The 72,089-nt window shown below is 46.2% G+C and overlaps 1 protein-coding gene across 2 annotated transcripts; it reads right to left on the minus strand.

Moving 5' to 3' along the window:
* Positions 1 to 24,033: 24,033 nt before the first annotated feature.
* Positions 24,034 to 53,762, minus strand: LOC121570492 (chondrolectin-like). Of its 2 annotated transcripts, none has more exons than XM_041881953.2 (8): positions 53,277 to 53,762; positions 33,601 to 33,776; positions 31,212 to 31,411; positions 30,942 to 31,099; positions 30,697 to 30,747; positions 30,418 to 30,507; positions 29,054 to 29,150; positions 24,034 to 24,346 (listed from the first exon to the last, which is right to left on the minus strand). In XM_041881953.2, the coding sequence occupies exons 1-8, from the start codon at positions 53,374 to 53,376 to the stop codon at positions 24,265 to 24,267; spliced, it is 954 nt and encodes a 317-aa protein (XP_041737887.1). In that variant the 5' UTR covers positions 53,377 to 53,762; the 3' UTR covers positions 24,034 to 24,264. The 2 variants fall into 2 exon arrangements, with proteins under 2 accessions (XP_041737887.1, XP_041737886.1); XM_041881952.2 differs by having other exon boundaries at positions 30,918 to 31,099.
* Positions 53,763 to 72,089: the final 18,327 nt, after the last annotated feature.

Genomic DNA, 72,089 nt, shown 5'->3' on the forward strand with positions numbered 1-72,089 from the left:
TATTAGTGTAGTTGTGTAGTTGTGTAGTCGTGTAGTTGTGTAGTTGTGTATTTGTGTATTTGTGTATTTGTGTATTTGTGTATTTGTGTAGTTGTGTAGTTGTGTAGTTGTGTAGTTGTGTAGTTGTGTGCGTATGTGTGCTGACAGACACTCAAATTCACAGTAATAATGGTAATATCCTCCTCCTCAGAAGAAGAACAAACACCATTGTAAATACAACCCATATTTATGTTTATTTATTTTCCCATTTGTACTTTAACTATTTGCACATTGTTACAACATTGTATATATACATAATATGACATTTGAAATGTCTTTATTCTTTTGAAACTTCTGAGTGTAATGTTTACTGTTAATATTTAATGTTTATTTCACTTTTGTTTACTATCTACTTCACTTGCTTTGGCAATGTTAACATACGTTTCCCATGCCAATAAAAGCCCTTAAATTGAAATTGAATTGAGAGAGAGAGAGAGAGAGAGAGAGAGAAGGAGAGAGAGAGAGAGAGAGAGAGAGAGAGAGAGATAGAGAGAGAGAGAGAGAGAGAGAGAGAGAGAGAGAGAGAGAGAGAGAGAGAGAGAGAGAGAAGGAGAGAGACAGAGAGAGAGAGAGAGAGAGAGAGAGAGAGAGAGAGAGAGAGAGAGAGAGACAGAGAGAGAGAGAGAGAGAGAGAGAGAGAGAGAGAGAGAGAGAGAGAGAGGGAGAGGGAGACTAAGTTGCCTTACAGTAGCTTTAATCTCATTTATATCAATTCCCTCAGGGATGCCCTGACTGCAAAAACGTTTAGCTAACCTAATTACTTTAGGAACGCATTTCCTTGCACGGTGACTAGTCTATTTCAGAGGGAAATAAAATATAATTAAAATATAGTTCCTAATCTATCCTAACCCGGTTAGATATCCTAGCCTCAGTTGCTCATACACCTCCAGCTACCCTGGGGCTCCTGGTTGTGTGGAGGCGGGAGAGGCTAGGGGTCAGAGCACGTTATCATCTCCCGAGTGGTGCAGTGGTCTAAGGCACTGCATCGCAGTGCTAGCTGTGCCACTAGAGATCCTGGTTCGAATCCAGGCTCTGTCATAGCCGGCCGTGACCGGGAGACCAATGGGGTGGCGCGCAATTGGCCCAGCGTCGTCCAGGGTAGGGGAGGGAATGGCCGGCAGGGATGTAGCTCAGTTGATAAAGCATGGCGTTTGTAACGCCAGGGTTGTGGGTTTGATTCCCACAGGGGGTAATAAAAATAATGTATGCATTAACTGTAAGTCGCTCTGGATAAGAGCGTCTGCTAAATGACTAAACATGTTATCTGACACAGGGAGGACTCAACGTAAACAGGAAAGTCCAGCACGTGCCCAGCCCTGTCCCGCCCGCTCCCTCAGCACGGGATGACCTTGGATGGACATTTCTACATGCTTTGTTTGGTTTATTTTGGCAATGTCACCAAGTATCCTACACCTACAAAATATCCATGTAGGTGTACCTGAGCTTTCACAAAGACATCATCATAGACAAACACAGACCCTGGAGGTAGAGAGATGCCATGGAATGTTGGGCAGCATTCTTAACTGAATGAATTTCACAATTCCCAAGTGATTCCATGGAGGGGCAGGGAGGGTGGGATTCCATGGAGGGGCAGGGAGGGTGGGATTCCATGGAGGGGCAGGGAGGGTGGGATTCCATGGAGGGGCAGGGAGGGTGGGCACTACACTCTGGAGCTGTTTTGACAGGGATTCCGCTTGGAATCAGAAGCCCTTGTAAAGTTTATACAGACAAGTATAGAGATAAGTTTATACAGACAAATATACAGTTAAGTTTATACAGACAAGTATACAGTTAAGTTTATACAGACAAGTATACAGATAAGTTTATACAGACAAGTATACAGATAAGTTTATACAGACAAGTATACAGATAAGTGTATATCGACAAGTATACAGATAAGTTTATACAGACAAGTATACAGATAAGTTTATACAGACAAGTATACAGATACATTGATACAGACAAGTATACAGATAAGTGTATATAGACAAGTATACATATACGTTTATACAGACAAGTATACAGATAAGTTTATACAGACAAGTATACAGATACGTTTATACAGACAAGTATACAGATACGTTTATACAGACAAGTATACAGATACGTTTATACAGACAAGTATACAGATACATTGATACAGACAAGTATACAGATACGTTTATACAGACAAGTATACAGATAAGTTTATACAGACAAGTATACAGATAAGTTTATACAGACAAGTATACAGATAAGTTTATACAGACAAGTATACAGATACGTTTATACAGACAAGTATACAGATACATTGATACAGACAAGTATACAGATACGTTTATACAGACAAGTATACAGATAAGTGTATATAGACAAGTATACAGATACGTTTATACAGACAAGTATACAGATAAGTTTATACAGACAAGTATACAGATAAGTTTATACAGACAAGTATACAGATACGTTTATACAGACAAGTATACAGATACGTTTATACAGACAAGTATACAGATACATTGATACAGACAAGTATACAGATAAGTGTATATAGACAAGTATACAGATACGTTTATACAGACAAGTATACAGATAAGTTTATACAGACAAGTATACAGATAAGTTTATACAGACAAGTATACAGATGGAAGATTTATACAGACAAGTATACAGATACGTTTATACAGACAAGTATACAGATACATTGATACAGACAAGTATACAGATACATTGATACAGACAAGTATACAGATACGTTTATACAGACAAGTATACAGATAAGTTTATACAGACAAGTATACAGATAAGTTTATACAGACAAGTATACATATAAGTTTATACAGACAAGTATACAGATACGTTTATACAGACAAGTATACAGATACATTGATACAGACAAGTATACAGATACGTTTATACAGACAAGTATACAGATAAGTGTATATAGACAAGTATACAGATACGTTTATACAGACAAGTATACAGATAAGTTTATACAGACAAGTATACAGATAAGTTTATACAGACAAGTATACAGATAAGTTTATACAGACAAGTATACAGATACGTTTATACAGACAAGTATACAGATACGTTTATACAGACAAGTATACAGATACGTTGATACAGACAAGTATACAGATAAGTGTATATAGACAAGTATACAGATACGTTTATACAGACAAGTATACAGATAAGTTTATACAGACAAGTATACAGATAAGTTTATACAGACAAGTATTATGATACGTTTATACAGACAAGTATACAGATACGTTTATACAGACAAGTATACAGATACGTTTATACAGACAAGTATACAGATACATTGATACAGACAAGTATACAGATACGTTTATACAGACAAGTATACAGATAAGTTTATACAGACAAGTATACAGATAAGTTTATACAGACAAGTATACAGATAAGTGTATATAGACAAGTATACAGATAAGTTTATACAGACAAGTATACAGATAAGTTTATACAGACAAGTATACAGATACATTGATACAGACAAGTATACAGATAAGTGTATATAGACAAGTATACATATACGTTTATACAGACAAGTATACAGATACGTTTATACAGACAAGTATAAAAGATAAGTTTATACAGACAAGTATACAGATACGTTTATACAGACAAGTATACAGATACGTTTATACAGACAAGTATACAGATACGTTTATACAGACAAGTATACAGATACATTGATACAGACAAGTATACAGATACGTTTATACAGACAAGTATACAGATACGTTTATACAGACAAGTATACAGATACGTTTATACAGACAAGTATACAGATACATTGATACAGACAAGTATACAGACACGTTTATACAGACAAGTATACAGATACGTTTATACAGACAAGTATACAGATAAGTGTATATAGACAAGTATACAGATACGTTTATACAGACAAGTATACAGATAAGTTTATACAGACAAGTATACAGATAAGTTTATACAGACAAGTATACAGATACGTTTATACAGACAAGTATACAGATACGTTTATACAGACAAGTATACAGATACATTGATACAGACAAGTATACAGATAGTGTATATAGACAAGTATACAGATACGTTTATACAGACAAGTATACAGATAAGTTTATACAGACAAGTATACAGATAAGTTTATACAGACAAGTATACAGATACGTTTATACAGACAAGTATACAGATACGTTTATACAGACAAGTATACAGATATGTTTATACAGACAAGTATACAGATACATTGATACAGACAAGTATACAGATACGTTTATACAGACAAGTATACAGATAAGTTTATACAGACAAGTATACAGATAAGTTTATACAGACAAGTATACAGATAAGTGTATATCGACAAGTATACAGATAAGTTTATACAGACAAGTATACAGATAAGTTTATACAGACAAGTATACAGATACGTTTATACAGACAAGTATACAGATAAGTGTATATAGACAAGTATACAGATACGTTTATACAGACAAGTATACAGATACGTTTATACAGACAAGTATAAAAGATAAGTTTATACAGACAAGTATACAGATACGTTTATACAGACAAGTATACAGATACGTTTATACAGACAAGTATACAGATACGTTTATACAGACAAGTATACAGATACATTGATACAGACAAGTATACAGATACGTTTATACAGACAAGTATACAGATAAGTTTATACAGACAAGTATACAGATAAGTTTATACAGACAAGTATACAGATAAGTTTATACAGACAAGTATACAGATACGTTTATACAGACAAGTATACAGATACATTGATACAGACAAGTATACAGATACGTTTATACAGACAAGTATACAGATACGTTCATACAGACAAGTATACAGATAAGTGTATATAGACAAGTATACAGATACGTTTATACAGACAAGTATACAGATAAGTTTATACAGACAAGTATACAGATAAGTTTATACAGACAAGTATACAGATACGTTTATACAGACAAGTATACAGATACGTTTATACAGACAAGTATACAGATACATTGATACAGACAAGTATACAGATAAGTGTATATAGACAAGTATACAGATACGTTTATACAGACAAGTATACAGATAAGTTTATACAGACAAGTATACAGATAAGTTTATACAGACAAGTATACAGATACGTTTATACAGACAAGTATACAGATACGTTTATACAGACAAGTATACAGATACATTGATACAGACAAGTATACAGATAAGTTTATACAGACAAGTATACAGATACGTTTATACAGACAAGTATACAGATACGTTTATACAGACAAGTATACAGATACGTTTATACAGATACGTTTATTCAGACAAGTATACAGATAAGTTTATACTCGTTGTTTTGGTTAGGAAACACATTTAGGCTGGAGATTGTTGAGTGAAGTCTGGCACAAACTCTCAGTCAAAGGCAAGGCCAGTGAGAGAGACCATGGAGCTCTTCATAGAAGTTGCCCTTAGGCACAGATCTAGGATCAGCTTCTCATCTCCTAAATCCAACATTTAGCCAATAGGGGGAAACTGTAAAACTGATCGTAAATTAGTTTCTGGGGCAACTGCATTCTGCTTCAGAGAGTTAGAGTGACTACAGTCCAGGGTTGTTTAGGCAGGTTCTGGGTGGTTTGGTGGTTCCATGCTGCATTTAACCAGTTTCATCTCTCAATCTCTCCCTCGCTCCATTATCGCTCTTGCTCTCTCCATTTAGCTCTCTCCATCTTCCCCAGCTGTACATTTACATTTACAATTAAGTCATTTAGCAGACGCTCTTATCCAGAGCGACTTACAAATTGGTGCATTCAACTGTACAGACAGCTCCCCCGACACACCATATCTCCTGAAACATCTCCACACTTTTTATAATTTTATAGAACTCAATTTCCACCCTAAAGCGCGCAGAGACGGTCCCATTAAATAATAGTAAAAGGTCTGTTATCCTCCTACCTTTGTTAGCCAAATAGCCAACTTTGCCTGAGCAAACAGAAAATTCAACAACACACATTTGGCCTTTTCGTTATTTGAATACCTGTACCCCATTATAAACATCCCGACAGTAAACTCCACCCCCAACCTCTCACACAGACATTCCAGCAGAGACATTAATGGCATTAACCTGCCCGAGGATATCGTGTCTGATCGAGGTCCCCAGTTCACCTCCAGAGTCTGGAGGGCGTTCATGGAGCGCTTGGGGGTCTCGGTGAGCCTTACCTCGGGGTACCACCCAGAGAGCAATGGGCAGGTAGAAAGAGTGAACCAGGATATGGGTAGGTTTCTGAGATCTTATTGCCAGGGCCGGCCGGAGGAGTGGGCGAGGTATATCCCCTGGGCAGAGATGGCACAGAACTCTCTCCGCCACTCCTCCACCAACCTAACCCCTTTCCAATGTGTGTTAGGGTATCAGCCGGTTCTGGCACCTTGGCATCAGAGCCAGATCGAGGCTCCTGCGGTGGATGAGTGGGTGCGGCGCTCGGAAGAGACGTGGAACGCTGCACACGTCCATCTGCAGCGGGCCATCCGTCGACAAAAGGCGAGCGCCGATCTCCACCGCAGTGAGGGTCCGGTGTACGCACCTGGAGATCGAGTCTGGCTCTCGACTCGAAACCTGCCCCTCCGCCTGCCCTGCCGGAAGCTGGGTCGGCGGTTTGTGGGGTATTTAAAGTCCTGAGGAGATTGAACGAGGTGTGTTACAGGTTACAACTGCCTATTGATTATCACATTAACCCCTCGTTCCATGTGTCTCTTCTCAGGCCGGTGGTAGCTGGTCCACTCCAGGACTGTGAGATAAGAGAGACTCCTCCGCCCCCATTGGACATCGAGGGGGCTCCGGCGTACACAGTTCGGTCAATCTTGGATTCGAGACGCCGGATGGGGGGTCTCCAATATCTAGTGGAGTGGGAAGGGTACGGCCCGGAGGAACGGTGCTGGGTGCCGAGGAGGGACATCTTAGACCCATCTCTCCTGACTGAGTTCCACCGTGGTTATCCCACGTGCCCTGCTCCGCGTCCTCCTGGTCGTCCCCGAGGCCGGGGTCGGCGCACGGCTGGAGCCGCGCGTCAAGGGGGGGGTACTGTCACGGTTTCGGCCGAGGCTGCTCCTCCTCCTTGCTCGGGCAGGCTTCGGCGTTCGTTGTCCCCGGAGTACTAGCTGCCACCGTTGAATGTTATCGATGTTTGTTTGGTTTTGTCTTCCTTGTACACCTGTTTCCTTTTTGTGTTAATTATGTTCCCTATAAGTGTCTCGTTTTGTTTGTAGTGAGTTGTGTGTAATTGTTCCGCCTGTCCGTAGGTGCTGGTATTTTGCTCTATAGTGTTTAGAGTACTGACGCACTTTTGCGTATTTTGTGCATTTGGAGTATTTTGCGCACTGTTGCGTAATCGCTCGCCTCCTTGTTTTGTTGAGGCCCTTTTCTTTGTATTGTCGTGTCTTCCAGTAAAGTCTGTTGGAAGTAGCTTCTGTGTCCTGTGCCTGACTCCTACACCACATCCACATCAGCCACTGACACAGATAGAGGAAGACGGTTTGAGAAGGACAGTACAGAAGTGGTCTGATGACGCAGATGCTAAGGTACAGGACTGTTTTGCTAGCACAGACTGAAATATGTTCTGGGACTCATCCGATGGCATTGAGGAGTATACCATATCAGTCACCGGCTTCATCAATAAGTGCATCGATGATGTCATCCCCTCAGTGACCATACGTACATACCCCAACCAGAAGCCATGGATTACAGGCAACATCCACACTGAGCTAAAGGGTAGAGCTGCCACTTTCAAGGGGCGGGACACTAATCTGGAAGCTTATAAGAAATCCTGCTATGCCATCCGACGAACCATCAAACAGGCAAAGCATCAATACAGGACTAAGATTAAATCCTTCTACCCCGGCTCTGACGCTCGTCGGATGTGGCAGGGCTTGCAAACTATTACGGACTACAAAGGGAAAACCAGCCGCGAGCTGCCCAGTGACGCAAGCCTACCAGACGAGCTAAATGCCTTCTATGCTCGCTTCGAGGCAGGCAACACTAAACCATGCATGAGAGCACCAGCTGATCCGGATGACTGTGTGATCACGCTCTCCGTAGCCGATGTGAGTAAGACCTATAAACAGGTCAACATTCACAAGGCTGCAGGGCCAGACATATTACCAGGATGCGTACTCAGAGCATGTGCTGACCACCTGGCAAGTGTGTTCACTGACATTTCCAACCTCTCCCTAACCAAGTCTGTAATAGCTACATGTTTCAAGCAGACCACCATAGTCCCTGTGCCCAAGAACGGCAAATTAACCTGCCTAAGTGATTACCGCCTAGTAGCACTCATGTCTGTAGCCATGAAGTGCATTGAAAGGCTGGTCATGGCTCACATCAACACCATCATCCCAGAAACCCTAGACCCACTACAATTTGCAAACCGCCCCAACAGATCCACAGAGGACGCAATCTTCATTGCACTCCACACTGCCCTTTCCCACCTGGACAAAAGGAACACCTACGTCAGAATGCTGTTCGTTGAATACAGCTCAGCGTTCAACACCATAGTGCCCTCAAAGCTCATCACTAAGCTCAGGACCCTGGGACTAAACACCTCCCTCTGCAACTGGATCCTGGACTTCCTGACGGGCCGCCCACAGGTGGTAAGGGTAGACAACAACACATCTGCCACGCTGATCCTCAACACGGGGGCCCCTCAAGGGTGCGTGTTTAGTCCCCTTCATGTACTCCCTGTTCACCCACAACTGCGTGGCCACGCACGACTCCAACACCATCATTAAGTTTGTCGACGACGCAACAGTAGTAGGCCTGATCAACAACAACGATGAGACAGCCTATAGGGAGGAGGTCAGAGACCTGGCAGTGTGGTGGCAGGACAACAACCTATGTTTGCATCACCGCTTGGTATGGCAACTGCTCGGCATCCGATACAGAGGGTAGTGCCTACGGCCCAGTACATCACTGGGGCCAAGCTTCCTGCCATCCAGGACCTCTATACCAGGCGGTGTCAGAGGAAGGCCCTAAAAATTGACATAGACTCCAGCCGCCCTAGTCATAGACTGTTCTCTCTGCTACCGCACGGCAAGCGGTACCGGAGTGCCAAGTCTAGGTCCAAAAGGCTCCTTAACAGCTTCTCCCCGCAAGCCATAAGACTGCTAAACAGTTAATCAAATGGCTATCTAGACTATATGCATTGACCCCCTTTTTTACACTGCTGCTACTCTCTGTTTATTACCTCTGCATAGTCACTTTACCCCTACCTACATGTACATATTACCTCAATTACCTGGACTAACCTGTACCCTGCACATTGACATGGTACCGGTACCCCTGTATATATATATTGTGACGTCACGAGAGGCTACACAGCTTTCAGCGGGATTGCTCAAGTAGTGCAAGGAGACAAGGTTCAAACAACACAAGGATTTTATTATAGGTCTTGGGAAGTTAACGAAAATATAACAAAATTCTGTTCTCTTGTGGCTTTTTAAGGGTTAACAGTTCAGGGATGTCTCTTCCACATCCAAAATCATAATTCTCACTTGCTCAGATAACTTTTCCACAGCCTTACTGTAGTCCACGTTGCAGCTAGTGGCCAACCCAGCAAAAAGTCCTTCCAAATGTCTCTCCCGTATTTCCACAGGTGCATATATCCAAAGGTGAGCATTTCCCAAAGGTAAGTATCTCCAAATCCTTATATTCCTCATGGAAGTGGACGTGCAGCACTCTTGTCCTCCAGAGAGCCCCGGTTGGAGACTGTGTCTCTTCCCTTCCCCAACCTTCAGCTCATCAGCTCCTGATTTGTTTCAGCTGCGTGGGAAGATTGGCCATAGAGGGGTGGAGTTCCCGACCATACCAGCAGATGGAGCCATAGCTGTCTGGGTTTGCAGCCACCTCAGGGGGATGTAACGTCCCTCCAGGACACAGCCTCTCGTGACATCACACATCCCCTCCTCGGGACCGACGTCCTCGTCGGGTAAAGGCAGCGAAGAAGGCATCACGCCGGGAGAGGGCGTCCGCATTGCCGTGGTGCTTGCCAGCCCTGTGGACAACAGAAAAGTTAAACGGTTGCAAGCTCAAAAACCATCTGGTTACTCTACTGTTTGATTCCTTGTTCTTGGCCATCCACTGCAGAGGGCGTGATCAGATACCACCATGAAACGTCGGCCCAGGAGATAGAACCGAAGGGACTCCAGGGCCCAGACTACAGCCAGACATTCTTTCTCCACCGTTGAATAGTTCTTCTCTCTTGGAAGTAACTTTCTGCTTAGGGTAGAGAATGGGATGTTCTTCACCGTCATGTGCCTGGGTGAGGACAGCACCCAGACCCACCTCCGAAGCATCCGCTTGGACAATGAATTCCTTCTTGAAGTCTGGTGCCACCAGGATTGGACTGGAGCAGAGTGCTCGCTTCAGGTTGAGGAGAAGCCGCCTCCACCGCGAGGGTTCCACTTCACCATTCGTGAGTGGCGTTGGTCGTCAGCTCCGTCAACGGTGCAGCTATGGTAGCAAAATCTGCAATAAAGCGTCTATAGTAGCCAGCGAGGCCCAAAAATGACCTTACTTGCTTCTTGGTGATGGGCTGCGGCCAGTCCTGTATGGCCCGCAGTTTGGCTTCCTGTGGTTTGACCAACCCCGCCCAATGGTGTACCCCAGGTAGTTTGTCTCACTGAAGGCCAGCTTGCACTTCTTCGGGTTTGCCGTGAGCCCTGCTTCCCTGAGCGAATCCAGCACCGCTTGTACCCGGGGTAGGTGGCTGGCCCAATCCGGACTTTGTATAACAACATCATCCAAATAAGCCGCTGCGTGCCTCTTGTGGGGCGCAAGGACTCGATCCATCAGACGTTGGAACGTGGCAGGTGCCCCGTGGAGACCAAACGGAAGTCGGGTATACTGGTAGAGCCCCTCCGGGGTGGCAAAGGCTGTCTTCTCCTTAGACGCCGGGGTCAGGGGCACCTGCCAGTAGCCTTTGTGAGATCAAGAGTGGTTAGGAAACGAGCATGCCCCAAGGAGTCTATTAAATCATCGACACGAGGCATTGGGTATGCATCAAATTCAGACACTTCATTCAACTTTCGATAGTCATTACAAAATCGTACTGAACCGTCTGGCTTGGGAACTAGTACGGTGGGACTTGCCCAGGCACTGTGGGACTCTTCGATTACTCCCAACTCCCGCATCTTCCTTACCTCCTTCTGTATAACCACTTTACTGAGCCTCAGCACGCGGTGCACGGCGCTGGTTTACCGTTCGGCCAGGCATGGTGCGGATCTCATGTTGGACCACCTCTGTGTGACCGGGAAGGGAGGAGAAGACATCCTGGTTCTGCTCCACGAGTTCCAGGGCCATCTGTCGTTGATGTGGGGACAGATTTGGACCCAGCTGAACCTCTCTCGCGCCGGTTCCTTGGTCTCTGTGGGGGTAGACAGCTGAACAGCGCCTCTCTGGCGTGCCACTTCTTTAAAAGGTTAACATGATAAATCTGCTCAGTTTTTCTTTTATCTGGTTGCCTCACCTTGTAGTTTACTTCTCCCATGCGTTCAATGACCTCATATGGTCCTTGCCAGGTTGCCAGGAATTTACACTCCACGGTTGGCACCAGGACCAGCACTCTGTCGCCCGGCTTAAACTCCTGGGTTGAGCAGATCTGTTGTAGGAGGCTTGCTGTTGCCGCTGACTGGCCTCCAGGTGTTCCCGCATCATGGGATAGATGGCCTTCATTCTCTCCCTCATAGCCCCGACATGGTCGATCAGTGTCCGCTGTTGGCATGGCTGCTCCTCCCAGGCCTCCTTGGCGATGTCGAGCAGTCCTCTGGGTCTGTAGGAAAGCAAGAGCTCAAAGGGTGAAAACCCAGTAGAAGACTGAGGTACCTCTCTCACCGCAAATAATATGTATGGTAACAGCTGATCCCAGTTGCGCCCATCTTCCCCTACCGCTTTCCGCAGCATGGATTTTAGTGTTTTGTTAAAACGTTCGACTAGGCCATCTGTCTGGGGGTGGTAGACCGAGGTTCTCAGCTGTTTGATTTTCAGTAAAGCACAGAGTTCTTTCATCACCCTGGACATGAATGGAGTCCCTTGGTCCGTCAATATCTCTTTTGGGATTCCCAGACTAGTTGAGAGACGGAACAGCTCCTTGGCGATTTGTCTGGATGTAGCCTTCCTCAGCGGAATGGCCTCCGGGTACCGGATGCATAGTCCAGAATGACCAGAATGTATTGATGTCCCCTGGAACTTTTCGGTAAGGGCCCGACTATGTCTAATCCAATCCTCTCAAAAGGAGTTTCGATAATGGGCAAGGGAATGAGCGGGTTTCTATATGTGGGCTTTGGCGCAACCTGCTGACACTCAGGGCAACTACGGCAGTAGTTCTCTATCTCTTTGTGTACTCCTGGCCAAAAGAAACGTTGCATGATTCTTTCCTTAGTCTTCTCTACCCCCAAGTGGGCCCCTAGCGGGTGTGTGTGTGCTAGGTTGAGTACTGTGGCCCGATAGGGCTGTGGCACGAGGAGCTGTTCATGCACTTCATCATTTTTCTTGACTATCTGATATACTAACCCCCGGTTTACTGCGAAATGGGGGTAAGTAGGGTTTGTCTTATCACCTAACACTACCCCTTCTAATACCTGCACATTTCTTAAGGCATTTGCAAGAGTAGGATCTTGTAATTGAGCCGTACCATACTGGCCTGTGAGAGGGGGAAGCTCTTGGGTGCCTGGGACGTCTTCTTCACTGGAGAACGGAGCACTTTCCTGGGCTGCGTTCTCTTCTCCCGTATCCGGACCAGTCTCGGTGTCGGTCTGGACACCTGCCATCCCTATCAGAGCCCGGGCGGGAGTGAGTAACTCGGCGGATTGCACCGGAGCCTTCCCAGGATGAGTCTTGCCTCTCCGTTTCGGGTACTCGGGTTATCCTCTCTGAGACTCTCCAGAGTGGGTAAAGGCTGGGCAGTCTCGTCCAATTAGGACAGGGACGGGGAGGGAATCAACCACCCCGCCGTCGTGTGTATGGTTCCCCGTGTGCTGGTCATTGCAAGTTCAGTAATGGGGTATTCTCTGGTGTCCCCATGGACACAGGAAACTGGGAGGACTTTCCCGGGGTCAGACACGTTGGGCCCACCAAATCCTTACGCACCAGGGTGGCCCGGCTACCAGAATCCAGTAAGGCCTCCACATCATGGTGATTCACAGTTACCGGGCAGGTGGGGGGTCGATCTGGGCCGCCATCTACGACTCCCAAGAGCGAGGCAAAGCGGTGTGTGGGTGCTGAGCTGGAGGACTCCGCAGTGGGCATAGGTTCATCGGCTGGTTTCCCACACTGCCAGGAGATATGTCCCATCTCCCCACACCGGTAACACTGTCGAGTTTCCCCCTCCTGGTGTACTCTTCTTGGACCCGCCTGGTTTCTGGCTCCCCCTGGAGCCGGGATAAGTCCTGACGTGGCTGGGTTCGAGACCTTGGGAGTCCTTTGGACGGGTTCTTCCCATTTGTGGTGGGGCCGCACTCCTGGGGTCTTTTCGGGAAGCATTCAGCATCTCCGCTGTGGCCTGGTACTTTTCCACAGCTTCCACGGTCAGATCAGCCGTGGTCAAGGCCTGTTGACTGATGACCCGTTTTGCCTCATAAGGCAGGGGCGCGTGAGGTAACGATCCACCACAACGGCCTCCACCACCGCCGCTGCTGTATTCCTCTGCGGATCCAGCCATTTCCTTGCGATCGGACAAGTTCATGCATCTGCGCCGAGGAGGTTGGTCTGGTTGGAAGGTCCAGCTGTGAAAGCGCTGGGCCATACCAAACTTTGTGAGTCCATATCTGCTGAGGATCTCAGACTTCAGGGCATCATAGTCAGTAACCTGGTCAGGGCCCAGGTCCCGGACAGCATTCAGCGATTCCCCGGTTAGAAAGGGGGCTAACAGACCAACCCACTGTTGCTTGGGCCAGGCTTCCCTAGTGGCCGTGGCCTCAAATGCATGCAGGTATGCCTCAATGTCATCGGTAGCTCCCATCTTAGATATAAAGTCACTTGCCTTTATTGGGCGGGTATTTTGGACAACCCTCTGTCTCTGCAACTGCAATTCCTCTGCCTTCAGAAGGTTGGCTTTCTTTTGCTCCTCCAAGAGAGCCACGTTTGCTTGCATCTGGGCGTGCTGGCCAGCAACCAGGGCTTTCAATATGTCCTCCATTTCAGTCGGCGGGGAGCCTACGGCCAACTTGGAAAACTGGGTGATCAAACCTTCGGTATCCTCCTCTGACATGCACTATTAACGCTAGGCGTGCCCGTGTTCTCCACCATCTGTGACGTCACGAGAGGCTACACAGCTTTCAGCGGGATTGCTCAAGTAGTGCAAGGAGACAAGGTTCAAACAACACAAGGATTTTATTATAGGTCTTGGGAAGTTAACGAAAATATAACAAAATTCTGTTCTCTTGTGGCTTTTTAAGGGTTAACAGTTCAGGGATGTCTCTTCCACATCCAAAATCATAATTCTCACTCGCTCAGATAACTTTTCCACAGCCTTACTGTAGTCCACGTTGCAGCTAGTGGCCAACCCAGCAAAAAGTCCTTCCAAATGTCTCTCCCGTATTTCCACAGGTGCATATATCCAAAGGTGAGCATTTCCCAAAGGTAAGTATCTCCAAATCCTTATATTCCTCATGGAAGTGGACGTGCAGCACTCTTGTCCTCCAGAGAGCCCCGGTTGGAGACTGTGTCTCTTCCCTTCCCCAACCTTCAGCTCATCAGCTCCTGATTTGTTTCAGCTGCGTGGGAAGATTGGCCATAGAGGGGTGGAGTTCCCGACCATACCAGCAGATGGAGCCATAGCTGTCTGGGTTTGCAGCCACCTCAGGGGGATGTAACGTCCCTCCAGGACACAGCCTCTCGTGACATCACAATATATATACACAGTTGAAATCGGAAGTTTACATACACCTTAGCCAAATACATTTCAACTCAGTTTTTCACAATTCCTGACATTTAATCCTAGTAAAAATTCCCTGTTTTAGGTCAGTTAGGATCACCACTTTATTTTAAGAATGTGAAATGTCAGAATAATAGCAGAGAGAATGATTTCTTTCAGCTTTTATTTCTTTAATCACATTCCCAGTGGGTCAGAAGTTTACATACACTCAATTAGTATTTGGTAGCATTGCCTTTAAATTGTTTAACTTGGGCCAAACATTTCGGGTAGCCTTCCACAAGCTTCCCACAATAAATTGGGTGAATTTTGTCCCATTCCTCCTGACAGAGCTGGTGTAACTGAGTCAGGTTTGTAGGCCTCCTTGCTCGCACACACTTTTTCAGTTCTGCCCACAAATATTCTATAGGATTGAGGTCAGGGCTTTGTGATGGCCACTCCAATACCTTGACTTTGTTGTCCTTAAGCCATTTTGCCACAACTTTGGAAGTATGCTTGGGGTCATTGTCCATTTGGAAGGCCTATTTGCGACCAAGCTTTAACTTCCTGACTGATGTCTTGAGATGTTGCTTCAATATATCCACATAATATTCCTTCCACATGATGCCATCTATTTTGTGAAGTGCACCAGTCCCTCCTGAAGCAAAGCACCCCCACAGCATGATGCTGCCACCTCTGTGCTTCACGGTTGGGATGGTGTTCTTTGGCTTGCAAGCCACCCCCTTTTTCCTCCAAACATAACGATGGTAATTATGGCCAAACAGTTATATTTATGTTTCATCAGACTTGTGGAGGTCTACAATTTTTTTTCTGAGGTCTTGGCTGATTTCTTTTGATTTTCCCATGATGTCAAGCAAAGAGGCACTTAGTTTGAAGGTAGTCCTTGAAATACATCCACAGGTACACCTCCAATTGACTCAAATGATGGCAATTAGCCTATCAGAAGCTTCTAAAGCCATGACATCATTTTCTGGAATTTTCCAAGCTGTTTAAAGGCACAGTCAACTTAGTGACCCACTGGAATTGTGATACAGTGAATTATAAGTGAAATAATCTGTCTGTAAACAATTGTTGGAAAAATTACTTGTGTCATGCACAAAGTAGATGTCCTAACCGACTTGCCAAAAGTATAGTCTGTTAACAAGAAATTTGTGGAGTGGTTGAAAAACGAGTTTTAATGACTCCAAACTAAGTGTATGTAAACATCCGACTTCAACTCTATATGTATATAGAGCTCCTGGAGCGTTTATGAGAATTCTACAAAATACGCTTTGCTTTCACAAGAACTGAAAACAACCGTTTCAGAATGCGATTTGCGAGATGCACAAGCTAGCTAATGCCGCGTCACAATACCTGGTACTCTGGTCCAGGATCTTGGACCCACTACTCACACAGGTCCAGGATTCGTTTCTGCGAGGGTTCGTTTGTGTTTCACACATGCAGATCAGGGTACTAAAAGCTCCAGGATCCGGATCATACAGGGATATGAGAAGCGCCCTTAGTGACTCTACAAGGTGTCAAAAGCGTTCCACAGGGATGCTGGCCGATGGTGTTCTTAATGTTTTGTATACTCAGTGTACACTGGAGTTGCTTATTAAGATGACATTGAATGTTCCTGAGTGGCCTAGTTACAGTTTTGACTTAAATTGACTTAAAAATCTATGGCAAGACTTGAAAATGGCTGTCAAGCAATGATCAACAACCAACTTGACAGAGCTGGAAGAATTTTAAAAAGGCGTGCAACATTTCTAGAAACTTACCCAAAGGTAATTCTAATATGTATTGCCTCAGGGGTGTGAGATATTTCTGTGTGTGTGTGTGTGTGTGTGTGTGTGTGTGTGTGTGTGTGTGTCAGGCCGGCCTGTTAGCTGTGTGGACCAGAGAAGCTAAGGAATCATAGGGTCTGGAGGACTGGAGAGAACTATGAGACTCAAGACTCTCAGTCTCTCGGTGTGTGTGTGTGTGTGTGTGTGTGTGTGTGTGTTGAAGCTCTATCCATGTGCTGTATAGCATTAGCAGTAACTCGTGGTTCTCTGAAGACCCGTCTGCCAGCCTCCACTCTGAACTGCTCTCCACTCGGCTCCTCCTTCCTCTCAGATTCTTCCAGACCACGCCCACTTCTCAGGACTCTACCTAACTGTCCCTCAGCCAAACAGGTTCTGTTGTAATTTATAATCCCTAGAAAGCTATGTTGTGTTATAGGTTTATCTATAAGAAATGACATTATGGCCCATTTTTTTAATAAAATGCATCGAAAATAGGTTAAAATCTCTCTCTCTCTCTCTCTCTCTCTCTCTCTCTCTCTCTCTCTCTCTCTCTCTCTCTCTCTCTCTCTCTCTCTCTCTCTCTCTCTCTCTCTCTCTCTCTCTCTCTCTCTCTCTCTCTCTCTCTCTCTCTCTCTCTCTCTCTGTAGGAGATGTACATGATTGACGAGCTAGTCCCCTGTCCACCTGCTCTCCTGGCTCTTCTGTTGGCTGTAAGTGTTCGTGACAGTGCTGCTGATTGGCGACATCTCCCCACTCTTCATCCTGATAGTTCCGGTCCTGTCTTACTTCTTCCTCTTCCTCATGCAGATGTGGTATAACATGTAATGGTATGGTATAACACATGTAATGGTATGGTATAACACATGTAATGGTATGGTATAACACATGTAATGGTATGGTATAACATATAATGTGTATTCAGTCTCTGTGTCTAAATGCTGTAGGTGCATTCCTCTCCACTAGATGGAGTAATAACGTCACTGACTTGCTTTAGCTTCTATAAGAAACACATGGAAACAGAGTTCTACTACTAGTTATACTACTAGTTATACTACTAGTTCTACTACTAGTTCTACTACTAGTTCTACTATTAGTTCTACTCCTAGTTCTATTACTGGTTATACTCCTGGTTATACTACTGGTTATACTCCTGGTTATACTCCTGGTTATACTACTAGTTATAATATTAGTTATACTACTAGTTATACTACTGGTTATACTACTGGTTATACTACTAGTTATAATATTAGTTATACTACTAGTTATACTACTGGTTATACTCCTGGTTATACTACTGGTTATACTACTAGTTATAATATTAGTTATACTACTAGTTATACTATTAGTTATACTACTAGGTATACTACTAGTTATACTCCTGGTTATACTACTGGTTATACTACAAGTTATACTATTAGTTATACTACTAGTTATACTACTAATTATACTCTTGGTTATACTACTGGTTATACTAGTAGTTATACTTCTAGTTATACTACTAGTTATGCTATTAGTTATACTACTAGTTAAACTACTAGTTATACTATCAGTTATACTATTAGTTATACTACTAGCTATACTACTAGTTCTACTCATAGTTATACTCCTGGTTATACTCCTGGTTATACTCCTGGTTATACTCCTGGTTATACTACTAGTTATACTATTAGTTATACTATTAGTTATACTACTAGGTATACTACTAGTTATACTCCTGGTTATACTACTGGTTATACTACTAGTTATACTACTAGTTATACTAGTATTTATACTACTAGTTATACTCCTGGTTATACTACTGGTTATACTAGTAGTTATAGTTCTAGTTATACTACTAGTTATGCTATTAGTTATACTACTAGTTAAACTACTAGTTATACTACTAGTTATACTATTAGTTATACTACTAGCTATACTACTAGTTATACTACTAGCTATACTACTAGTTATACTACTAGTTACACTGCCAATCAGCTGTGATGGAAACAGGACGTTTCGGTATCAATTTGTTCGTTCGACATGGTGGGATCTTTTTGTGTCGATAAAATGTATTATGGAAGAAATGTCAGTGGAAACGTCTTTATGTGCAAATATTGATATAATAACCATCATATCAACGTGAACTTGGAGTCACTCGATGACAATGTGTGTGTTTCTCCCACTACGACTCAGAAAACCATGCAGTTTATTAGGCTACAGATGAAATAAGTTATGATGAACTTCACAGGGTGGTGAAAGTGCACAGTTATGAGTTTGATGCTCCTTTCCAATAAATGTGGAGGATCATATTCTGGGGACATGATGATTGATGCTTGACTGCTGTTTGACAAATATAAATATTATCCATAATAATCTCATCATTTAGACATTTAGACTAACCTACCCACAGAGACTTCCCGCACTGTATCTGCAAGTTGTTGGCAAGAGCGCATGTGCCAGAACCAGACAAGGCACATTTGCTATTTAACGCAACAGTTTTTGTGACAAAACTATCTGTAGAGTTGAAAATACGATGGAAACACGTTGAACATTAGATATTTATTCAGTACATGAAAACTTCTGCGAAAAAGTACATTTTGTGTGCATTACGTCATCATGCAGTGATTCAGTTTGGTGGAAACACCAGTGGTGGGAAAATGCACATATTTTCTTTATGCAGATTTTAGAATATTTGCATGAAAATCTGTGACCTGGACTACAGACTCTCTCTCTCTCTCTCTCTCTCTCTCTCTCTCTCTCTCTCTCTCTCTCTCTCTCTCTCTCTCTCTCTCTCTCTCTCTCTCTCTCTCTCTCTCTCTCTCTCTCTCTCTCTCTTTCTCTCTCTCTCTCTCAATTCAATTCAATTTCAAATTAAGGGCTTTATTGGCATGGGAAACGTGTGTTAACATTGCCAAAGCAAGTGAAGTAGATAGTAAACAAAAGTGAAATCAACAATAAATATTAACAGTAAACATTACACTCAGACGTTTCAAAAGAATAAAGACATTTCAAATGTCATATTATGTATATATACAGTGTTGTAACAATGTGCAAATAGTTAAAGTACAAATGGGAAAATAAATAAATATAAATATGGGTTGTATTTACAATGGTGTTTGTTCTTCACTGGTTGCCCTTTTCTTGTGGCAACAGGTCACAAATCTTGCAGCTGTGATGGCACACTGTGGTTTTTCACCAAGTAGATAAGGGAGTTGATCAAAATTGGGTTTGTTTTCGAATTCTCTCTCTCTCTCTCTCTCTCTCTCTCTCTCTCTCTCTCTCTCTCTCTCTCTCTCTCTCTCTCTCTCTCTCTCTCTCTCTCTCTGTCTGTCTCTTTCTCTCTCTCTCTCTCAATTCAATTCAATTTCAAATTAAGGGCTTTATTGGCATGGGAAACGTGTGTTAACATTGCCAAAGCAAGTGAAGTAGATAGTAAACAAAAGTGAAATCAACAATAAATATTAACAGTAAACATTACACTCAGACGTTTCAAAAGAATAAAGACATTTCAAATGTCATATTATGTATATATACAGTGTTGTAACAATGTGCAAATAGTTAAAGTACAAATGGGAAAATAAATAAACATAAATATGGGTTGTATTTACAATGGTGTTTGTTCTTCACTGGTTGCCCTTTTCTTGTGGCAACAGGTCACAAATCTTGCAGCTGTGATGGCACACTGTGGTTTTTCACCAAGTAGATAAGGGAGTTTGTTTTCGAATTCTTTGTGGATCGCTGTAATCTGAGGGAAATATGTGTCTCTAATATGGTCATACATCTCTTTCTCTGCTCTCTCTCTCTCTCTCTCTCTCTCTCTCTCTCTCTCTCTCTCTCTCTCTCTCTCTCTCTCTCTCTCTCTCTCTCTCTCTCTCTCTCTCTCTCTCTCTCTCTCTCTCTCTCTCTCTCTCTCTCTCTCTCTCTCTCTCTCTCTCTCTCTTTATCTCTATCTCTATCTCTATCTCTTTCTCTGCTCTCTCTCTCTCTCTCTCTCTCGCTCTCTCTCTCGCTCTCTTTCTCTCTCTCTCTTTCTCTCTCTCTCTCTCTCTCTCTCTCTCTCTCTCTCTCTCTCTCTCTCCCTCTCTCTATCTCTCTCTCTGCTCTCTCTCTCTCTCTCTCTCTCTCTCTCTCTCTCTCTCTCTCTCTCTCTCTCTTTATCTCTCTCTATCTCTTTCTCTGCTCTCTCTCTCTCTCTCTCTCTCTCTCCCTCTCTCTTTATCTCTTTCTCTTCCCTCTCTCTCTCTCCCTCTCTCTTTCTCTTCCCCCCCTCTCTCTCTCTCTCTCTCTCTCTCTCTCTCTCTCTCTCTCTCTCTCTCGGTTAGGCATAATGTGTTCTGAATGAAGAGGTATTTTATTGACCCTGATTCTCCATCCAGCCCTGTTTGTGTTACTGCTAGTGTTAGAGTTACAATCAGGCTTGTTAGTAATGTTTATACTATTTATACAAAGTGTGTGTGTTTCTAAAGAGCCTCAAATGTGTTGAGGTTGTATTTCCTTAATACTACCCTGTGTTTCGAAATGCAGTGATTACTCTAATCTATTTATAATTACCACAACCTCCAAGTTTCTGTGTGCTCTTGTTAAAGCGGAGGACTGATTTGTTTAATTGGCTGGCTAATCACTTTACCGAAGAACTACAGACTAGGGGTTACCCACACACTCTTCTGTGTGTGTGTGTGTGTGTGTGTGTGTGTGTCATGTCTCCGAATTGCAAATTCACAATTAAACACAGACGTCACTGAATCACATAAAGCCCTTTATTGAATTCTCTCTTCACAAAACAAGGAATGGGTGAAAAAAGATTTCTTTAAGTTTCTGCATGGCTCTTTATAAACTCATCTGTTTTCATCTCTGGCTGTGGCTGTGGGAACACATGCTAGCTGGACAGTGACTGTATCACAACACTGGGTACAAAACACACCACTTCTTTACATCCCATTCACACACAGGCTCCAGTACGTAGCATACCATTACCAGAACCTAGTCTCATATATATATATATATATATATACTGCAGAACTTTGTGTTTCTAAAATCTCCAGACCCTCGTGTACAACACTCTCCATCCAATACACACTGAAATATACACAATTCCCTTAGTCCACCCTCTTTCAATGGTTGAGCGTGCTACACGTGTGTTTACCATTAAAGGATAACACGAGTAGTACGCTCATGTATGCCATCATATAAAAACAATAACATAGGACATGTTTGAGGATACAGTAAGATACGTGGCATGTTTCAATGTTAGCCAGGTTGATCATCTCATTCACATTAGGCAATGCTTACACAGAATATAAACATAACATTGTAGACCACGTGACATGCACAAAACTGCACATATAGTAGTATGTAGCGTGATATATATATTGGAGAAATATTGACTGTGTCATCCATGAGATAATCACTGGCATCATGCTTTGAATTTGATTCGGAAAAGCCCCTTTTGTAGTGTTCACTGGCGTTGGTCCGCATCTTGGAAGCAACCTCTCCAAGCAGACTGATTGATCCCGCCTGGGACATAACTCCCTAGTGGGGGAACAGTTAGCTGACTGATTGATCCTGCCTGGAACATAACTCCCTAGTGGGGGAACAGTTAGCTGACTGATTGATCCTGCCTGGAACATAACTCCCTAGTGGGGGAACAGTTAGCTGACTGATTGATCCTGCCTGGGACATAACTCCCTAGTGGAGGAACAGTTAGCTGACTGATTGATCCTGCCTGGAACATAACTCCCTAGTGGGGGAACAGTTAGCTGTCTGATTGATCCTGCCTGGGACATCTTCTGATCACCCTCTCCCTCCTCTCTCCCTCCTCTCATCACCCTCTCCCTCCTATCTCCTTCCTCTCTCCTCCCTCTCCCCTTCCTCTCTCCTCCCTCTCTCCCTCCTCTCTCCCTCCTCTCTCCTTCCTCCCCCCTCCTCTCTCCCTCCTCTCTCCCTCCTCTCCCTCCTCTCTCCCTACTCTCTCATCACCCTCTCCCTCCTCTCTCCCTCCTCTCTTCCCCCTCTCTTTCCCCTCCCTGTGTGGGACTAGTGCTGCTGTTCAGGAGTAAATCTGTGTGATGTGTTAAGTGGTTCTGACCCTATTCCTGGTCACAGGGGATGGTTAAATTCCTTGTTTAATCAGGGTCCCCCCTCGCACCACCCTTAATTACTGATACTTAATTACTTTATTGTGTTTGGGACCAATTAGTGTAACACACGCAATTAGTGTACACACACAGTAGCACGCTCACACACACACACACACACACACACACATTCACACATCGGTAACATAGCGAAAACTCTCTGGCAACAGCAGCAGGGGGAAAAGGCACCACTGTAGGTTTGCCTTGATATCAGAGAGGTACAGGACTGCCAAATTATCCATTACGTAGTTTCATTTTGTTTGCTATTTTGTTTGCTATAACACATTAACAGGAGGACAGGAGAGGGGGGAGAGGGGAGGGAGGGAGGGAGGAGTGGAGAGGAGGAGGAGAGGGAGAGGAGGAGAGGAGAGGAGGATGGGGAGGAGGGTGAGATGAGGAGGGTGGAGAGGTGGAGAGGAGGATGGGGAGGAGAGGTGGAGAGGAGGAGGGGGAGGAGAGGTGGAGAGGAGGAGAGGACAGGGGGTTTGGAGAGGAGAGGGAGGAGGGTGGAGAGGAGGATGGGGGAGGAGAGGTGGAGAGGAGGAGAGGGGAGGAGAGGTGGAGAGGAGAGGGGAGGAGAGGTGGAGAGGAGGAGAGGACAGGGGTTTGGAGAGGAGAGGGGAGGAGGGGTGGAGAGGAGGATGGGGAGGAGAGGTGGAGAGGAGGATGGGGAGGAGGGTGGAGAGGAGGACAGGACAGGGGTTTGGAGAGGAGAGGGGAGGAGGGGTGGAGAGGAGGATGGGGAGGAGAGGTGGAGAGGAGGAGAGGGGAGAGAGGTGGAGAGGAGGAGAGGGGAGGAGAGGTGGAGAGGAGGAGAGGGGAGGAGAGGTGGAGAGGAGGACAGGACAGGGGGTTTGGAGAGGAGAGGAGGGGTGGAGAGGAGGAGAGGGAGGAGAGGTGGAGAGGAGGACAGGACAGGGGTTTGGAGGAGGAGGGGAGGAGGGGTGGAGAGGAGGATGGGGAGGAGAGGTGGAGAGGAGGAGGGGAGGAGGGGTAGAGTGGTGGATGGGGAGGAGAGGGGAGGAGGAGAGGGGAGGAGAGGTGAGGAGAGGGGAGGGAGGAGAGGGAGGAGGGTGGAGAGGAGGAGACAGGTGGAGAGGAGGGGAGGAGAGGTGGAGAGGAGAGAGAGGAGAGGTGGAGAGGAGGATGGGGAGGAGAAGTGGAGAGGAGGAGAGGGGAGGAGAGGTGGATAGGAGAGGGGAGGAAGGGTAGAGTGGTGGATGGGGAGGAGGGGTGGAGAGGAGGAGAGGAGGAGGAGACATGAACAAACTGGACAAAGGACATGTAGAAGACGACAGCTGGTCATTGGTTGAGGTGGATGGTTAGAGGTATTTGGAACAGGGGATAGTATCAGAGGAGAGGCTTTATCATTCTGTTGGTTCTGTCCATTCTGAGGATCTTGTTTGTGATGTCACCTGCCGTTCATACTTCCATGCTGTCCGTCTTGGGGGTCTTGGAGATCCACAGTGTTGATTGGTTAATGCTGGTTTTGGTCCCCGGTTTACTTTAGTAAATAAAAAAAAGGTTAAGAGAAATAATAGCAAGACAAACTAAAGTAGAATAGCAGAACTACAGATGAATCGTGAAACTAAAACTGTGTGTGAGTGTGTGTGCGTGCGTGCGTGCGTGCGTAGATGTGTGCGCATGAGTACGTGTATGGATGTAAAACACATCTGTTGCTTACACAAACATTTCTGTGCCAGCCATACCCAGTAATAAAACTCGCTCCATGCCTCTCATAACTCTTCATAGATCCTATTTCCTCAGATCGTGTTTGTCGTGTCGTAAACACAAGTGTCACCGGTTGTAAAGGAGGGACTTGTAAGCGTTAGGGGCCAATCCAAATTACCCAGATGGTTTTGGGAGTGTTCCAGGAAGAGTTTTATAGTGGCGGGCGGGGGAGTCAGAGGCAGGATAGAACGGCTGACTCAGGTAAGACAAGGGGTGGCGGTCTGTGTATATTTGTAAACAACAGCTGGTGCATAAAATCTAATACTAAGGTAGTCTCGAGGTTTTGCTCGCCTGAGGTAGAGTATCTCATGATAAGCTGTAGACCACACTATTTACCAAGAGAGTTTTCTTCTATATTTTTCGTAGCTGTCTATTTGCCACCACAAACTGATGCTGGCACTAAGATTGCACTCAATGAGCTGTATAAGGCCATAAGCAAACAGGAAAATGCTCATCCAGAGGCAGCGCTCCTAGTGGCCGGGGACTTAAATGCAGGCAAACTTAAATCTGTTCTACCTCATTTCTACCAGCATGTTAAATGTGCAACCAGAGGAAAAAAAACTCTAGACCACCTTTACTCCACACACAGAGACGCGTACAAAGCTCTCCCTCGCCCTCCATTTGGCAAATCTGACTATAATTATATCCTCCTGATTCTTGCTTATAAGCAAAAACTAAAGCAGGAAGCACAAGTGACTTGGTTAATAAGGAAGAGGTCAGATGACGCAGATGCTAAGCTACAGGACTGTTTTGCTAGCACAGACTGGAATATGTTTCCGGGATACTTCCGATGGCATTGAGGAGTACACCACATCAGTGACTGGCTTAATCAATAAGTGTATCAATGACGTCATCCCCACAGTGACCATACATATATACCTGTTATGATGAGTTTCTCGGGTATCAAAGAATCAAGGATGCAAGGATATACTTAGACACTTTGTAGACAGTTAATGCAAATGTTTAATGATCGGTACCGGGTTAGTTACAGCAATGACCAGAGCTTTGCCCCTTGGTGTTACGAACCAACTTGAACAAAGAAAACACTCGACCTTATATACCCTCTATTACCCTCTTCCTGGCATACATCTGGCAAGTCTCCATGGGCACTCCCTGTCTTTGATGTTCATCACTCTTTACCCCAAGTCACTATCCTGCCCATCACTCATGCTATCCTAAACATCAGTAATCTCCTTTGACATAATGGAATGTAGACTTTCTGTCTCCTAACCACATATCTAGTAACTCTAACCTATTCTCCACGATACTATGACATGACATCATTACAATACCCCAACCAGAAACCATGGATTACAGGCAACATCCGCACTGAGCTAAAGGGTAGAGCTGCCGCTTTCAAGGAGCGGGACTCTAACCCGGACGCTTATAAGAAATCCCAATATGCCCTCCGACGAACCATGCAACAGGCAAAGAGTCAATACAGGGCTAAGATTGAATCGTACTACACCGGCTCCGACGCTCGTCGGATGTGGCAGGGCTTGCAAACTATTACAGACTACAAAGGGAAGCACCGCCGAGAGCTGCCCAGTGACACAAGCCTACCAGATGAGCTAAATCACTTCTATGCTCGCTTCGAGGCAAGCAACACTGAAGCATGCATGAGAGCATCAGCTGTTCCGGATGTCTATGTGATCACACTAGTTAGACCTGAGTGGACCGCCCACTGTACTTTTGTATAGTTAGTAGCAAGCTAGCGGTTCTTGAGGCAGGCAGGATCAGTTTAGGGGTTTTTGAATTTATTATTTCGTTCCTTGGGTCCAGCTCAGCCCCTTTTACCCAAACCGTTTACCGTGTGTTTAAAATAAACGTTTTGTGTTTGACGATAGGATTGGTTGTCAGTGTATTTTGTTCTCACTGTTCCTTTTCACTATTCTAATTGCATGAGTTATGTTACGGGTCTCTTTACCATCACCCTAGACTTTTAAAGCCACAGGGTTAATAACAGCGCTACAGAGGGTAGTGCGTATGGCCAGTACATCACTGGGGCCAAGTTTCCTGCCATCCAGGACCTTTATACCAGGCGGTGTCAGAGGAAGGCCCTAACAATTGTCAAAGACTCCAGCCACCCTAGTCATAGACTGGGGTGAATAGTTATGCACACTCAAGTTTTCTGTTTTTTTGTCTTATTTCTTGTTTGTTTCACAATGAAAAAATATTTTGCATCTTCAAAGTGGTAGGCATGTTGTGTAAATCAAATGATACAAACCCCCCAAAAATCTATTTTAATTCCAGGTTGTAAGGCAACAGAATAGGAAAAGTGCAAAGGGGGGTGAATTCTTTCGCAAGCCACTGTATGTGCTGTGATTGTTGATTCAACTCAACTGACATGATAAAAAATACATTCCATTGCATGAGCCACATCAGTTAACATCATTTTATCAATGAACATTCTACATTACCATGGAAATGATTGCATCACAATACCAGGCAGCCATTGTGAGTGTACCCATGAGTTTACCAGTTAAATTGCCAGGGTTAGAGGTTCCAAGCCCGTTCTATTCAATCTATTTTATGTGTGCTGCTGCTGCATTGTTGGGGGCATTACCTAGACAACCAAAGACTCTTGTTTCAGCAAAGAGCAAGTTTCATCACGTTGTTAAGACTCCATGTTACGGCCGAAACGGACTCAACCGCATGAATGCCTGGCCATCCCGTCTTCAATCATCTGTTAGTTCCCAAAAATATATACAGTATCGTTCAAACGTTTGGGGTCACTTAGAAATGTCCTTGTTTTCCATGAAAACATACATGAAATGAGTTTGAATAGGAAATATAGCAAAATGAATAGGAAATGTAGTAATTGACAAGGTTAGAAATAATGATTTTTAATTGAAATAATAATTGTGTCCTTCAAACTTTGCTTTCATCAAAGAATCCTCCATTTGCAGCAATTACAGCCTTGCAGACCTTTGGCATTCTAGTTGTCAATTTGTTGAGGTAATCTGAAGAGATTTCACCCCATGCATCCTGAAGCAGCTCCCACAAATTGGATTGGCTTGATGGGCACTTTTTACGTACCATACGGTCAAGCTGCTCCCAAAACAGCTCAATAGGGTTGAGATCCAGTGACTGTGCTGGCCACTCCATAATAGACAGAATACCAGCTGACTGCTTCTTCCCTAAATAGTTTTGCATAGTTTGGAGCTGTGCTTTGGGTCATTGTCCTGTTGTAGGAGGAAATTGGCTCCAATCAAGCGTCGTCCACAGGGTATGGCATGGCGTTGCAAAATGAAGTGATAGCCTTCCTTCTTCAAGATCCCGTTTACCCTGTACAAATCTCCTACTTTACCACCACCAAAGCACCCCCAGACCATCACATTGCCTCCACCATGCTTGACAGATGGCATCAAGCACTCCTCCAGCATCTTTTCATTTGGTCTGCGTCTCACAAATGTTCTTCTTTATGATCCGAACACCTCAAACTTCGATTCGTCTGTCCATAACACTTTTTTCCAATCTTCCTCTGTCCAGTGTCTGTGTTCTTTTACCGATCTTAATCTTTTCTTTGTATTGGCCAGTCTGAGATATGGCTTTTTCTTTGCAACTCTGCCTAGAAGGTCAGCATCCCGGAGTCGCCTCTTCACTGTTGACGTTGAGACTGGTGTTTTGCGGGTACTATTTAATGAAGCTGCCAGTTGAGGACCTGTGAGGCATCTGTTTCTCAAACTAGACACTCTAATGTATTTGTCCTCTTGCTCAGTTATGCACCGGGGCCTCCCACTCCTCTTTCTATTCTGGTTAGAGACAGTTTGCGCTGTTCTGTGAAGGGAGTAGTACACAGCGTTGTACGAGATCTTCAGTTTCTTGGCAATTTCTCGCATGGAATAGCCTTCATTTCTCAGAACAAGAATAGACTGATGAGTTTCAGAAGAAAGTTCTTTGTTTCTGGCCATTTTGAGCCTGTAATCGAACCCACAATTGCTGATACTCCAGATACTCAACTAGTCTCAAGAAGGCCAGTTGTATTGCTTCTTTAATCAGCACAACAGTTTTCAGCTGTGCTAACATAATTGCAAAAGGGTTTTCTAATGATCAATTAGCCTTTTAAAATGATAAACTTGGATTAGCAAACACAACGTGCCATTGGAACACAGGACTGATGGTTGCTGATAATGGGCCTCTGTACGCCTATGTAGATATTCCATAAAAAAATCAGCCGTTTCCAGCTACAATAGCCATTTACAACATGAACAATGTCTACACTGTATTCATGATCAATTTGATGTTATTTTATGATGGTTATTTTATTTTCATGACAGTCTTCGTCCATAACCATTGGTTAAATGGTTTATATGGTAATGTGCCAGCCCTAGCTGTATGAGAATCACAGTGTGGTAATTCAGTTCAATTTGTATCAGTAATGAAGTACTAATTTAACTATGGGGACTTGGTGTGTTCAGCTGTGTCGTAACGTAGGGAGTTGTCATTTCTGTGTTTGCAGTGGTGTGCCTTGTCTCACCTCTTGCTGAACATCTGGAAACAGCAAGTCCCAGAAGCCACCAGGATGAGCAGCAGCAGAGGGATGGTGGGGATGATCACATAGACCAGCAACATCCCTGTAGAAGGATGTAAGGGTTGGTGTGAGGTGTGACCCAGGTGCGGTGAAGGATATACAGTAGGCAGTAGGCAGAGATGGTGAAACAAGGATCTTTACTGTTGGTCCCGAAGCCAAAATATAAAATAACGGTCTTATCACGATAAAAGAAAGTCGGAGCAAATAAGTCTCCAAAAACCAGCTGACAGCCAAAATACGAAATACTACCTATAACTGAAACAAATAACGAAACAGGTAGAACACTTCTCAAGTACCTGTACATAGGTCTCCGATCAGACACCGAGTAGTACTGCTGGACATAGAGAAACTAGCAGAGAAAACTGAGCAAGGGAACACAGGGAAGTGAGGGTATAAATACACAGGTGAACAGGTAGACACAGGTGACTCCAATAGGATACTGATTAGTCCAGACTGTGAGTGAGGAGGTGCCTAAGGTTGTCGTAGGATGACACCTAGTGGGTCGTTCCGGAACTGCGACCCCCTTGGTACTCGTTATGCCCACTGGGTGTGTTAAAAGCTGTCTGCCACTCGTCCCCTCCCGAATGCCGTCGTCATCAGGGGGAGTGGATAGCGGTAATCAATGCACGGCCGCTGCCCACCATACTTTTTTCCCCACGAAGAAGAAGCCCGCACCCACGGGTGAGGTAGAGGGACAGATGTGCCCCTCGACGAGCATCTCCAGCCGGGACAAGGAAAACAATCGCCCTTGTGTGGGCATGACGCCCGGCAGGAGATCGATAGCGCAGTCATATGGCCTGTGAGGAGGTAGGCCCTTAGGCCGCCTCTTACTAAACAGCTCCCCCAGATCCCAATACTCCCGGGGAACGCCTGCCAGGTCTGGGCCGGTGACGGAGTCTGTAGCCGCCGTCCTCTCGGTGGCAACCGTCGCTAGGGCGGTAGGCGGTTCGGAGTGCGGGACCTGGGGAAGAGGTGAGGACTGGTAGGTGGTCTGGGACGGTGGTTTGGGCTGATGAGTGGTCGGAGGAGACCAGAACATGATGGGGCAGAGCCTCCATTCAGGATGAGCCGCCCCGTGGACCAGTCTATCCGGGGTATGTGGGCGACAAGCCAGGGGTGCCCAAGGACGAGGGGACACTCTGGAAAGTCCACAATGTGAGTGACTGTGAGTGAGGAGGTGCCTAAGGTTGTCGGAGGATGACACCTAGTGGGTCGCTAGGTAACAAAAGGAAGGAGGGCAGAGCAGAGATGGCCCCTCAGACAGACAGGCTATTTCATCAATTTACCTGTCTCACCTCCACCTGTCTCACCTGAGGTTCCGGCTATGACTACGTGTGGGGCGTCATCCTCCTCACTGGGTCCAGGCTGTTTGACCTCTTTTGTCTGCGCCACCGTCACATCTGGAACAGACAGAGAGACAGATAGGCAGACAGGCAGACAGACAGACAGACAGACAGGCAGACAGGCAGGCAGACACAGACATAAACATAGAAACTAGATCAAACAGGGATATACTACAGCAAACCAAGCCAGACCTCCAGTAGAGGGGCTGCTGTAGCTGGGCTATGCCCCATTATGTGTTCCCTCACCTGGGTCATGAGCTCCAGGCCTGTCCCCCTGCTCCTTCACCAGATGGCTCTCTGTATCAAGATCAGAATCAGAAAAAAACAAAAACAGGATTTAACAAAACTGATATGCATTTCTGTTAGTGTAATGTTGTAAAACACAACAACAGAAACAGCTCTTAGAGGCAGACATAAAGAACACTCCACAAGACACACACAACTCATCTGCCGTCACGTTGGCGTACCTGTGTGATGCTGTGTAGTCGTACCTGGTTCGTACTTGCAGATGAAGTTGTGCTTCATGTTGCACCTGTCGTCATTCCACTGGTACATGTAGGCCCCGCCCAGCCCATGGAGAGCTGTAGGCTGATGGTACATCACTGCACACGCCTCCCCTCCACACGACGGCTCGTCAAAATACCAGTTCCTAACACACACACATAAAGACCTTAACAAACGCATGCCTAACGCAACATACGGCTTTGTCAAAGTCTCAGTTCCTTTTACACACACACACACATACACACACACACACACACCTGAACTGTGACACACTCCCATCGGTCCAGCGGTAGAGGTCGGGACAGGAGGTGAAGTCGTCTTGTTCCTGTGTGTTCTCTCCATCTGTCCTTGTCAGCCCGATCCAGAAATCGCCGTCTGCTATTCCTCCATTACCGGTACCGGTACCCGCTCCAACCCCTGTTCCTGTCCCTGCTCCTGTTGAGGAGGTCCGAAGCTCCTGTAACAAATAATATATATATTGTACAGTGAGAGAAAAAAGTATTTGATCCCCTGCTGATTTTGTATGTTTGCCCACTGACAAAGACATGATCAGTCTATAATTTTAATGGTAGGTTTATTTGAACAGTGAGAGACAGAATAACAACAAAAAATCCAGAAAAACGCACGTAAAAAATGTTATAAATTGATTTGCATTTTAATGAGGGAAGTAAGTATTTGACCCCTCTGCAAAACATGACTTAGTACTTGGTGGCAAAACCCTTGTTGGCAATCACAGAGGTCAGACGTTTCTTGTAGTTGGCCACCAGGTTTGCACACATCTCAGGAGGGATTTTGTCCCACTCCTCTTTGCAGATCTTCTCCAAGTCATTGAGGTTTCGAGCCTGACGTTTGGCAACTCGAACCTTCAGCTCCCTCCACAGATTTTCTATGGGCTAAAGGTCTGGAGACTGGCTAGGCCACTCCAGGACCTTAATGTGCTTCTTCTTGAGGTACATGGGTACATGGCCCTGTCCATCGTCCCTTTGATGCGGTGAAGTTGTCCTGTCCCCTTAGCAGAAAAACATCCCCAAAGCATAATGTTTCGACCTCCATGTTTGATGGTGGGGATGGTGTTCTTGGGGTCATAAGCAGCATTCCTCCTCCTCCCAACACGGCGAGTTGAGTTGATGCCAAAGAGCTCGATTTTGGTCTCATCTGACCACAACACTTTCACCCAGTTCTCCTCTGAATCATTCAGATGTTCATTGGAAAACTTCAGACGGCCTGTATATGTGCTTTCTTGCGCAGGGGGACCTTGCGGGCGCTGCAGGATTTCAGTCTTTCACGGCGTAGTGTGTTACCAATTGTTTTCTTGGTGACTATGGTCCCAGCTGCCTTGAGATCATTGACAAGACCTCCCGTGTAGTTCTGGTGCTGATTCCTCACCGTTCTCTTGATCATTGCAATTCCACGAGGTGAGACTTGCATGGAGCCCCAGGCCGAGGGAGATTGATAGTTATTTTGTGTTTCTTCCATTTGCAAATAATCGCACCAACTGTTGTCACCTTCTCACCAAGCTGCTTGGCGATGGTCTTGTAGCCCATTCCTGCCTTGTGTAGGTCTACAATCTTGTCCCTGACATCCTTGGAGAGCTCTTTGGTCTTGGCCATGGTGGAGAGTTTGGAATCTGATTGATTGATTGCTTCTGTGGACAGGTGTCTTTTATACAGGTAACAAGCTGAGATTAGGAGCACTCCCTTTAAGAGTGTGCTCCTAATCTCAGCTCGTTACCTGTATAAAAGACACCTGGGAGCCAGAAATCTTTCTGATTGAGAGGGGTCAAATACTAATTTCCCTCATTAAAATGCAAATCAATTTATAACATTTTTGACATGCGTTTTTCTGGATTTTTTTGTTGTTATTCTGTCTCTCACTGTTCAAATAAACCTACCATTAAAATTATAGACTGATCATTTCTTTGTCAGTGGGAAAACGTAAAAAATCAGTGTCACACCCTGGCTCTGGGAACTCTATATGTTGAGCCAGGGTGTGTAGATTCTATGTGTTTGTGTTCTATGTTAATTATCTAGTTGTTGTATTTCTATGTTGGCCAGTGTGGTTCTCAATCAGAGGCAACGAGTGTCAGCTGTGGCTGGTTGTCTCTGATTGGGAACCACATTTAAACAGGCTGTTTTCCCACAGTAGTTGTGGGATCTTGTTCCTTTTGGTTTGTTCCGTGTTGGTTGTTTAACCTAGGACGTCACGTTATATCGTTTGTTGTTTTGTGTTGTGCACTTTGGATAATAAAGTATGTTTGCCTCCAACGCTGCGTCTTGGTCTACTCCGTTCAACGATCGTGACAGAAGATCCCACCATACCAGGACCAAGCAGCGTGTCCAGGAGCAGGCAGCCTGGACATGGGAGGAAGCGCCGGGTAAGGAGCTGGAGAGGTTGGCGATGGCCCAGGTGGGCCAATTGTGGTCCTGGGAGGACATGCTCGGGGGAAAAGGGCCATGGGCTAAGGTTAAGGCCCTGGCGAGAGAGGAAGTACTTTGAGGAGGTGTTTTTTGTGTTGTTTGTACTGTCACACACACACACACACACACACACACACACACAAACACACACACACACACACACACACACACACACACACACACACACACACACACACACACACACACACACACACACACACACACTGACCTGTAGCAGGTGTTCTATGTGTCTCTGCTCGGCAGCGTTCTCTATGCTCAGCAGGGACCCTCCGTCCATCTCACATGCCTCTCTGGCCTCCCAGAATGCAACGCGGCTGGTCATATCCCGGAAGTAGGCCATCTTATAGCACGGATGCTCCGCCCCTCCCTGACACACCGTCTGACCTGCGGGGAGAAGGAGATAATCTATCCATCTATTGAAGGAGATAATCTATCCATCTATTGAAGGAGATAATCTATCCATCTATTGAAGGAGATAATCTATCCATCTATTGAAGGAGATAATCTATCCATCTATTGAAGGAGATAATCTATCCATCTATTGAAGGAGATAATCTATCCATCTATTGAAGGAGATAATCTATCCATCTATTGATTGTAAGTAGACGGTTTTACATATGGATGGATACATTATCCAATGGACAATTCTGTCAAATCTATCTGTGGCAGTTATATGCAATATGACCCGATTTAAGCATCTGTCATCTCTCGTGGACAGACTACGTAATATAAATTGTAGTAATTTACGTCAGATGTTTTGGTTCTAGGTTGCCAAAATTACTATGCCGGTAAAACAGCAAATGCCATCAAGCACTGGTTCCACAACTGTTTCAAAATCCTGTTTCTCCCTCTTCTCTACTGTTCCTGTGGCTTTGTTTATATTTTCCTTCCAACCCTTCATCCATCTATCGGACAAACCATCCATCAACCAATCAGAGATCAGTAAATCCACTAGACTACTGTATCTACACCCCAATCAGCCCCTCCTCCAGTCAATACATCCATCAACCAGCCAACAAATCAACCAACCCACCTGTCAATCAAACGTTTAACAAATCAACTCATCAATCAATCAATCCATCAATCAGTTCATATCAGTGAATTGTATACATCAGGAGAATGACACCTCAGTGAATCTCTGTTCATCTTATGAAGTGGTCATTGTCTTAATTGAATGCAAACATCCTCCATCAAGCTTATCAGTCGTACACCACCCTAACACACACAACCCATCGACCCCCACTCAACTAATGACTCTTGACTTCCCGCCAAAACGATGTGGTCATCGCATTCCCATCCTCTCAGGTCCGTAGAATTTACAGTCAAACTTTCCCAGAGTGGTCAATATCCTGTGTCAATCAGGACGTGCCTCCAGCTAACAGTAGTATAGCAGGACTACTAATCACACTGTAGGCCCAGTTCCAGAACAAACACACATCTACTGGCTGTATTTACACTCAGAACTGATGTGACACTTACAGTAAGCAGCAAGCACACACACATGCAGTACTGTAGCTTTACTGACACACCCACAAACGTACACTTATGAAAATAACTACTGTTCCCTGAAGGAGGGAACGAGATATAACATACTATGGGGTAGTCAACGACCAATCATATTCACCTGAAGAACACGCCCAATGGGCCAATGAATGCAGAGCCCGCCCTCGGACGCCCCGCCTTCTTGGCTATAATACCGGGGGCTTACAGAAGCCAAATTCTTCACTAATACTTACCAAAGAAGCCTGAACTGTCAGAGCCTCATATAGGGAACCTGCTGCAACTTGGCTGTGAGCACTGACACACTGACACATTTACATTTAAGTCATTTAGCAGACGCCCTTATCCAGAGCGACTTACAGTTAGTGAGTGCATACATTATTTTTTTATACTGTCCCCCTGTGGGAATCGAACCCACAACCCTGGCGTTGCAAACGCCATGCTCTACCAACTGAGCTACATCCCTGCCGGCCATTCCCTCCCCTACCCTGGACGACGCTGGGCCAATTGTTCGCCGCCCCATGGGTCTCCCGGGTCACGGCCGGCTACGACAGAGCCTGGATTCGAACCAGGATCTCTAGTGGCACAGCTAGCACAATGCAGTGCCTTAGACCACTGCGCCACTGCAGCCCAAGTCCATAGACCCCACGGTTCGAAGAACAATACTTACCTTGCGAGCCTGAAACATCAGAACTCGTAAAAGGAACCGCAAGTCCAAAACAACGGAACACCTGTCGTGACTTGGTAAAGCGCACGGGCGCGCTGCGTAGCATCAACCAGAGTCTATGAACCCACAGAAAACCTGCAGTAACCTGTAAACGGTGTACTTGCGCGCTGACACGGCAGCCCAAACCTCAAACCCACAGGGGAAATGTGGTGACCCTGATAAATGTGCACTCTGCACGTTGCCGCCCATCAAGGAAGCCCAAACCTCAAACCCACAGGGGAACTGTGGTAACTCAAAATGCTGCCTAACATTGACCAATGGCGGCCCAAGTCCATAGATCCTACCGGTTACAAAAAGGCTCAAACAGAGACCCAAGGAGTCTGGAACTGCAAGTCCTAGTCCAAGGATCCGCAAGTCCAAAACAACAGGGCACCTGCTGCGACTTGATTATGAACATTCGCAAGCCGCCTCGTCGAAGAAACCATGGCAGCCCAAGGATCTATCCCACAAGAGAACTGTGGTAACCCGGATAAATGCGCAACCTGCACGCTGCCTGACACTCACTCTGGTACCTAGCCATAGGAACACTATGAGCCACACTGTGAGCAGTTACGTCCAAGCGATAAAACCTCACAAAGGCATGTGGGGAACCCCAACTCGCTGCCGCACAGATATCACCAATCATCTTGCCCCCTGAACAACGCCCAAGAAGCTGCCACACCCCTAGTGGAGTGAGCATGCACAGCGCTAGGCTACCCTGTCCTTTGCTGTCATATGCCAAGGAGACAATTTGTATGTGACAAATCAAATCTTATTTGTCAAATACACGTGTTTAGAAGATGTTATGTAGCGAAATGCTTGTGCTTCTAGCTCCGACAGTGCAGTAATATCTAACAATTTCACAACATATACCCAATACACACAAAACTAGTAAGGAATGGGATTTAAGAATATATACATATATGGACAAGCAATGACAGAGAGGCATTTACTAAGATACAGTAGAATATTATAGAATAGAATGCAGTATATACATATGAGATGAGTAGTGCAAGATATGTCAAAAAAATTTAAATGACTAGTGTTCCATTTCTTAAAGTGGCCAGTGATTTATATAGGCAGCAGCAGCCTCTAATGTGCTAGTGATGGCTATTTAACAGTCTGATGGCCTTGAGATAGAAGCTGTTTTTCATTCTCTCGGTCCCAGCTTTGATGCACCTGTACTGACCTCGCCTTCAGGATGATAGCGGGGTGAACAGGCAGTGGCTCGGGTGGTTTGTGTCCTTTTTGGCCTTCCTGTGACATCGGGTGTTCTATGTGTCTTGGAGGGCGTGTAGTTTGCCCCCGGTAATGCGTTCGGCAGACCGCATCACCCTCTGGAGAGCCCTGCAGTTGTGGGCGGTGCAGTTGCCATACCAGGCGGTGATACAGCCCAACAGGATGCTCTCAATTGTGCATCTGTAAAAGTTTGTGAGGGTTTTAGGTGCTAAGCCGAATTTCTTCAGCCTCCAGAGGTTGAAGAGGCTCAGTTGCGCCTTCTTCACCACACTGTCTGTGTGGGTGGACCATTTCAGTTTGTCGGTGATGTGTACGCCAAGGAACTTGAAGCTTTCTACCTTCTCCATTGTGGTCCCGTCGATGTGAATAGGGGGGTGCACCCTCTGCTGTTTCCTGAAGTCCACGATCATCTCCTTTGTTTTGTTGATGTTGAGTGAGAGGTTATTTTCCTGGCACCACACTCCCAGAGCCCTCACCTCCTCCCTGTAGGCAGTCTCGTCATTGTTGGTAATCAAGCCTACTACTGTTGTGTCGTCTGCAAACTTGATGATTGAGTTGGAGGCGTGCTTGGCCACGCAGTCATGGGTGAACAGGGAGTACAGGAGGGGGCTGAGCACGCACGCTTGAGGGGCCCCAGTGTTGAGGATCAGCGAAAGAGAACGCACTTTCACAAGTTAGACCAGTTAGACACTTATATACCCACACATAGACACTTACACACACACACACATAGACACTTATACACACACACAATCACATGCATGCATCCCAATCTCCAGCATTATAAAGCTGTCCTCTATCATGCCAGGTAAGTGGGTGAAAAGTGGTGGATCTGGCCCAGATTTTAGACAGACTCATAAAAACCAGAAAGGTCAGCCTCATAAAGAGTGTGTGTGTGGTGTGTGTGTGTGTGTGTGTGTGTGTGTGTGTGTGTGTTTGTGTGTGTTTGTGCCGTGTGTGTGTGTGAACGCGCATCAGTGCATAATACCAGTGATTAATACACAGCCAGTTAAAGAGGCCTAATAATAACATTAGCAGTGTGGCCAGGAGGTACTTTAAATGATTGCCTGCCTGGTCTAGATCAGATCTGCACTATCATCACTTTGGAACCCAGTAATGGGCCGGGGCGCACAGACGACCAACGCACCAGTCAGCATTTTCACCTCCTTTCTCTCTTTCTTCCTCTCTTTGTTGATTCACTCCCTCCATCATTATATTGCCTCTTCTTCCTCAAATCAAATCAAATTCTAATTGTATTTATCACATTCGCCGAATACAACAGGTGTAGACCTTACTGTGAAACCAACAATGCAGTTTGAAGAAAAATAAGAGTGAAGAAAATATTAACTAAATAAACTAAAGTAAAAAAATAAATAAAAAAAAGACAATAAATAACAATAACGAGGCTATTTACAGGGGGTACCGGTACCGAGTACAGGTTAGTCGAGGTAATTGAGGTAATATGTACATGTAGATAGGGGTAAAGTGATTTCAAAAAAAGAGGGGGGTCAATGCAAATAGTCCAGGTAGCTATTTGATTAACTGTTTAGCAGTCTAATGGCTTGGGGGTAGAAGCTGTTAAGGAGCCTTTTGGATGTAGACTTGGCGCTCCGGTACCGCTTGCCGTGCGGTAGCAGAGAGAACAGTCTATGACTAGGGTGGCTGGAGTCTTTGACAATTTTTAGGGCCTTCCTCTGACACCGCCTGTTATAGAGGCCCTGGATGGCAGGAAGTTTGGCCCCAGTGATGTACTGGGCCGTACGCACTACCCTCTGTAGCGCCTTGCGGATAGATGTCGAGCTGTTGCCATATCAGGCAGTGATGCAACCAATCAGGATGCTCTTGACGGTACAGCTGTATAACTTTTGGAGGATCTGAGTGTCACGATCGTCGGTAAGAGAGGAGGACCAAGGCGCAGCGTTGCAGGCAAACATACTCTTTATTTAGCGATACACGACCAAAACAACAAAACGATAACGTGACAGTTCACGGTCTAACACAAACCAACTAGAAACAAGATCCCACAACTACTGTGGGAAAACAGCCTGTTTAAATGTGGTTCCCAATCAGAGACAACCAGCCACAGCTGACACTCGTTGCCTCTGATTGAGAACCACACTGCCAACATAGAAATGGAACACATAGAATACAAATGAAACTCACACCCTGGCTCAACATACAAGTGTCCCCAGAGCCAGGGCGTGACAGTACCCCCCCCTAAAGGACTCCGACCGCGCCAACTAAATACCACAGGGGAGGGACCGGGTGGGCACTCCGCCTTGGCGGCGGATCCGGCTCCGGGCCTGATCCCCACTCCCTCTCCAACCCCCCAAAGTACCCCTGGTCCGGTCTGGCCCCGCTGGCCGGAGCTGGACTGCACACTGATGGAGCGGATTGCTCTAGCTCGGCGTCACGCATCTGACCGGTGCCGGACCAGGCACCAGTGGAACAGGCACGGGCCGTGCCGGACTGACGACGCCCACCACTGGCTTGGTGTGGAGAACAGGCACAGGCCGTGCTGGACTGGCGACGCACACCACTGGCTTGGTGTGAGGAGCAGGAGCCGGGCCGAACCGGGCTGGCGACGCGCACCATTGGCTTGGTGCGGGGAAGCAGGAGCGGGCCGGACCGGGCTGACGATGCGCACCCCTGGCTTGGTGCGTGGAGCAGGAACGGACCGGACCGGGCTGACGATGCGCACACCCCTGGCTTGGTGCGTGGAGCAGGAACGGGCTGGACCGGGCTGACGACTCGCACCCCTGGCTTGGTGCGAGTGGCAGGAACAGGCCGGACTGGGCTGGCGACGCGCACCATTGGCCTGGTGCGGGGAGCAGGAACAGGACGGGCCGGGCTGGCGATGCGCACCATTGGCTTGGTGCGGGGAGCAGGAACGGGCCGGACCGGGCTGGAGACTCGCACCATGGGCCTGGTGCGGGGAGCAGGAACAGGCCGGGCCGAGCTGGCGACGCGCACCATTGGCCTGGTGCGGGGAGCAGGAACAGGACGGGCCGGGCTGGCGATGCGCACCATTGGCTTGGTGCGGGGAGCAGGAACGGGCCGGACCGGGCTGGAGACTCGCACCATGGGCCTGGTGCGGGGAGCAGGAACAGGCCGGACCGTACTGGGGACACACACCACTGGCTCTACGCAGGGATCTGGAACGGGCCGGACCGGACTGGTAACACACCCCAGTACCTCTCGCCGTGCCTCTACACCTTCCATCCCCTCTTCGACCAGTGGCCCCCGTAACCTGGCGGCCTCCTCTGCCAACCCGCTGGGCCGCTCTGTCGCGGTCTCCTGCTGGCCCGTCGTCCACGGCGTTAGCCCCCCCTAAACATTTTATGGGCTTCACTCCTACCCGTGGACCAGGTCTCCATACTTCTCGCCAGCCTTTCGCCCTTCTGCTTCCACGTCAAGCCCCTCTCTTCCTCACCCGGCTTGACCCAGTCGAGGAGGCGCTGGATATCCGCTAGGGATTTCCCTGGCGATGGCTCCTGGACCCGCTGCTTGGTCCAGTTCTGGTGGGATCTTCTGTCACGATCGTCGGTAAGAGAGGAGGACCAAGGCGCAGCGTTGCAGGCAAACATACTCTTTATTTAGCGATACACGACCAAAACAACAAAACGATAACGTGACAGTTCACGGTCTAACACAAACCAACTAGAAACAAGATCCCACAACTACTGTGGGAAAACAGCCTGTTTAAATGTGGTTCCCAATCAGAGACAACCAGCCACAGCTGACACTCGTTGCCTCTGATTGAGAACCACACTGGCCAACATAGAAATGGAACACATAGAATACAAATGAAACTCACACCCTGGCTCAACATACAAGTGTCCCCAGAGCCAGGGCGTGACACTGAGGACCCATGACAAACCTTTTCAGTCTCCTGAGGGGGAATAGGCGTTGTCGTGCCCTCTTCACGACTGTCTTGGTGTGTTTGGACCATGATTTTGAGGCTGATTCCCTGACCTGTCAATGTTTTTAATTTGCTGTTTTTGATATTGTTATACTCTTGTGAATTCATGAATGGTTTTTACTAGATTACTTGTAGTTTTTCATGTTGTCTGTCTGTAATTTTTTGTAATGACTTGGTGCTGCCTATCTTGGCCAGGACGCTCTTGAAAAAGAGATTTTAAATCTCAATGAGCCCTTCCTGGTTAAATAAAGGTTAAATAAAAAAATTTTAAAAAATGATAGTTTGTTGGTGATGTGGACACCAAGGAACTTGAAGCTCTCGACCTGCTCCACTACAGCCCCATCGATGTGAATGGGGGAGTTTTTCTGTAGTCCAATCAGCTCCTTCATCTTGATCACGTTGAGGGAGAGGTTGTTGTCCTGGCACCACACTGCCAGGTCTCTGACCTCCTTCCTATAGGCTGTCTCATGTTTGTCAGTGATCAGGCCTACCACTATTGTGTCGTCTGCAAACTTAATAATGGTGTGGTGTCGTGCTTAGCCACGCAGTCGTAGGTGAACAGGGAGTACAGGAGGGAATTAAGCACACACCATTGAAGGGCCCCCGTGTTGAGGATCAGCGTGCAGATGTGTTGTTGCCTAACACCTGGGGGCGGCCCATCAGGAAGTCCATGATCCAGTTGCAGAGGGAGGTGTTTAGTCCTAGGGTCCTTAGCTTAGTGATGAGCTTTGAGGGCACTATGGTGCTGAACGCTGAGCTGTAGTCAATGAACAGCATTCTCACGTAGGTGTTTCTTTTGTCCAGATGGGAAAGGGCAGTGTGGAGTGCAATAGAGATTGTGTCATCCGTGGATCTGTTGGGGCGGTTTGCGAATTGGAGTGGGTCTAAGGTTTCTGGGCTGTTGGTGTTGATGTGAGCCTTGACCAGCCTTTCAAAGCACTTCATGGCTACAGACGTGAGTGCTACGGGTTGGTAGTCATTTAGGCAGGTTACCTTAGCGTTCTTGGACACAGGGACTATGGTGGTCTGCTTGAAACATGTAGGTATTACGGACTCGGTCAGGGACAGGTTGAAAATGTCAGTGAAGACACTTGCCAGTTGGTCAGCGCATGCTCTGAGTACACGTCCTGGTAATCTGTCTGGCCCTGCGGCCTTGTGAATGTTGACCTGTTTAAAGGTCTTACTCACATCGGCTACGGAGAGCGTGATCACACAGTCGTCCGGAACAGCTGGTGCTCTCATGCATGCTTCAGTGTTTCTTGCCTCGAGGCGCGCATAGAAGTCATTTAGCTCGTCTGTTAGGCTCGTGTCACTGGGCAGCTTACGGCTGGGCTTCCCTTTGTAGTCCGTAATAGTTTACAAGCCCTGCCACATCCGACGAGCGTCAAAGCTGGTGTAGTAGGATTCAATCTTAGTCCTGTATTGACGCTTTGCCTGTTTGATGGTTCGTCGGAGGGCATAGCAGGATTTCTATGTGTCCGGGTTAGTGTCCCGCCCCTTGAAAGTGGCAGCTCTACCCTTTAGCTCAGTGCAGATGTTGCCTGTAATCCATGGCTTCTGGTTGAGGTATGTACGTACGGTCACTGTGGGGATGACGTCATCGATGCACTTATTGATGAAGCCGGTGACTGTGGTATACTCCTCAATGCCATCGGATGAATCCCGTAACATATTCCAGTCTGTGCTAGCAAAACAGTCCTGTAGCTTTGCATCTGCGTCATCTGACTACTTCCGTATTGAGTGAGTCACTGGTACTTCAGGAGGATAGAATTATGGTCAGATTTGCCAAATGGAGGGCGAGGGAGAGCTTTGTACACGTCTCTGTGTGTGGAGTAGAGGTGGTCTGGAGTTTTTTTCCTCTGGTTGCACAGATTTAAGTTTTCCTGCATTAAAGTCCCCGGCCATTAGGTTCGCCGCCTCTGGGTGAGTATTTTCTTGTTTGCTTATGGCCTTACACAGGTCGTTGAGTGTGGCCTTTATGCCAGCATCGGTTTGTGGTGGTAAATAGACAGCTACTAAAAATATAGATTAAACCTCTCTTGGTAAATAGTGTGAGCTACAGTTTACCATGAGGTACTCTACCTCAGGCGCGCAAAACATAGAGACCTCTTTGATATTAGATTTTGCGCACCAGCTGTTAGTAACAAATAGACACAGACCACCACCCCTCGTCTTACCGGAGGTAGCTGTTCTGTCTTGCCGATGCACGGAAACCCCTGCCAACTGTATATTATCCATGTCGTCGTTCAGCCACGACTCAGTGAAACATAAGATATTACAGTTTTTAATGTCCCATTGGTAGGATAGTCTCGAACGGAGCTCATCCGGTTAATTCTCCAGTGATTGCACGTTGGCCAATAGGACGAGTGGTAGAGGTGGGTTACCCACTCGCCGACGAATTCTCACAAGGCACCCGGATCTGCGTCCCCTGTATCTCCGTCTCCTCTTCATGTGAATGACGGGGATTTGGGCCTAGTCCGGTAGCAGCAGTAAATCCTTCACTTCAGACTCATTGAAGAAAAAGACTTGGTCCGGTTCGAGGTGAGTAATCGTTGTTCTGATATCCAGAAGCTCTTTTCGGTCATAAGAGACGGTGGAAGAAACATTATGTACAAGATAAGATACAAACAACACGAAAAAAAAACACGAAAAATAGCACAATTGGTTAGGAGCCCTGTAAAACAGCAGCCATCCCCTCCGGCGCCGTTCTTCTTCTCAACCGTCATCATCTTTCCTATAATTCCAGTGGCGTAGTGCTATTTGTTTAGGTGAGGGAGCGCAATTTCTTTTTTATTATTAGGTGATAATTTCTCTATAAATGTTGTACCGACAGATGTAGCCTATTGAATATCATTGTAGAACAGGCCTATGCATAAAAATGCATCCTCCAATTGCACTGTCTGCCTATGTCCACACATACAGTTTCATCTCAAGAACGTTTTCAAAAAAAATGTTAAACCCTCAAACACCAAGTTAGGCATACCATAGGGCTGGGGCGTTAACGAAATGTCGTCAACCGGTGATTGTCAAGCAAATAACTGTCGGTCTCACGGTAATTGACCGTTAATTAACATAAACACATTTAGCATCTCCTGGCTTCCACACATAGCCTACAAGCCACTAATGCAGACCTTTGGAACGTCTTTCATCTCTCTCAATGATCCTCCATCCCCCTCTCTCACTGATTCTCTGTCTGTCTCTCTCACTGATCCTCTCTGTCTGTCTCTCTCAATGATCCTCAATCCCCCTCTCTCAATGATCCTCAATCCCCCTCTCTCACTGATCCTCAGTCCCCCCCTCTCAAGGATCCTCAATTCTCCTCTCTCACTGATTCTCTGTCTGTCGCTCTCACTGATCCTCTCTGTCTGTATCTCTCACTGATTCTCTGTCTGTCTCTCTCACTGATCCTCTCTGTCTGTCTCTCTCACTGATCCTCTCTGTCTGTCTCTCACTGATCCTCTCTGTCTGTCTCTCTCACTGATCCTCTCTGTCTGTCTGTCTCACTGATCCTCTCTGTCTGTCTCTCTCACTGATCCTCTCTGTCTGTCTTTCTCACTGATCCTCTCTGTCTGTCTCTCTCACTGATCCCCTCTGTCTGTCTCGCTCACTGATCCTCTCTGTCTGTCTCTCTCACTGATCCCCTCTGTCTGTCTCTCACTGATCCTCTCTGTCTGTCTCTCTCACTGATCCCCTCTGTCTGTCTCACACTTATCATCTCTGTCTGTCTCTCTCACTGATTCTCTGTCTGTCTCTCTCACTGATTCTCTGTCTGTCTCTCTCACTGATCCTCTCTGTCTGTATCTCTCACTGATTCTCTGTCTGTCTCTCACTGATCCTCTCTGTCTGTCTCTCTCACTGATCCCCTCTGTCTGTCTCTCACTTATCATCTCTGTCTGTCTCTCTCACTGATTCTCTCTGTCTGTTTCTCTCACTGATTCTCTCTGTCTGTCTCTCTCACTGATTCTCTGTCTGTTTCTCTCACTGATCCTCTCTGTCTGTTTCTCTCACTGATTCTCTCTGTCTGTTTCTCTCACTGATTCTCTCTGTCTGTTTCTCTCACTGATTCTCTGTCTGTTTCTCTCACCGATTCTCTCTGTCTGTTTCTCTCACTGATCCCCTCTGTCTGTTTCTCTCACTGATCCTCTGTCTGTTTCTCTCACTGATTCTCTGTCTGTTTCTCTCACTGATCCCCTCTGTCTGTCTCACACTTATCATCTCTGTCTGTCTCTCTCACTGATTCTCTGTCTCTCTCTCTCACTGATTCTCTGTCTGTCTCTCTCACTGATCCTCTCTGTCTGTATCTCTCACTGATTCTCTGTCTGTCTCTCACTGATCCTCTCTGTCTGTCTCTCTCACTGATCCCCTCTGTCTGTCTCTCACTTATCATCTCTGTCTGTTTCTCTCACTGATTCTCTGTCTGTTTCTCTCACTGATCCTCTCTGTCTGTTTCTCTCACTGATTCTCTCTGTCTGTTTCTCTCACTGATTCTCTCTGTCTGTTTCTCTCACTGATTCTCTGTCTGTTTCTCTCACCGATTCTCTCTGTCTGTTTCTCTCACTGATTATCTCTGTCTGTTTCTCTCACTGATTCTCTCTGTCTGTTTCTCTCACTGATTCTCTCTGTCTGTCTCTCTCACTGATTCTCTGTCTGTTTCTCTCACTGATCCTCTCTGTCTGTTTCTCTCACTGATTCTCTCTGTCTGTTTCTCTCACTGATCCTCTCTGTCTGTCTCACACTTATCCTCTCTGTCTGTTTCTCTCACTGATTCTCTGTCTGTTTCTCTCACTGATTCTCTCTGTCTGTTTCTCTCACTGATTCTCTGTCTGTCTCTCTCACTGATTCTCTGTCTGTCTCTCTGTCACGGTTTCGGCCGAGGCTGCTCCTCCTCCTGGTTCGGGCAGGCTTCGGCGGTCGTCGTCTCCAGAGTACTAGCTGCCACCGATCTATGTTTCATGTTCGTTTGGTTTTGTCTTGATGTTGTACACCTGTGTCTTGTTAGTCCTCGTTAGTGTCCTATTTAGTTCTCGTTGTGTGTGTTTGTCTTTGTGTGTGATTGCTCTTCTGTTTTGTGTTGGAGCTACGTACTTCCCTCCAGTGTTTTGGAGAGGTTTTTCGCACATGTTAGTGCACCGTTTGTTTGACGCCTGTGTGCGCCGTTATTTCGCCTTCGGGCTTATTGTGCTTATTTTCTACGTGAATATTGCACTAAAGTCTTTTGGACTGAGCTTCTGCGTCCTGCGCTTGATTCATGCACCACACCCACCTTCAGCACCCCTTGACAGAATCACACACCAGAATGGAATCAGCAGGATCTGCAGTTACGCCTGAGTCGCTCGAGGAGCATGTTCGCGGCCAAGATGACCAGATACGACAACTGGGGACCGCTCTACAGGACGTCATCAACACCCTGCACCGATGGGAGGCCAGCGGGTACCCACACCTCCACCTACCCTGCCAACCCCATCGGCCGGTCCACCAGTCCCAGGTCCGGAACCCAGGGGGATTCGGCTCTCGCTCCCGAGGGCGTATGACGGAACAGCTGCCGGGTGTCAGGGGTTCCTCCTGCAGGTGGAGCTCTACCTGGCCACTGTACACCCGGTGCCCTCGGGACACGAGAGCGTTTCCGCCCTCATCTCCTGTCTTACGGGCAAGGCGTTGGAGTGGGCTAACGCCGAGTGGAGGAAGATGGACGCCAACACCATCTCCTACGCCGAGTTCTCCCGCCGCTTCAAGGCCGTGTTCGACCATCCACCTGAGGGCAAAGCGGCGGGGAGCGTCTAGTCCACCTTAGACAGGGGAGGAGGAGCGCACAGGCGTTTGCTCTAGAGTTCGGACTCTAGCGGCGGACGCAGGGTTGAATGAACGGGCCCTCATCGACCATTTTCGGTGTAGCCTACGGGAGGACGTTCAACGTGAGTTGGCCTGCAGGGATACCCATCTCACCTTCGACCAGTTGGTCGATATGTCCATCCGTCTGGACACCCTGCTGGCCACCCGTGGACGTCCCGAGGGGGTCCGTCCATTCCGCCCTCCGGCACCTCCGAGCCGAGCCCTATGGAGCTCGGGGGTGCCCGGCGCTAGAGAAAGGAGGAGGAGGAGCCCGAGGGGGGCCTGTCTCCTGCACCAAGTGCGGTCGTGGAGGGCACACTGCGGCCAGGTGCTGGGGAGGGTTCTCCGGGGAGAAGACAACAGGCCACGCACTGGGGGGCCTCCCAGGTGAGTAGACGTCCCACTTACCCAGAGCTTTCTGTTGCGCACTTTTGTATACCTGTGTGTTTTCCACAGGTTGCACCTCATTCTCAGCATAAGGCGCTAGTAGATTCAGGCGCAGCTGGGAATTTTGTTGATCGGAAGTTTTGTTTAGATTTAGGGATCCCTCTCCTACCTGTTGACAAACCTTTTCCCGTTCATGCCTTAGATAGCCGCCCGTTGGGGTCGGGGTTGATTAGGGAGATCACAGCACCACTTAGGATGTGTGCGCAGGGGGTCATGAAGAGACTATACAGCTGTATCTGATCGACTCTCCTGCGTACCCAGTGGTGCTGGGAATTCCCTGGTTAAGCACCCATAACCCTGCTATTTCGTGGCAACAGAGGGCTCTCGATGGATGGTCTGCTCAGTGCGAGGGGCGATGTCTGGGTGTTTCCGTGGGGGCGACTTCGGTGGAAAGTCCAAACCAAGTGCCCGCACTGCACATTCCGCCTGAACATGGGGATTTAGCTCTCGTGTTTGGTAAAACTAGGGCGACGCAGTTGCCTCCTCATAGACAGGGGGATTGTGCGATTGATCTCCAGGCAGGAGCAGCGCTCCCACGGAGCCACGTGTATCCTTTGTCTCAAGAGGAGAGAAAAGCTATGGAGACTTACATAGCCGAATCTTTGAGACAGGGATACATTCGGCCCTCCATTTCTCCCGCCTCCTCGAGCTTCTTTTTTGTGAAGAAGAAAGATGGAGGGTTGCGCCCGTGCATTGATTACCGTGGTCTCAATCAGATTACTGTGAAATACAGTTATCCACTCCCTCTGATTGCGACCATGACAGAGTCATTGCATGGAGCGCGGTTTTTCACAAAATTGGATCTCAGGAGCGCGTATAACTTGGTGCGCATTAGGGAGGGCGACGAATGGAAGACAGCGTTTAGTACCACGTCAGGTCATTTCGAATATCTCGTCATGCCATATGGGTTGATGAATGCTCCATCAGTCTTCCAATCCTTCGTAGATGACATTTTCCGGGATATGCAGGGACAAGGGGTGGTCGTGTACATTGATGACATTCTGGTGTACTCTGTCTACCCGAGCCGAGCATATAACCCTGGTGCGTCGTGTATTGAGGGGAGGCTGTTGGAGCACGACCTATATGTCAAGGCAGAGAAATGTCTGTTTTTCCAGGAGTCGGTCTCCCTTTTTGGGTTATCGGTTGTCCGCGTCAGGGGTGAGAATGGAGGTGGATCGTGTGTCCGCTGTGCGTAATTGGCAAACTCCAACCACTGTAAAAGAGGTGCAGCAGTTCTTGGGCTTTGCAATTACTACCGGAGGTTTATCCGGGGTTTTGGACAGGTGGCAGCTCCCATCACGTCCCTTCTGAAAGGGGGTCCGGTGCGCCTGCAGTGGTCAGCTGATGCGGACAGGGCCTTTAGGAGACTGAAGGACCTGTTTACGCTGGCCCGGTGCTGGCGCATCCGGATCCCGCATTACCCTTTCAGGTTGAGGTAGACGCGTCTGAGGCTGGTATAGGGGCCGTTCTCTCTCAACGGTCCGGCACGCCACCTAAACTCCGCCCCTGTGCTTTTACTCAAAAAAGCTCAGCCCGGCGGAGCGTAACTATGACGTTGGGGACAGGGAGCTGTTAGCTGTAGTTCAAGCCCTTAAGGTGTGGAGGCATTGGCTTGAGGGGGCTCAACACCCTTTCTCATTTTGACTGACCATCGGAACCTGGAGTACATCCGGGCAGCGAGGAGACTGAACCCTCGCCAGGCTCGATGGAGTATGTTTCTCACCAGGTTCGTATTTAAAATCACGTACATCCCTGGGTCCCAGAATGGTAAGGCAGATGCGCTGTCCCGGCGGTATGACACGGAGGAGAGGTCCGTTGAGCCTACTCCCATACTACCGGAGTCTTGCCTTGTGGCACCGGTGGTGTGGGAGGTCGATGCCGAATCGAGCGAGCGTTGCACGACCCCAGCCCTCCACAGTGTCCTGAGGGTCGGAAGTACGTTCCGCTCGAGATTCGGGATCGACTCATTTACTGGGCTCACACGTCACCCTCCTCTGGACATCCGGGTATTGGCCGGACAGTGCATTGCCTTAGCACTAAATACTGGTGGCCTACTTTGGCTAGGGATGTGAGGGTTTATGTCTCCTCCTGCTCAGTGTGCGCCCAGTGTAAGGCGCCCCGACATCTGCCCAGGGGTAAGTTACAACCCCTGCCCGTTCCACAACGACCATGGTCCCACCTCTCGGTGGATTTTGTGACAGACCTTCCCCTCTCTCAGGGGAATACCACCATCCTGGTCGTTGTGGACCGGTTCTCTAAGGCCTGTCGTCTTCTCCCTATGTCGGGTCTTCCTACTGCCCTACAGACCGCTGAGGCCCTATTTACCCACGTCTTCCGGCATTACGGGTACCCGAGGATATAGTGTCTGATCGAGGCCCCCAGTTTACCTCCCGTGTTTGGAGAGCGTTCATGGAGCGTTTGGGGGTCTCGGTTAGCCTTACCTCAGGGTACCACCCGGAGAGTAACGGGCAGGTAGAACGTGTCAACCAGGATGTGGGTAGGTTTCTGAGGTCGTATTGCTAGGGCCGGCCGGAGGAGTGGGCACGGTACATTCCCTGGGCCGAGATGGCCCAGAACTCTCTCCGCCACTCCTCTACCAACCTAACCCCCTTCCAATGTGTGTTAGGTTACCAGCCGGTTCTGGCACCTTGGCAGCAGAGCCAGATCGAGGCCCCTGCGGTGGATGATTGGATGAGGCGCTCGGAAGAGACGTGGAACGCTGCCCACGTCCACCTGCAGTGGGCCGTCCTTCGTCACAAGGCGAGCGCCGATCTCCACCGCAGTGAGGGGCCGGTGTACGCACCCGGAGATCGAGTCTGGCTCTCTACCAGAAACCTACCCCTCCGCCTGCCCTGCCGGAAGCTTTAAAGTCCTGAGAAGATTGAACGAGGTGTGTTATAGGTTACATCTACCTGTTGAGTATAAGAATATTAACCCCTCGTTTCATGTGTCTCTTCTCAGGCTGGTGGTAGCTGGTCCACTCCAGGACAATGAGATAGGGGAGACTCCTCCGCCCCACTGGACATCGAGGGGGCTCCGGCGTACACCGTTCGGTCCATCTTGGACTCAAGACGCCGGATGGGGGGTCTCCAGTATCTCGAGGAGTGGGAGGGGTACGGCCCGGAGGAGCGGTGCTGGGTGCCGCGGAGGGACATCCTAGACCCATCTCTCCTGTCGGAGTTCCACCGGGACCATCCCGCGCGCCCTGCTCCGCGTCCTCCTGGTCGTCCCCGAGGCCGGGGTCGGCGCACGGCTGGAGCCGCGCGTCAAGGGTGGGGTACTGTCACGGTTTCGGCCGAGGCTGCTCCTCCTCCTGGTTCGGGCAGGCTTCGGCGGTCGTCGTCTCCGGAGTACTAGCTGCCACCGATCTATGTTTCATGTTCGTTTGGTTTTGTCTTTATGTTGTACACCTGTGTCTTGTTAGTCCTCGTTAGTGTCCTATTTAGTTCTCGTTGTGTGTGTTTGTCTTTGTGTGTGATTGCTCTTCTGTTTTGTGTTGGAGCTACGTACTTCCCTCCAGTGTTTTGGAGAGGTTTTTCGCACATGTTAGTGCGCCGTTTGTTTGACGCCTGTGTGCGCCGTTATTTCGCCTTCGGGCTTATTGTGCTTATTTTCTACGTGAATATTGCACTAAAGTCTTTTGGACTGAGCTTCTGCGTCCTGCGCTTGATTCATGCACCACACCCACCTTCAGCACCCCTTGACACTCTCACTGATCCTCTCTGTCTGTTTCTCTCACTGATTCTCTGTCTGTCTCTCACTGATTCTCTCTGTCTGTTTCTCTCACTGATTCTCTCTGTCTGTTTCTCTCACTGATTCTCTGTCTGTCTCTTTCAGTCTTTTTTCCATCCGTGTCACTTGCAGTTTATTTAGTCTAAATCACACTGTAGGGAAATGTTAGGTTAAAGAGGGGCATATTTCATAGACTCTGAAGTCAGTAGGATTTAGCAAAACTAGGTGTTAGCAAGACTACATTTCTCACCCTAATGAAATAAAAGTCCAAGACTCTCTCCCTCTCTCTCTCGCTCTCTCTCTCTCTCTCTGTAACAGATTTGAATACAAACATGTTAAGTCAGCAGCCTGCCCTATGACACTGACAGCACTGACACATGTAGAACAGCAGCCTGCTGTAAGTTATTTCATAAATGTAGAGTCCCAGAGGGAGGGAACAATAAATCAACTGTACAACCCCAATAACCACCAGTCAAAAAAACCTATAAGGACAGTTCCCTGGTAAACAAACTCTAACAGGCTCACACACATTCCTACACACACCTCAGAATCTTTAACGGTACACTTAAAAAATAAAGGTGCGAGTTGGATCCAAATAATGTTCTTGAGAGCGATGCGATAGAGGAACCATTTTAGGGTCTCTGAAGAACTATAAATGGGATGGTTCTTTGAAGAACCATACAAAAATCCAAAACCAGAAAAGTTTCGGTCCTCCAGGACCGGAATTTAATAGCCCTGCTGTAGGATTTTAAGCCATATTTACATATTTCCCAGCGTGCCTTTCAAGTTAATTTTAGAGTTTCCAGTAACACCCATGACTGGTTTGCTAGTGACAGAGACATGGTTGTTGCATTCAGTCACTTATTGTCCTGTGGCCTTCACCAAGTGAGATCCTAAGTGAATATGAAGGCCTAGATGTACCTTAATACAGTGGCCTGAAACTCATAGTTTACAGGCAGCCCCCCGTGTCCGTCTGGAGCGTGAAGTCTCGAGCTCTGCTGGTCGGCTACTGCGTAGCAACCTAGCGGTGACAAAAGTCCTGGTCGACTCTAGAAAGCCTATGTAAATTACGATAGCTCGAGTGGCCCCCAAAATCTAGACGGACGTTTTGGGCTCTAAAATTAGTTTATTATGATCAAGTTCGATCCCCACAGTGAATGATTTTAAAGTTTGCTACAAATCAAGATATTTCATTAAATTGTGATCCATTCTGACTAGTGCATTTGTCGTCACACAGGACCACGTGCTGACACAGACCAATCAGAACGTGCCGGCAGGCTATGAGGAGGCTCCCGGTTGACTCTCTCAGGCAGGATGAAAACGACTACATCGACCATGATCCTTTGCTAGTTACGGCCACTTTCACCATGACCCTTAGCGATGTTTTGGTGCCATTCAGCCCCATACAACAAAATGGCACGCTTCAAATTCAAATAATTCCGGCTTCATGCGCCATCAGGTGTTTTCCATAGGAATATGTGGATGACATCAGCGCTATCACTATCTACTGCAAGACACATTATGCTGGCTTGCAAATTGATGTGTAATTCCTATTGAAATCCAGTCATAGTGGGGATATCCATTTAGAATGTTTATTCACCTGAAACCTGAATTCAGAATTAATGCCAGGGTTAGGAATATTAAGATATGAGACTAACTTAAACATCTAAACTGAAACAACCATTTCAGTAAAGGGTGCAATAAGTAGATTTGGATTAGTTTAGAAAAATGTATGTTATATATATTTGAGTAGCATAAGATTAATGAATTAATCAATCAATCAATGTACATGCAAAAACATAGATATTGAAATAAACAACTCTAAAAAATAAACCTGCAATAGAGCATAACAGCAAATCTGCAGCAATAACAGTTTACGTGCTTGAGGCGTCAGACCCCCTGGTTCGATTCCAGGCTGTATCACAACCGGCCGTGATTGGGAGTCCCATAGGGCGGCGCACAATTGGCCCAGCGTCGTCCGGGTTTGGCCGGTGTAGGCCGTAATTGTAAATAAGAATTTGTTCTTAACTGACTTGCCTAGTTAAATAAAGGTAAAATAAAAAATAAAAACATGTAATTACATTTTTAACATGAATAATGTCTGGGATAGAAAACATGATTCCATATGGAGAAAACGTTATATTGTCTCAGATAGCCTAAACTATTGTGTGCCCAATCTTAGACCTATTTATATTTTCCATAATCCTAAATTCACTCATTTCCATCTAAATATAATGATGATGATGATGATGATGATGTTAAGCTATAGACAACTTTAACATAGTCACAAATTGTTATATTTCACTGGTAGTTTATGATTGAGATTATTGTTCCTTTCATGAGAATGATAAATAAATTGTTATTTGATTATTTTGATCTTGAGGATAACAGAAATCCCAATACTCAGACGTTATTATATTATAATGCTTATTTGTTTTGTACGATCATTCAAAGTTGACCTATATTACATGTGAAAAACGACTTTATAAAAGTTATCATCACAACTTACCACTGACAACTCTTGCACCATTGCCGCTCGAGGCCATGACCATCACTCCCCATAGAACTCTCAGGATATTCTGCTCCGCGCGCGTCTTCAAGGATTCCATACTTGACAGAGGGCTTTGAAATAAAACTGTTCTTGTAAAACAAAAAGCTTCTTCCTTCACATCAGAGTTCCCCGTCCTACCAGCAGTTTGTTGACTGCGACTTCGCTCTCAATCTCCGGTTTCTGCTGTTGTCATGGTTTCCCCCGATATTTCGGGTTTTCAGTGAGCAAGATGCTCTAATCAGGATTTGCACCGGCTTCCTCGGGCGCTCGACCACCGAAAAGTGTTCGAAGAATGGAGGCTCGCGCAATTATCCCACCAGAGAGATTGAAAGAGTGAAAGTGGCTCCCACACCAGTGCTCATTGATCCACTCCCTTTCCTTCCCCTCTCTGGACTGGTGGGGTCCCAATGCAGCTGATCGACCAGGCGGGGGCACAGCTGTCACCTCGCGCCCCCACCGGTTATTTCGCCTCGAGACACGTGCTCCCCAAGATATATAATGCATGAAGACAATTTATGGCATGTTTGGATCATATAATAGCACGAATGCTTTAAGCAAATGCATCATAGGATAAACTAATATTAGACTACAATTTGTCACCAAAATATAGGCAACATTTGAGAGAGAGAGATGCCTTTGAGAGAGAGAGAGAGAGAGAGAGAGAGAGAGAGAGAGAGAGAGAGAGAGAGAGAGAGAGAGAGAGAGAGAGAGAGAGAGTGAGAGAGAGAGGGAGAGAGAGAGAGAGAGAGGGAGAGAGAGAGTGAGAGAGAGAGAGAGAGAGAGAGAGAGAGAGAGAGAGAGAGGGAGAGAGAGAGTGCTTCCTCCTGTCCTCAGGCCTTAATAGGCCTACACATACACAGAGGGAGGCTGCATTATTTGTGTGTATATTATCTGTCCTGGCCTGGGGTCACCACAGCAGTATCTGTCCTGGCCTGGGGTCACCACAGCAGTATCTGTCCTGGCCTGGGGTCACCACAGCAGTATCTGTCCTGGCCTGGGGTCACCACAGCAGTATCCACCTGGGACTTAAACCCACCAGACAATTAACCTGTCAGATGAACTGTCAAAGCCCATCAATATTGATGGAAACTATCAACACTATCTCTCACCAGACCCTTGAGGGATAGGCATTTTACTATTATTTGTACCTTAGTGGAGGTTTCAAAAACATGGAAATGTTTTATCTCTGGGTGGACAATAACATAATTTTTTATTTATTTCAGGTATAGGTAAAACGACATACACCTATTCACACACTCCCTTGAGCCCAGGCCTGAGACCAGAGGTAAATATCTCTAGATGCTTTTCATATTGTTCTCCCACATTTTCACACAGCTATGATAGCCAATTACATTTTCTGACAGACAGGTTCTCTCTTTCTGTGTTGTATTGATCTGGTCGCTATAACGATGTGGAGCCAGGATGTTCTGGCTCACTGCTGTTAAACACGCTGTAATATGTATTGACACAAAATATGGTATGACTTAATTCACTATTAGCTATTGATCAGCTATAGCCCTCCCTCCTCTCCTCCCTACATTCATCCCTCCTTCCTCTCTTCCTTCCATCCCTCCCTCCATCCCCCTCTTCGGTAAATGAATAAATGCAATTGAGGTTTACTGGGCAGTTGGGAGGTGTTCGATAACAACACTAAGATATTCTCTGACACATTATCGATGAAGAGGCCTGAGCATTATTACTGCTGCTGCTGCCATCATCATGTTCATCATCATCATCATCACCAAGATTAAACAAGACCTGGCAAGAAACTCCAACAGAGGAGTAAAAGAGAATTGACAAGAAAGAAAGAAAGAGAGAGAGAGAGAGAGAGAGAGAGAGAGAGAGAGAGAGAGAGAGGGGGGACAGAGAGAGGGAGTGGGGGAGACAAAAGAAAGGAAATATGTGGTAATCATAAAAGAGACAGAGGATGGAGCTGGGTTTGAGTGCCATCGGGCAGAGGAAAAGGCCAGCTTGCAGAAAAGGGAGCGGGCTGGCAGTAACTAGGGCAGCTGAATCAGGTCCTGCTGAGGCGGCAGTCTGAATGGACCTGGCCTGCGGGCAGGGGACAAACCCAGAACATCATCCTCATTAATATCATCACTCTCCTCCCACTCTTCATCATCGTCCTCTTCCTCATAGTTGACATTCTGTATAGTAGACATACACAGGTCAGAAATGGCTTTTGTCTTGGTTGCTTTCTCTCTCCTTTTCTCTATTTTCACCATCTCTCTCTCTCTCTCTCTCTCTCTCTCTCTCTCTCTCTCTCTCTCTCTCTCTCTCTCTCTCTCTCTCTCTCGCACACACAGAGCCTTAAACAAATTGTATTTTAAACCCCCCTTATCATTGTGATTTCCATGGCTGTCATTGTGATTTCCATGGCAGTCATTGTGATTTTCATGGCTGTCATTGTGATTTCCATGGCTGTCATTGTAATTTCCATGTCTGTCATTGTAATTTCCATGGCTGTCATTGTGACGATCATCCAGAAAAATCTGTTCTGCATTGTTGCCTCCTCCCTTTAAAATCCTACCATTGGGTCAACTTCACAGTCATGTTGAGGGTAGAAAATCCTACATTTCCTCACTCCCTCCACCCCCCATCCTCTATTTCCCCACTCCCTCCATCCCCCATCCTCTATTTCCCCACTCCCTCCATCCCCCATCCTCTATTTCCCCACTCCCTCCATCCCCCATCCTCTATTTCCCCACTCCCTCCATCCCCCATCCTCTATTTCCTCACTCCCTCCATCCTCTATTTCCCCACTCCCTCCATCCCCATCCTCTATTTCCCCACTCCCTCCATCCTCTATTTCCCCACTCCCTCCATCCCCCATCCTCTATTTCCCCACTCCCTCCATCCTCTATTTCCCCACTCCCTCCATCCCCCATCCTCTATTTCCCCACTCCCTCCATCCCCCATCCTCTATTTCCTCACTCCCTCCATCCTCTATTTCCCCACTCCCTCCATCCCCATCCTCTATTTCCCCACTCCCTCATCCTCTATTTCCCCACTCCCTCCATCCCCCATCCTCTATTTCCCAACTCCCTCCATCCTCTATTTCCCCACTCCCTCCATCCCCATCCTCTATTTCCCCACTCCCTCCATCCCCCATCCTCTATTTCCTCACTCCCTCCATCCTCTATTTCCCCACTCCCTCCATCCTCTATTTCCCCACTCCCTCCATCCCCCATCCTCTATTTCCCCACTCCCTCCATCCCCCATCCTCTATTTCCCCACTCCCTCCATCCCCATCCTCTATTTCCCCACTCCCCCCATCCTCTATTTCCCCACTCCCACCATTCCCCATCCTCTATTTCCCCACTCCCTCCATTCCCCATCCTCTATTTCCCCACTCCCTCCATTCCCCATCCTCTATTTCCCCCCTCCCTCCATCCTCTATTTCCCCACTCCCTCCATCCCCCATCCTCTATTTCCTCACTCCCCTATTCCCTATTTCCCCACTCCCTCCATCCTCCATCCCCTATTTCCCCACTCCCTCCATCCCCATCCTATATTATCCCACTCCATCCATCCCCATCCTCTATTTCCCCACTCCCTCCATCCTCTATTTCCCCACTCCCTCCATCCCCATCCTCTATTTCCCCACACCCTCCATCCTCTATTTCCCCACTCCCTCCATCCCCCATCCTCTATTTCCCCACTCCCTCCATCCTCTATTTCCCCACTCCCTCCATCCCCATACTCTATTTCCCCACTCCATCCATCCCCATCCTCTATTTCCCCACTCCCTCCATCCTCTATTTCCCCACTCCCTCCATCCCCATCCTCTATTTCCCCACTCCCTCCATCCTCTATTTTCCCACTCCCTCCATCCCCATCCTCTATTTCCCCACTCCCTCCATCCTCTATTTCCCCACTCCCTCCATCCCCATCCTCTATTTCCCCACTCCCTCCATCCCCATCCTATATTATCCCACTCCATCCATCCCCATCCTCTATTTCCCCACTCCCTCCATCCTCTATTTCCCCACTCCCTCCATCCCATCCTCTATTTTCCCACTCCCTCCATCCCCCATCCTCTATTTCCCCACTCCCTCCATCCTCTATTTCCCCACTCCCTCAATCCCCATCCTCTATTTCCCCACTCCCTCCATCCCCCATCCTCTATTTCCCCACTCCCTCAATCCCCATCCTCTATTTCCCCACTCCCTCCATCCCCCATCCTCTATTTCCCCACTCCCTCCATCCCCCATCCTCTATTTCCCCACTCCCTCATCCCCATCCTCTATTTTCCCACTCCCTCCATCCCCCATCCCCTATTTCCCCACTCCCTCCATCCTCTATTTCCCCACTCCCTCCATCCCCATCCTCTATTTCCCCACTCCCTCCATCCCCATCCTATATTATCCCACTCCATCCATCCCCATCCTCTATTTCCCCACTCCCTCCATCCTCTATTTCCCCACTCCCTCCATCCCATCCTCTATTTCCCCACACCCTCCATCCTCTATTTTCCCACTCCCTCCATCCCCCATCCTCTATTTCCCCACTCCCTCCATCCCCTATTTCCCCACTCCCTCCATCCCCCATCCCCTATTTCCCCACTCCCTGCATCCTCTATTTCCCCACACCCTCCATCCCTCCATCCTCTATTTCCCCACTCCCTCCATCCCCATCCTCTATTTCCCCACTCCCTCCATCCCCCATCCTCTATTTCCCCACTCCCTCCATCCTCTATTTCCCCACTCCCTCTATCCCCATCCTCTATTTCCCCACACCCTCCATCCTCTATTTTCCCACTCCCTCCATCCCCCATCCTCTATTTCCCCACTCCCTCCATCCCCATCCTCTATTTCCCCACACCCTCCATCCTCTATTTTCCCACTCCCTCCATCCCCCATCCTCTATTTCCCCACTCCCCCATCCTCTATTTCCCCACTCCCTCCATCCCCATCCTCTATTTCCCCACTCCCTCCATCCTCTATTTCCCCACTCCCTCCATCCCCCATCTCCTATTTCCCCACTCCCTCCATCCCCATCCTCTATTTCCCCACTCCCTCCATCCCTCCATCCTCTATTTCCCCACTCCCTCCATCCCCATCCTCTATTTTCCCACTCCCTCCATCCCCCATCCTCTATTTCCCCACTCCCTCCATCCTCTATTTCCCCACTCCCTCCATCCCCCATCCTCTATTTCCCCACTCCCTCCATCCCCCATCCCCTATTTCCCCACTCCCTAACCCCCAATCACCCACCCTCACCCACCTCTATTTCCCCACTCCCTCCAATAACACTCTATTTCCCCACTCCCTCCATCCTCTATTTCCCCACTCCTCCATCCTCTATTTCCTCACTCCCCCCATCCTCTATTTCCCCACTCCCTCCATCCCCCATCCTCTATTTCCCCACTCCCTCCACCCCCATCCTCTATTTCCCCACTCCCTCCACCCCCATCCTCTATTTCCCCACTCATCCAGATTCTCGTCCTCCTTCTTCTCCTCCTGCTCCTCAACTCTTAACTGAACCCTCCTCTCCCTCCCTTGACCCCTACTCCTCCTTCTTCTCCTCCTCCCATCCTTCTCTTCCTCCTCTCCAACTAAATCCTCTTCTTCCTCCTTCTCTATTCACCCTCTCTGACCCCCCTCCCGCTCATGATAAATGGCACCCCCTCTAAACCTTGGGGTGGGTGAGTGAGTGCTGCCTCTCTGCTGATTGGATTAGAGGCTGGTCATTGTGGCGATAGGAGATGGGAGGAAGTAACAGGCATCCATTAGACAGACATCAGACTACAGATCATCCCTTAGATCTACAGTATGGGTTACATCATCCTCTATTAACTCCTTCATTATCATGCTTTCTCTCAATTCAATTCAATTCAATTCCATTTAAAGGGCTTTATTGGCATGGGAAAAATGTGTTTACATTGCCAAAGCAAGTGAAATAGATCATAGACAAGTGACATAAACAATAAAATACGAACAGTAAACATTACACTCATAAAACTTCCAAAGGAATAGAGACATTTCAAATGTCATATTATATATATATATATACAGTGTTGTAACAATGTGCAAATAGTTAAAGTACAAAAGGGAAAATAAATAAACATAAATATGGGTTGTATTTGCAATGGTGTTTGTTCTTCACTGGTTGCCCTTTTCTTGTGGCAACAGGTCACAAATATTGCAGCTGTGATGGCACACTGTGGTTTTTCACCCAGTAGATATGGGAGTTTTTTTTTTCAATTGGACTTGTTTTCAGGGAAATATGTGTCTCTAATATGGTCATACATTTGGCAGGAGGTTAGGATGTGCAGCTCAGTTTCCACCTCATTTTGTGGGCAGTGTGCACATAGCCTGTCTTCTCTTGAGAGCCAGTTTTGCCTACGGCGGCCTCGCTCAATAGCAAGGCTATGCTCACTGAGTCTGTACATAGTCAAAGCTTTCCTTAATTTTGGTCAGGTATTCTGCCACTGTGTACTCTCTGTTTAGGGCCAAATAGGATTCTAGTTTGCTCTGTTTTTTTGTTAATTCTTTCCAATGTGTCAAGTAATTATCTTTTTGTTTTCTCATGATTTGGTTGGGTCTAATGGTGTTGCTGTCCTTGGGCTCTGTTTGTGAACAGAGCCCCAGGACCAACTTGCTTAGGGGACTCTTCTCCAGGTTAATCTCTCTGTAGGTGATGGCTTTGTTATGGAAGGTTTGGGAATCGCTTCCTTTTAGGTGGCTGTAGCTCTCTCTCTCTCTCTCTCTCTCTCTCTCTCTCTCTCTCTCTCTCTCTCTCTCTCTCTCTCTCTCTCTCTCTCTCTCTCTCTCTCTCTCTCTCTCTCTCTCTCTCTCTCTCTCTCTCTCTCTCTCTCTCTCTCTCTCTCTATCTCTTTCTCTCATTCAGTCTTTCATTAACATGGTTCTTGTGACGATTGTGACCCATATCGTGTTCTCCCATAACCTACTTAGTGAGGTGTTGTTACTGCAGGTTCATATAGTGTTTCATAAGAGAATGTGATTAGGTTTACGTGTTCTGTAATAAGAGTTTCACACATGGTCTAGTGTGGATGGATGGATGGATAGATGGATGGATGGATGGATGGACGGATGGACGGATGGATGGATGGATGGATGGATGGATGGATGGATGGATGGATGGATGGATGGATGGATGGATGGATGGATGGATGGATGGATGGATGGATGGATGGATGGATGGATGGATGGATGGATGGATGGATGGACGGACGGATGGACGGACGGATGGATGGACGGATGGATGGATGGATGGATGGATGGATGGATGGATGGATGGATGGATGGATGGACGGACGGATGGACGGACGGATGGATGGACGGATGGATGGATGGATGGATGGATGGATGGATGGATGGATGGACGGACGGATGGATGGACTGTATGACTGAACAGGACAGTAGCAGTGAGGGGTGACTGGGTGTCTACAATACACACACACACAAACACAGAGTAAAAACGACCGAAGGTTAAATGGAGTGAATTTGGATAAATCATACATTTGTAAGCTTTTGTATAAATGAGTGAAGGCACCAGTCAGAGATGGTCCAGTGAGCTAAGAGGACATAAACAACAGGGAGAGCTGGACTAGAAATAACCAATGAAAAGAAAAAGAGGGGGGGGGGGGGGGTATAGTGATCTACCAGAGGGGCTGGTTACTGGTATAGTGATCTACCAGAGGGGCTGGTTACTGGTATAGTGATCTACTAGAGGGGCTGGTTACTGGTATAGTGATCTACCAGAGGGGCTGGTTACTGGTATAGTGATCTACCAGAGGGGCTGGTTACTGGTATAGTGATCTCGCAGAGGGGCTGGTTACTGGTATAGTGTTCTCTCAGAGGGGCTGGTTACTGGTATAGTGATCTACCAGAGGGGCTGGTTACTGGTATAGTGATCTACCAGAGGGGCTGGTTACTGGTATAGTGTTCTCTCAGAGGGGCTGGTTACTGGTATAGTGTTCTCTCAGAGGGGCTGGTTACTGGTATAGGGATCTCCCAGAGGGGCTGGTTACTGGTATAGTGCTGTACCAGAGGGGCTGGTTACTGGTATAGTGATCTGTAGGGTGACATCAGCAGGCGAGCAGGAGGTGTCACAGCAGAGCTAACGTAATCAGTGATTACACCATAGACCACAGGGTCAGGTCACCAGACCTATAAATACACACACACCCCATCCAACTCATCTATTTCTATATGCTATCTGTACAGAGAGGAGAATAACAGTAGAGGGGGAAAGACAGCAGGAGAGGAGGGAGGGAGGGAGGGAGGGAGGGAGGGAGAGAGAGAGAGAGAGAGAGAGAGAGAGAGAGAGGGAGGGAGGGAGGGAGGGAGGAAGGAAGGAAGGAAGGAAGGAAGGAAGGAAGGAAGGAAGGGAAGGAAGGAAGGAAGGAAGGAAGGAAGGAAGGAAGGAAGGAAGGAAGGAAGGAAGGAAGGAAGGGAGGGAGAGAGGAAGGAAGGAAGGAAGGAAGGAAGGAAGGTAGGAAGGAAGGAAGGGAGAGAGAGAGGAAGGGAGGAAGGGAGGAAGGGAGGGAGGGAGGGAGGGAGGGAGGGAGGGAGGGAGGGAGGGAGGGAGGGAGGGAGAGAGAGGAAGGAAGAGGAAGGAAGGAAGGAAGGAAGGAAGGAAGGAAGGAAGGAAGGAAGGAAGGAAGGAAGGAAGGAAAGAAGGAAGGAAGGAAGGAAGGAAGGAAGGAAGGAAGGAAGGAAGGGAGGAAGGGAGGGAGGGAGGGAGGGAGGGAGGGAGGGAGGGAGGGAGGGAGGGAGGGAGGGAACAGAAACAGATAGCTAACTAGAGGTAATACATATAGAGACTAGCGGCTAGATTCAATCCATATCGCAGAAGTTCAGCGCTATAGTGCGATTGAAATTTAAAAGTAATTTCCGACATACGCAGCGTTTACCGTGAATGCAGTCTCCCCAAGCACAGGAACATTTCCTTTACATTTCAATTGAGCTATAACGTGGGTCTTTCACGATACTTATGGGATACGGATTGAATCCAGCCCCTGCAGTAGATCGAGGGACTAAAGTAGAGGAATGGAAAATAAAGGAGGAAAGGCAGATAGGAAGAGAAGGGAACGATCGAAGTCAGAGAAAGAAGTTGATTCTTGAAGTTGATTCTTGCCCTGGCTAAGTATATACTGTCCAAGCCAGGGACAGGGGCGTATTTCTCCCCAAATTGCTCCATTTCCACAAATGGACTTGTATTGATTAGAAGGAATGCATCTCTTCAGTACAGATCATCTGTTAGTGCCATTCTCTCTCCACCAGTCTCCACTTAAGGATAATTACTCAGAAGTCAATACTGCGGTTGAGGGCGGTTAACCTTTCCCCCTCCGTTTGGATTGTAGCTTGCAAGCAGAGAGGAGGATGAGGAGAGAGGGGGAGAGAGAGGGAAAGGGAGAGAGAGAGCAAGAGAGAGAGATTGACAGAGAGAACTGATGAGAGAGGGGGACTAGAGGTGTAGATAGAGAAGACTAGAGAAGTAGTAGTCTCTGACCGCAAGTCTGTTTATGTTTACAATGGTAAATAGCAATCAAGTCTGAGAGAAGAGAGAGACACAGTCATGGTAGCTCACCACAGCATCAGTCAGAGAGAGACACAGTCATGGTAGCTCACCACATTTACATTTACGTCATTTAGCAGACGCTCTTATCCAGAGCGACTTACAGTTAGTGAGTGCATACATTATTTTTTATTTACATTTACATTTACATTTTAGTCATTTAGCAGACGCTCTTATCCAGAGCGACTTACAGGAGCAATTAGGGTTAAGTGCCTTGCTCAAGGGCACATTAACGTCATTTAGCAGACGCTCTTAGCCAGAGCGACTCACAAATTGGTGCGTTCACCCTATAGCCAGTGGGATAACCACTTTACAATTTGGGGGGGGTAGAAGGATTACTTTATCCTATCCCAGGTATTCCTTAAAGAGGTGGGGTTTCAAATGTCTCCGGAAGGTGGTGAGTGACTCCGCTGTCCTGGCGTCGTGAGGGAGCTTGTTCCACCATTGGGGTGCCAGAGCAGCGAACAGTTTTGACTGGGCTGAGCGGGACCTATGCTTCCGCAGAGGAAGGGGAGCCAGCATACTGGCCCCCCGTGGGAATCGAACCCACAACCCTGGCATTGCAAATGCCATGCTCTACCAACTGAGCTACATCCCTGCCGGCCATTCCCTCCCCTACCCTGGACGACCCTGGGCCAATTGTGCGCCGCCCCATGGGTCTCCCGGTCGCGGCCGGCTGATGTAAAAAGGGTTTTATAAATACATTTGATTGATTGAAATTTGATAATAACAATAATACCACTAATAATAATAATAGTAATAGCAATAATAATAATAAGAGTAATAATAATAAGAGTAATAATAATAATAATAACAGTAATAATATTAGTAATAATAATAATAATAATAATAGTAATAATAACAATAGTAATAATAATAAGAGTAATAATAATAATAATAACAGTAATAATAATAATATTAATAATATTAATAATATTAATAATATTAATAATAATAAGAGTAATAACAATAATACTAATAATATGTAAGTTACTGTTTACTATGCAGATGTTATTATTCAGTGTCCCTCAGGCTATGGGAGGCAAATACACATTTCGCTGCAAGACGAGCCATTGCTCCTTCACCCATGAGTATTGTTTTGTTTTCCTCTAGGTTTAATAAGTTAAAATTTGGAATAAATGTAGTAATTTCTGTGAATAATGAATCTCTTGGTGAGGAACATTTCTCACAGTGCATCTCTGTTTCTACCTTCCCTGTTGTGCAGTGACCACATACACACTCCTCTTTGGGTAGCCATGTCTTTTTATGTCTGCCGGTTTCTATTGCCAATTGGTGGTCACTCAGCCTGTCTCTGCTTCGTATCTCTGACAGAGTAGAGATAATCAGCCAATTCATATTCTCTGTTTAGGGCCAGATAGCAATTTAGTCGGCTTTGGGATTTGGTTTTGTTTTTCCAATGTTGTAAATATGAGTCCTTTGGACTTGTAGAATTTTCCGACATAATTCTGCATGTAGGGCTTCAATTGGATGTTTGTCCCACATTTTAAAGTCCAATTTATTGGGTGGCCCCCAAACCTCACTTCTGTAAAGAGCTATTGGTAGGATTACGCTGTCAAATATGTTGGTCCAAATTCTAGTTGGGATGTTGATTTTGAATAATTTAATTTTTATTGCATACAATGCTCTGTGGGCTTTTTCTTTGAGTGCATTCACTGCAATATTAAAGATATTGTCAGACCAAGGTATGAGTAATTTTTTGTGTGTTCAATTATAGTGTTGTTCAAAGTGAATTTATATTTGTTCTCGCTATACACCATGTCACTTGGCTCTGTCATATCCTCACATGGCCTCTCCTATCATTGCTACGCAGACGACACACAACTAATCTTCTCCTTTCCCCCTTCTGATAACCAGGTGGCGAATCGCATCTCTGCATGTCTGGCAGACATATCAGTATGGATGACGGATCACCACCTCAAGCTGAACCTTGGCAAGACGGAGCTGCTCTTCCTCCCGGGGAAGGACTGCCCGTTCCATGATCTCGCCATCACGGTTGACAACTCCATTGTGTCCTCCTCCCAGAGTGCGAAGAGCCTTGGCGTGACCCTGGACAACACCCTGTCGTTCTCCGCTAACATCAAGGCGGTGACCCGATCCTGTAGGTTCATGCTCTACAACATTCGGAGAGTACGACCCTGCCTTACACAGGAAGCGGCACAGGTCCTAATCCAGGCACTTGTCATCTCCCGTCTGGATTACTGCAACTCGCTGTTGGCTGGGCTCCCTGCCTGTGCCATTAAACCCCTACAACTCATCCAGAATGCCGCAGCCCGTCTGGTGTTCAACCTAACCAAGTTTTCTCACGTCACCCCGCTCCTCCGCACACTCCACTGGCTTCCAGTTGAAGCTCGCATCTGCTACAAGACCATGGTGCTTGCCTACGGAGCTGTGAGGGGAACGGCACACCCAAACGAGGGCATTGCGTTCATCCACCTCTGGCCTGCTGGCTCCCCTACCTCTGCTGAAGCACAGTTCCCGCTCAGCCCAGTCAAAACTGTTCGCTGCTCTGGCACCCCAATGGTGGAACAAGCTCCCTCACGACGCCAGGACAGCGGAGTCACTCACCACCTTCCGGAGACATTTGAAACCCCACCTCTTTAAGGAATACCTGGGATAGGATAAAGTAATCCTTCTATAGTGTGAGCCCTGGGGCTGCAGAATGGTCCAACATGTCTGCTAATTCATTGATATAAATGTTGAAAATATTTGGACTCAAACTGCAGCCTTGTCTCACACCTCAACGTTGTGAAAATAATTATGTTCTTTGGTTTTTGATTTTTATTACACGCTTGTTTTCTTTGTACGTACATTTTATTAAGTCATACACCTTACCACCAAGCCCACTTTGGAGAATTTTGAAGAATAGACCTTTGTGCCAAATAGAATCAAATGCTTTTTTATCGTTAATAAAGCAAGCAAAGATCTTGCCCTCTTTTTTTTGCTGGACGTGTTTATTAATTAGTGTGTGTAAGGTGTATATATGGTCAGTAGTGTGATGGTTGGGGAGAAAGACAATTTGACATTTACTTTTTCTTGAAAAAAGGTTTGAATTCTTGATTTCAAAATGCTACAGAAAACCTTTCCCAAGTTGCTGTTTACGCAAATTCCCCTGTAATTATTGGGGTCTATTTGTCTCCACTTTTGTGGATAGGGGAGAAAAGCCCCTGGTTGTAGACATCAGTAAACCAGCCAGAAGTTAGTACCATGTTGAACAATTTAAGCACAGCATTTTGCAACTCAGGTGTGCTGTTTTTCACCATTTCATTTCTGATATTATCTAGACCACAAGCCTTCTTTGGTTTTATAGATTTGAGCTTTTAATTTAGTTCTTATTGGGTTATTGGGTAATCTAATGGATTTTGGTTGTTTTTAATGACTGATTCAAGGATATTCCATTTTTCTTGAATTTCTATTTGGGTATGTTGTAAGTCTTTTTGTGGGATGTTTTTGTATAGATTATCAAAATAAGTTTTCAAAATTGCTTCATCTTGTATGGCTAATTATTGTGGCTTTGTCGTGCTTAAATTGTTCCACATATCTTAGAACTGATTTTGGTCAATTGCGTTTTCAATTTCATCGTGTCTTACTGGTATAATTCAATTTCTTGCATTTCAGTGTATGTTTATACTCTTTCAGAGTTTCAAAGTATTCATAGCGTAGCTCTGGGTTGTTTTGCTGCTTATGTTTTTCATTTCACATTTGTCTTAGATGTTTTCTAATTGTTTTACATTCGTTATCAAACCATTTTTCAGAAACATTTAGTTTTTTGTTTCTGATGTTGCATTTCTTTGGTTTTCTCAAATTAGCTTTTGATGCTGCTTTTTGGAAAATGCAATTGATGTTTCGAGTAGCCGAATTGACACTTTCCTTATTGTTTTGGTATTGTGAGTTATTGAAGATCCATATAGAGTTCATCATTTCATTTGAGTTCAATGTTTTAATGAATTTCTCTGCACTGTTTGGAGCCCATCTGTATGATTGGTTCATGTTGTAGAGTTTATTGGGCTTTTTTTTTGAATGAGTATTGCTGGTTAATTTATTCAGAAACACGTTGATCTGACTGTGATCTGACAATGGTGTCTGTGGTCTGACAGTGAATGCACTAATGGAGGAGGGGTCAATGTCAGTGATGGCATAATCAACTACACTTGTCCCAAGAGCTGAGCAGTAAGTAAATTGACCTAAAGAGTCCCCTCTGATTCTACCATTAAGCATGTACAGGCCTAAGGCTCGACAGAGATGCACTAACTCCTTCCCGTTTTTGTTCAGTATTTGGTCAGGACTGTTTCTATTATTTATAATTGGGCTACTGTACAAGGAGGGGTGTCCCAATATGTGGTGGTTACCTCCCACATCAGTGTAGTCAGGCTCAGAACCTGTTCTTGCATTGAAATCTCCACAAAGAAGCACTTTACCCTCTGCCTGAAATTGAATGATTTCTGTATGGAGATTGTCAAAAAACTGATCATCATAATATGATTAATCTGAAGGAGGGGCATAAACTGCACATATGTATACATCATTGTCACAATAGATTGTACCTTTGTTAAGTTTTAGCCAATTGTGGTTAGTACCTTTTTCATTTCATTCAGTGCTAAGTCCCGGCCCCGTTTAACATTTTTATGTTTGATTGATGGTAGTAAACTTTCTCTATAGCCTGATGGACACTGAGTATAAATGTCTCCACGACACTATGTTTCCAGTAGGATTATGATGTCCTGTCCCTTGATGTTTTTAAGAAATTCTGGATTTGTTGTTTTACAACCATAATGCGAAGAGTATAGGCCCTGGATATACCAAGAGCTGATAGTTAATGAATTCATTTATAAAAAGTGATATTCACTGGTTTGAGTAAACTACATTGGGGGAAAAAAAGTATAATAATAATAAAATTAAATAAAATTATAATTAAAATATATATATAAAACTTTATATATATACAGTACCAGTGAAAAGTTTGGACACACCTACTCATTCAAGGGTTTTTCTTTATTTTTACTTGTTTTTTACTCTACATTGTAGAATAATAGTGAAGACATCAAAACCATGAAAGAACAGATATGGAATCATGTAATAACCAAAAAAGTGCTAAACAAATCAAAATGAGATTCTTCAAAATAGCCATCGTTTGCCTTGATGACAGCTTTGCACGCTCTTGGCATTCTCTCAACCAGCTTCACCTGGAATGCTTTTCCAACGGTCTTGAAGGAGTTCCCACATACAGTGGGGAGAACAAGTATTTGATACACTGCCGATTTTGCAGGTTTTCCTACTTACAAAGCATGTAGAGGTCTGTAATTTTTATCATAGGTACACTTCAACTGTGAGAGACGGAATCTAAAACAAAAATCCAGAAATTCACATTGTATGATTTTTAAGTAATTTGCATCAAGCATTTTATTGCATGGCATAAGTATTTGATCACCTACCAACCAGTAAGAATTCCGGCTCTCACAGACCTGTTAGTTTTTCTTTAAGAAGCCCTCCTGTTCTCCACTCATTACCTGTATTAACTGCACCTGTTTGAACTCGTTACCTGTATAAAAGACACCTGTCCACACACTCAATCAAACAGACTCCAACCTCTCCACAATGGCCAAAACCAGAGAGCTGTGTAAGGACATCAGGGATAAAATTGTAGACCTGCACAAGGCTGGGATGGGCTACAGGACAATAGGCAAGCAGCTTGGTGAGAAGGCAACAACTGGAATGGAAGAAGTTCAAGATGATGGTCAATCACCTTCGGTCTGGGGCTCCATGCAAGATCTCACCTCGTGGGGCATCAATGATCATGAGGAAGGTGAGGGATCAGCCCAGAACTACACGGCAGGACCTGGTCAATGACCTGAAGAGAGCTGGGACCACAGTCTCAAAGAAAACCATTAGTAACACACTACGCCGTCATGGATTAAAATCCTGCAGCACACGCAAGGTCCCCCTGCTCAAGCCAGCGCATGTCCAGGCCCGTCTGAAGTTTGCCAATGACCATATGGATGATCCAGAGGAGGAATGGGAGAAGGTCATGAGGTCTGATGAGACAAAAATAGAGCTTTTTGGTCTAAACTCCACTCGCCGTGTTTGGAGGAAGAAGAAGGATGAGTACAACCCCAAGAACACCATCCCAACCGTGAATCATGGAGGTGGAAACATCATTCTTTGGGGATGCTTTTCTGCAAAGGGGACAGGACGACTGCACCGTATTGAGGGGAGGATGGATGGGGCCATGTATCGCGAGATCTTGGCCAACATCCTCCTTCCCTCAGTAAGAGCATTGAAGATGGGTCGTGGCTGGGTCTTCCAGCATGACAACGACCTGAAACACACAGCCAGGGCAACTAAGGAGTGGCTCCGTAAGAAGCATCTCAAGGTCCTGGAGTGGCCTAGCCAGTCTCCAGACCTGAACCCAATAGAAAATCTTTGGAGGGAGCTGAAAGTCTGTATTGCCCAGCGACAGCCCCGAAACCTGAAGGATCTGGAGAAGGTCTGTATGGAGGAGTGGGCCAAAATCCCTGCTGCAGTGTGTGCAAACCTGGTCAAGACCTACAGGAAACGTATGATCTCTGTAATTGCAAACAAAGGTTTCTGTACCAAATATTAAGTTCTGCTTTTCTGATGTATCAAATATTTATGTCATGCAATAAAATGCAAATTAATTACTTAAAAATCATACAATGTGATTTTCTGGATTTTTGTTTTAGATTCCATCTCTCACAGTTGAAGTGTACCTATGATAAAAATTACAGACCTCTACATGCTTTGTAAGTAGGTAAACCTGCAAAATCGGCAGTGTATCAAATACTTATTCTCCCCACTGTATGCTGAGCACATGTTGGCTGCTTTTCCTTCACTTTGCCGTCCGACTCATCCATCTCAGTTGGGTTGAGGTCGGGGATTGTGGAGGCCAGGTCATCTGATGCCACACTCCATCACTCTCCTTCTTGGTAAAATAGCCTTTACACAGCCTGGAGGTGTGTTGGGTCATTGTCCTGTTGAAAAACAAATGATAGCCCCACCAAGCCCAAACCAGATGGGATGGTGTATCGCTGCAGAATGCTGTGGTAGCCATGCTGGTTAAGTGTGCCTTGAATTCTAAATAGATCACAGACAGTGTCACCAGCAAAGCACCCCCACACCATAACACCTCCACCTCCGTGCTTTACAGTGGGAACTGCACATCATCATCCGTTCACCCACACCACAGCTCACAAAGACACGGTGGTTGGAACCAAAAATCTCAATTTTGGACTCCAGACCAAAGGACAAATTTCCACCTGTCTAATGTCCATTGCTCATGTTTCTTGACCCAAGCAGGTCTCTTCTTCTTATTGGTGTCCTTTAGTAGTGGTTTCTTTGCAGATATTCGACCATGAAGGCCTGATTCACACAATCCCCTCTGAACAGTTGATGTTGAGATGTGTCTGTGACTTGAACTCTGTGAAGCATTTATTTGGGCTGCAATTTCTGAGGCTGGTAACTCTAATGAACTTATCCTCTGGAGCAGTAACTCTGGGTCTTCCATTCCTGTGGCGGTCCTCATGAGAACCAGTTCCATCTTAGCGCTTCATGGTTTTTGCAACTGCACTTAAAGAAACTTTCAAAGTTCTTGAAATGTTCCGTATTGACTGACCTTCATGTCTTAAAGTAATGATGGACTGTTGTTTCTCTTTGCTTATTTGAGCTGTTCTTGGCATAATATGGACTTGGTCTTTTACCAAATAGGGCCATCTTCTGTATACCAACCCTAACTTGTTACAACACAACTGATTGGCTCAAACGCATTAAGAAGGAAAGAAATTCCACAAATTAACTTTTAAGAAGGCACACCTGTTAATTGAAATGCATTCCAGGTGACTACCTCATGAGAGAATGCCAAGAGTGTGCAAAGCTGTCATCAAGGCAAAGGGTGGCTATTTGAAGAAACTCACATATAAAATATATTTTGATTTGTTTAACACTTTTTTGGTTACTACATGATTCCATATGTGTTATTTCATAGTTGTGATGTCTTTACTATTATTCTATAATGTAGAAAATAGTAAAAATAAAGAAAAACCCTGGAATGAGTAGGTGTATCCAAACTTTTGACTGTACAAACAAACAAACAAACAAACAAACAAACAAACATACCTACCTACCTACCTACCTACCTACCTACCTACCTACCTACCTACCTACCTACCTACCTACCTACCTACCTACCTACCTACCTACCTACCTACCTACCTACCTACCTACCTACCTACCTACCTACCTACCTACATACATACATACATACATACATACATACATACATACATACATACATACATACATACATACATACATACATACATACATACATACATACATACATACATACATACATACATACATACATACATACCTACCTACCTACCTACCTACCTACCTACCTACCTACCTACCTACCTACAAACATACGTACATACGTACATACATACATACATACATACATACATACATACATACATACATACATACCTATCATTACACATATAATTATTATTATAATTCCAGTGCCAAGAAAATAAAGAATAGTTATAAACAAATCAATTAGAATGGAATAAGATTGCACTAAAAATAAGTACAATGCAATGCAATCTGCAACTCCTTGTACGTACAGTGGGGAAAAAAAGTTTTTAGTCAGCCACCAATTGTGCAAGTTCTCCCACTTAAAAAGATGAGAGAGGCCTGTAATTTTCATAATAGGTACACGTCAACTATGACAGACAAATTGAGAAAAAAAAATCCAGAAAATCACATTGTAGGATTTTTTATGAATTTATTTGCAAATTATGGTGGAAAATAAGTATTTGGTCACCTACAAACAAGCAAGATTTCTGGCTCTCACAGACCTGTAACTTCTTCTTTAAGAGGCTCCTCTGTCCTCCACTCGTTACCTGTATTAATGGACCTGTTTGAACTTGTTATCAGTATAAAAGACACCTGTCCACAACCTCAAACAGTCACACTCCAAACTCCACTATGGCCAAGACCAAAGAGCTGTCAAAGGACACCAGAAACAAAATTGTAGACCAGCACCAGGCCGGGAAGACTGAATCTGCAATAGGTAAGCAGCTTGGTTTGAAGAAATCAACTGTGGGAGCAATTATTAGGAAATGGAATACATACAAGACCACTGATAATCTCCCTCGATCTGGGGCTCCACGCAAGATCTCACCCCGT

The sequence above is a fragment of the Coregonus clupeaformis genome, chromosome 7 (assembly GCF_020615455.1).
Source record: "Coregonus clupeaformis isolate EN_2021a chromosome 7, ASM2061545v1, whole genome shotgun sequence".
Lineage (NCBI taxonomy): Eukaryota > Metazoa > Chordata > Actinopteri > Salmoniformes > Salmonidae > Coregonus > Coregonus clupeaformis.

Coding starts and splice junctions, on each gene's coding strand:
- LOC121570492 (XM_041881952.2), bottom strand. CDS start 53,376: ATGGAATCCTTGAAGACGCGCGCGGAGCAGAATATCCTGAGAGTTCTA. Junction 33,777..53,276: donor TGGTGCAAGAGTTGTCAGTG/GTAAGTTGTGAT, acceptor TTCTCCCCGCAG/GTCAGACGGTGTGTCAGGGA. Junction 30,508..30,696: donor GCCTGGAGCTCATGACCCAG/GTGAGGGAACAC, acceptor TGTCTGTTCCAG/ATGTGACGGTGGCGCAGACA.